Source organism: Orycteropus afer, unplaced genomic scaffold (assembly GCF_000298275.1).
Source record: "Orycteropus afer afer isolate SDZICR_OR568_19922 unplaced genomic scaffold, OryAfe1.0 scaffold00573, whole genome shotgun sequence".
Taxonomy (NCBI): domain Eukaryota; kingdom Metazoa; phylum Chordata; class Mammalia; order Tubulidentata; family Orycteropodidae; genus Orycteropus; species Orycteropus afer.
The window spans coordinates 656454-713118 of record NW_006922160.1 but is presented as its reverse complement, the minus strand read 5'-3'; the positions used below and the strand labels follow the sequence as shown (position 1 = coordinate 713118).

The 56665-nt window shown below is 44.2% G+C and overlaps 1 protein-coding gene across 1 annotated transcript; it reads right to left on the bottom strand.

The window, feature by feature from the left end:
• Positions 1 to 11447: 11447 nt before the first annotated feature.
• On the bottom strand, positions 11448 to 38212 carry HRH2 (histamine receptor H2). Its single transcript, XM_007956046.2, has 2 exons — positions 37152 to 38212; positions 11448 to 11664 (listed from the first exon to the last, which is right to left on the bottom strand). The coding sequence occupies exons 1-2, from the start codon at positions 38210 to 38212 to the stop codon at positions 11448 to 11450; spliced, it is 1278 nt and encodes a 425-aa protein (XP_007954237.2).
• Between the last annotated feature and the right edge of the window lie 18453 nt (positions 38213 to 56665).

The window sequence follows — 56665 nt, the reverse complement described above, 5'->3', positions numbered from 1 at the left end:
CATATAGTCCAGCTTCTCGGATTATTTGCTCAGCATATAGATTGAATAAGTGTGGAGAAAGGATACAACCCTGATGCACTCCCTTCTTGATTTTATATTACACACATACTCTCTCTCTCTCTCTCTCTCTCACACACACACACACACACACATACACACAAACCCTTGCACATATGTAAGGAGCCCTGGTGGCACAGTGGTCAATCACTCAGCTACTAACTGAAGGGTTGGTAGTTTGAATCCACCAGAGACTCTGTGGGAGAAAGATGTGGCAGTATGCGTCTATAAAGATTTGCAGCCTTGGATACTCCATGGCACAGATTTACTCTGTTCTATAGGCACACTTTTGAATTGTCTTCACCAAAATTTTACTTGTGTGTGATATAAAAGATATTGTTCAATAATTTCCACATCCTGTGGAATCACTTCTCTTTGGGTATAAAGAATATGGATCTTTTCCAGTCAATTGGCCAGGTAGCTATCTTCCAAATTTCTTTGCATAGACTACTGAGTGCCTCCAGTGTGGCATGTTTGTTGAAATATCTCAATATCATTAATGTCACACACAAGTAAAATCTTGCTGAAGATAATTCAAAAATGGTTGTAGCAGTATATTGACAGAGAACTTCCAGATATGTAAGCTGGATTCAGAAGAGGATGTAGAGTGAAGGATGTCATTGCTGATGTCAGATCTTGACTGGAAGCAAAGAATACCAGAAAGATGTTTGTGTTTTATTGACTATGCAAAAGCATTTGCCTATGTGGATCCTAACAAATTATGCATAACATTGAGAAGAATGGGAATTCCAGAACACTTAATTGTGCTTGTGAGGAACCTGTACATACACCAGGAAGCTGTCATTCAAACAGAACAAGGAGATACTACCTGGTTTAAAATCAGGGAGGGAGTGTGTCATGACTGTATCCTCTCACCATAGTTATTCAGTCTGTATGCTAAGCAAATAGTCCTAGAAGCTGGACTGTAAGAAGAAGAACCAGGCATCAGGAATGGAGGAAGACTCATTAACAATCTGCGATATGCAGATGACACAACTTTGGTTGCTGAAAGTGAGGCTGACTTGAAGCACTTACTGATGAAGATTGAAGATTACAGTCTGAAGTATGGATTACATCTCAACATAAAAAAAAAACAAAAATCCTCACAACTGGACCAATAAGCATCATCACAATAAATGGAGAAAAGATTGAGCTTTTCAAAGATTTCATATTACTTGTTTCCACAATCAACACCCATGGAAGTAGCAGTCAAGACATCAGATGACGTATTGCACTGGGCAAATATGCCTTTGCAAAAGACCTCTTTCAAGTGCTGAGGAGCAAAGATGTCTCTTTGAAGAATAAGATGTGCCTAACCCAGGCCATGGCATTTTCAATTGCCTCATATGCACGTAAAAGCTGGACAATGAATAAGGAAGATCAAAGAAGAGTTGATGCTTTTGAGTTGTGGTGTTGGCAAAGAATATTGAAAGTACCATGGACCACCAAAAGAACTAATAAATCTGTCCTGGAAGAAGTGCAGCTGGAATGCTCCTTGGATGCGAGAATGGCCAGATACCTTCTCACCTAATTTGGTCATGCTGTCAGAAGAGATCATTCCCTGGAGAAGGATATCATGCTTGGTAAAATGGAGAGTTAATGAAAAAGGGGAAGGCCCTCAACAAGATGGATTGACATCATGGCTGCAACAATGGGCTCATGTATAGCAAGGATTGTGAGGATGGGGCATGACTGGTCAGTGTTTTGTTCTGTTGTACATAGGGTCACTATGAGTTGGAACTGACTCTACAGCACCTAACAACAACAACATAGGTATGCTATGAGTTGGAATCGCCTCAATGGCAATGGTTTTTTTTTTTTTTGGATTGCACAGGTGCACAAAGAAACATTGTCAGATGTTCAGTATATCCTTGTTTGGACATCAAAATATTAGAAACAATACACATGTCCGTGGCTAGGAGTTCCTGGGTGGTGCAAATTGGTAACACACTCTGCTGCTGACCACAATATTGGAGGTGTGATCCCTCAGGGGCTTGAAGAAAGGCCTGTCAATCTACTTCCAAAAAATTAGACATTGAAAGCCTATGGAGTCTAAGATACAACTATTGGTATCTACTTATCTGGAGCAAAAGAGAAAGAAGAAAACTGAAGATTCAAAAAAGAAACCAGTCTACAAGATATTAGTCTACATGAATCCTCGCCTTATCTACTCTGAAACCAGAACTAGATGGGGTCTGGCTGTTATAACCAGATGTTCTAATTAAGACCACAATAGATAGACCTTGATAAAATGGGAGAAAATTGTGGAACAGAACTTTAAATTCCTAAAAAAAAAAAAAAAAAAGAAGAAGAAGAAGAAGAAGACCTTGCTGGACTGATGGAGACTAGAGGACTCCTCAAGACTATTGCCCTGTGACATAATTCAAACCTTGAACTGAAACTAACCTCTGAGGTCACCTTGTATCTAAATAACAAATTGTCTAAAAAAAAAAAAAAAAAATACCCTTTGTGTGAAAATTAATGTTGTGTGTCACCTTGGCCATGATTCTCAGTGATTTGGAAGTTATGATGTAGAGCTCATGTCATGTAATTATCTCTATGATGAGATCTGCTATGAGCAGCCAATCAGTTGAAAGGGAGTTTGCTCAGGGTTATGGCTTTCTTCCAATACATATGAATGTCCTGGTAAAGTTTTCTGACTTTTTGCTTTATCTTGATCCTGCATCTGGCTCATCATCATGTGGCCTCCAGTTCTTGGACTTAAACCAGTGGTCTGCCATATTGCCTGACAATCTTGTGATTGTTGCCTTTGCAGTCTATGAGCCAACAGCTTGCTATGTTACCTATTGATCTTGGATTCATCAACTCTGCAGCTAGCAGCCTGATATATTGCCTTCCAATCTTGGATTCATCAGCCCCCTGCAACTACGTGAGTCAAGAGAAGCCACCAGCTTGACATTTGACCTACAGACTAGGAACTTACCAGCCTCTACAACTGTATGAACAATTTCCTTGAGATGAATGTCTATCTTTTATATGAATACAAGCTTCACTGGTTTTACTTCTCTAGAGAACCTAGCCTAAAATGACTAAATACTACACTCTTTTAAAAAATCAGCGATATGAGACAAAATAATTACTTTAAAACAAAAGTGAGAATGTAAGAGGGCAGGGGAACTAGACTAAACAGAGCCACCAGAACAGAAATAATGAGAATGTTCATGCATTGTAAAGAAGGTAACCAATGTCACTGAACAACTTGTATGAAAATTGTTGAATGGGATACTAGACTGCTATATAAACCTTCACACACACACACACACAAATATAGTATTATTATTTTTTTTTTTAGAAAAGAAAAAGAAAATCCTATGGAACTCAGATCTACTCTGACACACTCAGTGCCATCATGAGTTGGAATTAACTCTATGGTAAATGGTTAAGGGGGACAGCTAAATATACTGTGGGTTCCATGGGATGCCAGGGAGTACCTTGTGGTGGTTAAAAAGAAAGAGGGAGAGTTTTATGTGCCAATATGGCTGAAACCTTAAAACATGCTGTTGAGTTCAGTGTCTTAGGAGTAATATGACTTTTATGGCAAAAACAGGTAAACCTGAACCAAACACTCTACAATAAACGGGATAGCAGGGGTTGCCTCTGAGGAAACTGTTAGAGGAGAAGAGTGGGGGTGAGGTGGCTAGTTGAACTTTAGCTTTTTTGTAATGTTTTTAATTTCTAAAAGAGACTATATTTTATATACCATTTACATCTGAATTGATTTCAAAATATGAATGATAATAAAGACCTGGACTTTGGAGACAACAGACTTTGGGTTGGAACTCCAGCTCTAATCGCATGTTTTTTTTTTTTTTTTTTAAATGCTTTTTATTGAAATATCATTTATGTACAGTGAAATTCACAAAAATAAAGTGACATGGGTCAATGCATTTTTTTTTTGTTGCAATGTTCCCTCCCCTCCCCTCCCACCCCTGGCAACCAACAAAGAAAGTTTCCCTCCATATATAAACCTTTCCTTGACACTCCACAACAACGAACTAATACTGTATTTGTCCTTCTGTGATTGACTTATTTCACTCAGCATAACAACCTCCAAGTTCACCCATATTATGTGGTGTTTTGCAGACTCTACATTATTCTTTAGTGCTGCATAGCATTCCATTGTGTATGTACCATAGTTTGGTCATCCACTCTTCCGCTGAAGGGGACGTAGGTTGTTTCCATCTTTTTGCTGTTGTAAATAGTGCTGTGATGAACATGACCATGCATGTATTTGTTCCTATCCTGGCTCTCACCTCTCTAGGATATATACCTAGTAATGAGATTGCTGGGTCAAATGGTATCTCCAATTCCAACTTTCTAAGGAATTGCCATATTGCTTTCCACAGTGGTTGTGTCACTTCACAGTCACCCAAGCAATGTATGAGAGTCCCAATCTCTCCACATCCCTACCAGCATTTATTTTCTGTCTCACTGAACCTTGCCATCAGTGCTGGGGTGAGGCAGTATATCTCATTGTTGTTTTGATTTACATCTCTCTGAAGGCCGATGATTGTGAGCAGCTTTTCATGTATTAGTAATTGCATGTGTTTTTAACTTTAAGTGTGTTATTTCCCTCTCCAGGCCCCAGTCAATTGGTGGGATGCTGGCCTCCACTCTGCAGAGTTGTTGAGAGGAAGAAACAAGGGGAGGCCCATGGAAGGGCTGATGTAACATCTGGTGAAGAGAAGGAGGCTTGTAAAAGTCAGTTGAATGTTATGGGCAGGTTTATTTGAGAGGCCACTACAGTCAAGAAAGTCCTGCCAGGCCACTGGGCACATGATAACCTTGGCAATGTCCCAAGGGTGAAGCTGACCCTTGCATCTCAAGGCGTGAGAAGAGCATTGTGTTCTGTGTTCTGTAACCCTGAGCTGGGAGGTCAGGGACATGGTAACAACCTTCAGAATAAGGAGTTACAAGCCCCTTAGGATGCTGATAGGGTGAAGGCAACTCCTCCCCTCTATCTTGTACCTTGATGGCTAAGGACTCCTGGATTACCACTGGAATGCCTGGGATTCTGGTGGGAGATGTGTCCATGGCTATCATTTCCTGCTTGATTGACTTTGTACCATGTAAATTCATTGAACTTCTATTCCCTCATCTGTAAACTGAAGATAATAAACTCACCCTCAAGAGCTAGTCCTAAGGACCAGGTGAAGCAGGTAACACAGGTGAACTCGAGATCCTCTGCAGTCTCAGTTGCTACGAGTGGAACCTGATTTTCTATCTCATTCAGCTCGACTGAGATGTGATTTAAAAGGGATTCCCTCTGTCCAGGCTCCTGAGAAATACCTTATCACCCACAAACCTGAACTGGGTGTTCCCATTTGAACTTCTCGGCTGCTGTGGTCCGTATCCTCCCACACTCAGCATGTCTGCAACTTCCTCTCTAGCTTGGCTAACCCAGTCCTCACTCATCTCCAGTTCCTTCATTAACTGCCCTGTCATGTTTATCAGAATCAACTCAACAGCAAACAAAAACAACAAGGTTTATGTACAGGGCAATGGTGGTTCAATGGTATATATATATATATTTTTTTGCCTTCCATGAGGGAAACCCGGGTTCGATTCTTGGGCAATACACTTCATGCACAGCCACCATTTGCCTGGCTGTGGAGGCTTGCATGTTTCTATGACAACTGAACAGGTTTCAGCAGAGCTTCCTGACTAAGATGCAGTAGGAAGAAAGGCCTGGCAATTTACTTCCAAAATTCAGTCAGTGAAAACCCTGTAGATCACAATGGTCCAATGTACAACTGACCATGGGGATGGCACAAGACCGAGCAGCATTTCATTCTGTTGTACTTGGGGTTGCTGTGAATTGGAGCCAACTCAATGGCAGCTGACAGTACAAACAACAATATTTATGCACAAGCCCATCTCTCTGAAGGACAAGGACTATCTGACTCCTTTGGGTCCACAAGTAGCTGAGGTCTTCAGAGAGAAAGCCAAAAAAACCACAAACTCACTACTATCTAGTCAATTCTGATTCACAACGCCCCCTTTTGGGTTTCTGAGGCGGTAAATCTTTACGGAAGTAGATTGCCTGGTCTTCCTTCCATGGGGTGGCTGGTGGGTTTGAACCGCCAACCTTCTGGTTAGTAGTCAAATGCCTTAGGCACTATGCCACTAGAGCCCCTTTTCCAGAGAGATGCTAATAAAATGTTACTATCTACCATCACCTGCAATATTCTGCTCACATTCACACAGCCTCCACCTCCTGTTCCCTCCAATTTATTTTCCAAGTAGATTGCATGGTCTTTTTGTAAGATGGCCCTCCTTATCTTGATGAAAATCTTTCAAAGCCTTCCATTACTTGTAGAATAAGAGACAATCATTAATGCAGTCATGAAGCCCCTAGCTTACCTCCTTCCCCTTTGTCTAGTTAGCAGAATGGCTTTTCTTTTTCTTCTGCTTCTCTTTGGTGGACTCTAAATTTGCTGGAATGATACTGTGGGGAATGTAGTTCCTAAGCTTGCCTATAAGCTTATCTTGATTGTTTGCCTATAAAAAACAAGTCAGTGCCACACATGATAACCTATATGTGTCAGAGTAGAACTGTGTTCCACATGGTTTTCAAGGAGCAGATCATTAGGACTTTCTTACAAGGTGTCTCTGGGTAGTTTCAAACCTCCAATCTTTTGATTAGCAGCCATGTGCATTAACAGATTGCACCCCAGGGACTCAGTTCTATAAAGCTGGCCCAGTATTCATCCTGCCCATGGTTATAGTTTATGCAGTCAAGGGATAGTTCTGCAGCTACCCTTCCATGTCATTTTTTTTCCACTTGCATAGAACTGTTTATCATCTATTGAGTCAACTTGCTATTTTCACCTCTTTCAAGGTTCCCTTAACATGGCTTTGCTTTTTTTTTTTTTGCTGAAATCCATTTTGAGCTGATCAGTTCTTATAATCTTTGGGTAACTCACAGTCTCATCTTGGCTTCTTGTGAAAATTCATCAAGGTGTGTCTTAATGCTTTCTTCTGAAAAATTTATATTCAGAATTCCACCACCTCCTACTGCTGGTCCTCAGGAGACTCTGCTACACCACCACAATGTCCTTGACTTTGTTCAGCTTCCTCCCTTCATTTTCAAATACCTTTCATTGGTGTCATTGGGATTCCTTGCACATAATTTTCTCTTGACCTGGTTTCTTACTTATACCTCACCCACCTACTCTCTGTCATGGACCTCCTTGATTGGCAAGCTTCCTATTTCAAAGATGTTCTTTCTTCCTGCTTAACAAAGACATCTCTGAGTCTGACAACCTCTGAAATATTCCACCCTAGTAACACTAGCCAGAGTCCCTGGGTGATGAAAATAGTTAACACACTGGGCTTCTAACTGAAAGTTTGGAGGTTCAAATCCACATATAGAAGCCTTGAAAGAAAGGCTTGGAGATCTATTTTGGAAAAAACTAGCCTGTGGAGCCCAGTTCTACTCTGGCACATTTAGGGTCACCATGAATCAGAATTGACTCAAGGGCAACTGGAACACTTTTTGCGTACCTACTATGTACCTGGTTCTATTAGGTGAAGGGAACAAGGACCTAATCCTTCTGACCAACCCTTCTCTCATTTCTAATGGGATGTTTTAAAATAAAACCTAACTTCCTGAGAACTTCTTTATTTTTTAAGGCAATTTCCAACTTGGCCTTCACTATTTTACCATAAAGCCTTTTCTAAATCAACACACCGTATGATGAAATTTGGGACGCATCTTTTCACCAGGAAGTATAAAATGAAATCACAAGGCAGCATCTGTTTCAATGGCTTTATTGGAATGTGGTGGTAACACAGAGCAGTGTTCTGTGATCTTACCACATATGCTCCTCCTTGGGTCGCATGCGTGCCATGTCTGCAGCCAGCAGAGGCCCCAGGAGGCTTCCAGAAGGGTGGGGGCAGCCCAGAGTCAGACTGGAAGGAGATTCTGCAGTGGCAGCTGGAGCATGGGCACTTTGGGCGGGATCCCTGACTGGCTGAGTCTGCAATGAGTCCAGTCAGATTGTTTGCATGCAAGGTCTTACATGCCTCCAACTACTTGGCCATTCCTTAAACACCCACCTACTTCAGACTCCTAGAAACACTTCTGTTATGGATTGAATAGTGTCCCCCTAAATGTGTGTTGCAAGTCTCAACCCCTGTGTCCATGGTTATAATCTCATTAGGGTAATCTTTGTTATGTTAATGAGATAGAATTAGTGAAGAGTGTTTTAAGTCAATCTCTTTTAAAAGAGATTAAACAAGTAATCAAGTACCACGTTTTTACACAAATGTGTGCATTATACATTTATTGCAAACCATGCATCCCCCTTGTGTATTAGTTTCCTAATTATGCACATTATATGTATGTGCGTATTATCAACATGGGCACATTATATGTGGGAAAATACGGTAAGTAGAGAGAGTAAGCAGATAGGAGGAAGAGAGATGGTAAGCTACATGAAGATCACCCAAGAACAGAAGCTCAGAAGAGACAAGGACCTTCCTCCAGGGCTGACAGAGAGTGAGAAAATGTTCCCCTAGAGTTGGCATTCTGAATTCTGGCTTCTAGCCTCCTAAACTATGAGAATAAATTTCTGTTTGTTAAAGCCACCCACTTATGGTATTTCTATGACAGCAGCACTAGATAACTGAGATTCTGAGGAATGGAATATGGGGCTCCCCCCACCAGAAGGAATCCAGCCAAAGGGTCGAGTATCTCTGGGGTTTATTGGGCAAATCCTGCCTTCTGGTTTATTGGCAGGTATACTGCTTAAAGTGTCTGTTTTGTCTTCTCTCTGCTCTCTTTATTTTCACTGTTCATTCATCCAACATGTATTTATCGAGCTCCTACTATGTGCCAAGCTAAGGAGCTCTGGTGGCAAAGTGCCTAAGACATTTGACTGCTGACTAGAACATCAGTGGTTCAAACCCACCAGCCAATCCATGGAAAAAAGATTTACTGCCTAGAAACCCAAAGGGGGTAGCTATGAATTGGAATCAACTTGATTTCAGTGAGTTTGTTTTTTTTTTAGAGTGTATGTGCCAAACTTATTTGGATGCATCAGGAAAGACCAATAGCTTGAAAACATCATTTTTGGTAAAGTAGAATGTCAATGAGATGAATTGACATGACAGCCACAACAATGGCTCAAACATACCAACAATCACGAAGATGATTCAAGACTGGGCAACATTTTGTTCTGTTATATATATATCACCATGAGTTGGAGATGACTCGATGGCAACTGAGAACATGTGATAAGCACTGTTCTAAGGGCTAGACATACAATGGTCATTAGAATCAGGCAGCACCTCATGCATGGGGGGGGCAGATAATGGTCAGTCAATCACACAAATGACTGTGAAATTATAGTCATTTCACATTCCTGAGGGTGTGTGACAGGGAACTTGATCTAGTAGGAGGGTAAAGGAAGATTTCCTCAAGGAACTGACATCTGATCTGAGGTCTCAAAGGGTTAACCAGCCAAGAGGGTAGGATGAGCATCTCAAGCCAAGGGAACAGCAATGTGCCATTCTTATGGCTAGAAGGAGCAGAGTGCGTTAAACAAAGACACAAAGGCCAGTGGATCTTGGCCAAAGAGACGGAGGGGAGTATGGTGCAGGAGGAGACTGGAGAAGCAGGAACGAGTTGACTACACAGGGCTTGAGGGCTATACTAAAGATGGTTTTATCTCTGTGGGTGATATAGTCAGGTTTGCATTTTGAAAAGCCCATGTTGGCTGTTTCAGGTGGCGAGTGAATTAGAGGTAGGTGAGTGGAGATGTGAAGGCCTGTTGGGTTTCATTGGTCCTGATGAGGCTGGTGGCAGTGGGACTGAGTGATGACAGATGGGCAGAAGCAAGCAGATGGTAAATTTACAGGGATCTCAGACTCAAGAAGTTAGACCACCATGAGTAGTGAGGAAAAGTGGCCTTTGAAGCTGGGTGGTGGGGCTTTTGTCTGAGATGGGGAACCTTGGGAGAGGACCAGATGCAGGGAGGATGTCAGGAGTGGAATTGTGGACATATTCAGTGTGATGGGACTTAGATCTAGATGAAATCATGGAGGAAGAGAGCATGAAGTGAGAAGAGAAGGCCCAGGACCAAGCTCTGGGAAAGGGCAACATCCAACGGCTGGGCAGAGGACAGTGAGTTAGTTGAAAAAGGGACAGAAACACAGGGAGCAGCCTTGGAAGATAAAGGATGAGTGGTCTCTGGGAGAGGCAGTGGTCAACTGCTGAGAAGCTCTGGGGGCAGAAAAGTCCACTGCTACCCTCCTCTCTCTAGGGCTTCCATCACCTCTATCTTTTTAGGTCTCTTCAACAGTCCTACAAACAGGAAAGGGGGAGCTTACCCCCTTGGAAGGAAGAGTAAGAAGCTACTCAGAGGTCAGGAGATTGGCCAAAGGCCATGCAATCAGCAGAGGGCGCTGCTGGGTCTCAACCCCATTCACATCTTTTGCATTTATTTCCCCAACCACTACCCCTCCCTCTCAGATGCCTCCCCCTCACCCCTACCCCCCAGCAGTTCCATTCCATGCCACTTCTTGTTGACAGAAAGCACCAGAGAGGGTCAGATCTGTGGCTTTAAGGGATCCCACAGGCTCTGTGTCTCTGAGCCTAGCTGGGAGGAAGGCAGGCTGAGTCAAGGTAATATTGTAACCTCTCTCTTGAGAGGCAGTGTAGTGCAGGGTCAAGGGTACAGGCTGGAGGCCTGGCTTTTCACCCACCCTCCCGTTCATTCATATTCATTTACTCAATATATTTTGGGAGACCCCTATGTGCTAGGCATAATTTCTAGCTGAGTGGCCTTTGGTAGGCACTGTACTTCTTTGAGCCTCTGCTTCTGTCTCTGCAAAGTTTCACATGTTGTTATGGGTTCCTGCAGGTGAGGCACCTGGCACATAATAGGTACTCATTAAAGGTTAGTTACCTTTCCTTTCCTTCATCCTGCAGAACCCATGAGAGGGAGAGAGACTCACACCCTATAGCAACACCCTCATCTTGCTCAGAGGACTCATATGCTCTTACATGCACACATCTATGCACATAAGTGCACACATCCCCATATGTCTCTGTGTGTGACTCCTAGGGCCAGCACCAGTGTAAGTTTTGAACCCATGGGATACTGCAAGTGTAGCCCAGGGCAGTCTTGCACATCCTCTGAGGATGCTGAGCACAGAGCAGGTTGTTCTGACTCAGGCTTGAGGACTCTGCAGTGCCCCATTCTGTCCACCACATGCTCTGGGAATCCCCAGACTCCAGGCGGGCATGTCCTTGGTGGCTCTGGGGGTTGGGTCCATAGTGGCTCAAGGGCTCAAATCCTTAGTGGCTTGGAAGTGTATCTTCAGTATTCTGGGGCTGGGCCCTGCATGGTTCTGGGCCAGGTCTAGAGCACCCTGGAAGGTGGTGTCCTCAGCGGCTCTGGGAGCAGCATCCTCACTGCTTCCAGGGGCAGTGTCCTCAGTGGTTCCTCAGACAGTGACTCCCCTGATTGGTCCTCTGGATGGGCTCCTGGGTGCCTCTGAAGGAACTTAAGCCCCCACAGGCTCTTGCAGCAGCTCAGGAGGTTGCTGGCACACAGGGTGCAGGACAGCGCTGGCTTCCTGAGGAGACATAAGCACAGGTCAGTGCTGAGCTGGAGGCTGAACAAGGCCACCTGCTTCTCACTTTTATTTCTTCTAACCTGGGGCCTGGGGAGGGTGGGGTGGAATGGAGTGGGATGGGGGACCTCCCTTTGCCACCCAGAACAGTCCACATGCATCAGAGACTTCTTCCCTCAAACCAAAAAGGAACATTCAGGGGAACAGCTTTTAAATTCCAACTCTGCTTCTGACATGCTATGTACCCTTTACCTCTTTGAACCTCAAATGGAGGTAACCAAACCACCTTTCCAATTCTTGAAAGGATTAATTGTTAGCCAATGTCTATAAAAGTATCCCATACATTGCCTAGCACATTCACTACCATCAGCTGCCACTGAGTCAATTCAAACTCATGGTGAGCTCATGTGTGTCAGAGAAGAGCTGTGCTCTATAGGGTTTTCAATGGCTACTTTTTCAGAAGTAGTTTCCCAGGCCTTTCTTCTGAAGAGTCTCTGGGTAGAGTTGAACTGGCAGCTTTTTGTTAGTAGCCAATCATGCTAACCATTTGCATCACCCAGGGACTCCTGCCTGGCATGAAGTAGGAGCCTAATTAACGTCTTCTATTTCAGAGCCTCCATGAAATGATTCCTGAGCAGCTACAATGTGGCTCCCATGAGATGGAGGAAAACTGGCAGAAGTCTCTTCTCATTATTTGTGGTAGTTACATTCTACAATGTCCCTGTGAACACACCGAGTTTGTAAATACCAGATCAACCTCATGCAACTCGCAAGTCATTTCTCACTTCTCTGCAAATGATCATGAATGCCTGTGAATGACCGGAAGAGTACTGCAAGTATTGATTTGGGAATTACAAATAAATTTTAGCAAGTAGGAGAATTTGCAAATGCGCAGTCCACAAATAATGAGGTTTGACCGCATAAAGATCTATTCTGCCTTGTGTTCAAATCAATAATGAATGTATTTATCTCCCCATTAGAATGATGTTTCCCAAAGGTGAAGCACTTGTCTTTCAACTCCTGTAACTGTACTAAAAACCAAACTCACTGCCGCTGAGTTGAATCCCACTCATAGCGACCTCTCCTTGGGTTTCCAAGGCGGTATCTTTACAGAAGTGGTCGGCACATAATAAGTTTTCAATGGATCTCTATTGATTCAATATGATTGAAGGATAGGTCACTGGAGGGATGTTAACCAAATCTCTTGGTAGGGAGGCTTTGAACCAATTATTTAACATACATTTTCAGAAAGAAGAGGATTTCCTTCACCTGGGCATACAAAGTCCCTCCACTTGTTGCCTGCTGTGATGTGGATGCCAGATCCCTCAGCCCCTCTCAAGGAGTAAGAATTGCCTCATCATACCTATTTCAAGCCTCATTAGGTCAAAGGGAAAAGCTCAGTTTGGTGGTCTCATGTTTTCGACACCTCTCAGCACCTGCTGATTTCCCTTTATAACAAAGAGAGGGAGGTGCAGAGTTTACATCAGGCAATTGTAGACTTTGATGACATGGTTCTCGGTATCTATGATCATGAGTACTTTTTGTTTTCTACCGTGATACTGGGTTTCCATTTATGGTGTGATAGATATAGTGCCTAAGGCACTGGACTGTTAACCATAGGGCTGGCGGTTCAAATCCACCAGGAACTCCTCAGAAGGAAGATAGGGCAATCTTTCTGTATTGATACTGCCTCGGTAACCCAAGGAGAGGTCACTATGAGTCAGGTCCGACTCGACAGCACATAACAACAACAACAATAAAGTTTCCTTATACATTTATTTCAGTAAAAACAGTGAGTTGGTTTATGGAATTAAGTACATATAATATAGGTGAAGGAAGCCCTGGTGGTGCAATGGTTAAATGCTTGGCTGCCACATAGGTTAGTGGTTTGAACCCACCAGCCACTCCTTGAGAGAAAAGACCTCAGGAGAAAAGACCTGGCAATCTCATAGAGAGTACAGCCTAGTATACCCTCTTAAAACCCACTGCCATTGAGTCGATTCTGACACATAGCAATCCCCACTGGGTTTCCAAGGCTGTAAATCTTTACAGAAGTAGATTGTCTCATCTTCCTCCCATGGAGCAGCTGGTGGGTTTGAACTGCTGACCATCTGGTTAGCAGCCAAATGTCTTACCCACTACATAATCAGAGCTCCAGTAAACCCTATGGGGTACTTCTGTTCTGTCCCATTTGAAATATATATATATATATATATATATATCTCAAACCCACTGCCATTGAGTTGATTCCGACTCAGAGTGGATTTGGACTGTTACCCTTCTGGTTAGCAGCCAAATGCCTTACCCACAACACCACATGAGTGGTGGTGTATGAGTTGGAATAGACTCAACAACAAAAACAAGGTTAGCACGATTAATTGAATCATGCTCCCCTTCTTAAGAAGGGTTGGTTTTGCCCTTTTTCTTCATTCCAGTATAGCCATAACCATTTCTGGAGCCTGTGTGGCCCAAGCTGTCCCTGAAGGTCTGGCCAGCTCCTCCCTCTTCACAGAAAACCCTGCTCTCACCTTCACCTCAAGGGCATATCCCTGGCACTTCAGAGGTTTAGGTGTCCTGTCCCAGGTTAGCAGTTTACATATTTGACCAGGTAGGCAGGTATCTGCCCTTAGATTAACATTCCAGATGGAGCCTGCTGCTCTGATAAAGTAACTTGCACTGAAATATGTGACATTATTGAAGAAAAGCTAGCTCTAGGCTACAAAATAACTACCTTCCTTCTTCCAAGGGGCTTAAAAATCACTTAGGATAATACTATCACAGAAATAGCACATGTTCATAGTAAAAAACTCAGAACATACAGATTAACAAAAATAAAATTAAAATCTCAAATAATTCCTTTACTCACACTTCTCTCTTTTTTGTTACATATCAATTCAGTCATATTTTAAAATGAAATACACTATACACTCAAAGAGACTATCTATAAAATACCTACTGCTGCTGAGTCGATTCCAACTCATAATGACCCTAAAGGACAGAGTAGAATTGTCCTACAGGGTTTCCAAGGCTGTAAATCTTTACAGAAGCAGACTGCCTCATCTTACTCCCACGGAGCAGCTGGTGGGTTTGAACTGCTTATCTTTTGGTTTGCAGCAGAGCACATTAACCACTAGGCTGCCAGGGCTCCTTTAAAAACACATATGCATGGTTTAAAGAACATTAAAAAAAAGTCAGTGTAACCACCTCTCAGGTTAAAAAAACAGAACTTATCAGTATCTGACTGGTTGGTGTGTGCCTCCCTCTGTCCCAGAAGTAATCTCTATCTCAAATTTCGTGTTAATCATTGCTTTTGTTGTATGTTCAGCAAATACTTAGGTATCACCAAATAATACATCTACCACCTGTCTGTCAGTTTGTTGTACTTTGGTGACTTGAGTGCTGCTATGATGCTGGGAGCTCTACTTACAGTATTTCAAATATCAGTAGGGTCACCCATGGTGGACAGAGTTCAGTGGAGCTCCCAAACGATGCCATACTTGGAAGAAAAAACTGGCTTTCCACTTTTTAGAGTTACTCAGTGAAAACCCTATGGATCAGAGAATATTGTTCAAGACTTTGACTTGCTTACTTTGCATGTACCATCAAGAAAGAGTGATCACTGGAGAAGGACATTATAGTTGGTAAACTGGAGGCCAGTGAAGGCAAGGGAGACCCTCAGTGACATGGATGGACCCAACAGCTCTGTGTGGGAGTTCTAAAATTTGATACTTGACTTGTATCAGAATGATCAGCCTAGGATTGAGTCCTGACTCCATCTTAACTTTTGCTTATTTCCCTGGTAACCGTCAAACCCTTCGATAGTCTTAAGTACATAACAAAGGAAACGTTTTTCTTCTCTTTGGTTAAACTAGAGGCATAGAAAGAATGATCATCAGGGAAGGTCTTGATACAGAATCCTCATCAGAAATTCCCTCAGAAGCCCTTAGGAAATGTCTTAAAATAATTACCTTATGATCACCCTGTCAAACCCCCCCATAACCACACATATTTAAACTAACCAAGCCAAATAGCCTGCATTCTTATTTCTAACCAATCACTGTAAAGACCCTCTCTCCCTGCTTCAAGTTGTCCCCCCTCTGGCTTCTAAGATCTTGCAACTCCCAGTCAGAATGCTGTAGCTTTAGTTCTTGATTTTACCTCATAAATGTGCCTGTTACTTTACCATTTTGGAGAGCTCTGGTAGCATAGTGGCTAAAAGCAGTTGACTGCTAACCAGAAGGCTGGTGGTTCAAACCCACCAGCCACTCCTCGGAAGGAAGGTTGGGCAATCCTACTTCCGTAGTGATACTGCCTCGGAAACCCAAGGAGGGGTCGCTATGAGTCGGGGCCGACTCGACGGCACATAACAACAACAACAACAACAATTTCACTTTGCGAGATCAGACATGTTCCTGGTTTGAACGGTTTTGAGCCTTCAATAAATCTCTTTGCTTTTATTTCAACAGAGTGTATGTTCTTAGTTACTGACAGCCCTAATGATGGACTCAAATATCATGGATGTTCACAGACTTCAATAATCATGAAGACAGTGCAGGACCAGGAAATATTTTGTTCTGTTATACTCAAGGTCGTCACAAGCCAACTAGAAGGCAACAAACAACAACCATCTCTTAATTGCTACTAACCTGTAGGAGCTTTGTGGGTAGAAACCCTGGGAAAGACAGTAAGAGATGTTTGTCATTTTGGTAAACACCTTCTGAGCACCAGCCATGTTCTGTGGGCAATGGGAGTGGGGGGGGGCAGCATGAGCTTTGGGACTAGGAGTCCTTTGTTCAGCTAGAGCCTTCCTCATTTTGCATTTTGCCTCAGACAATTCCATCTCCCTTCTTAAAACCCTCTCTTTACCAAGGAAAAGGCTGTTGAAATCATGAGATGAGACAGGAGAAGAGAAATATCTTGAGATTTCAAGGGATTCTTTGGCAGTGGATAGAGCCAATAGGTGCTTTGCCCACAGGAGTCCCCAGACAACTGATGGTGGGTGGGCATGTGCTTAGAGTTGGGGCTGACCACTATACTCAGGCTACTGTTTGTCTGGTACCCACAGCATGAGAACCCAGAGTGCCAATCTGGCTTACGGGCTGGAAGCAGGTCACAAGAAAGTCCCTTCAACTTTATGAGGAAGTGGGAGTGGAGGAAGTGGAAGTAGGAGTGAGGAGGTTTGAGAGCAGAAGTGGGTGGTGCAGGCCCTCGGAGCCAGCAACAACCCATTCACCATCTTTCTCGTGGTTTCCATAACCATCAAAATCTGGAACGATTTCTGCAGGCCAGGCCCAGTTAAGGGTTGTTTCAAAACAAGCCATGAGGTGGAACTTCTAGAATGCCCAGTTGCCCCAGGACTAACCAGAATGTTATCTTCCTGCCTTTTCATTTTCTTCCACAAACCAATATTACTCAATATGCAGAATTTACCTAATTTTGCCCTCTGCTCACAAAAATAACTTTTGTTTTCCTAGCCCTTTCAAAAGTTTCTGAGAGTAAACACAGAAGGCTTGCCTAACATTGGAGCCCCTGGGTGGTGCAAATTATTAACACAATTAGCTGCTGACTGAAAAGTTGGAGGGTTGGAGTCCACCCAGAGTCACCTCAGAAGAAAGGCCTGGTGATCTACTTTAGAAAATAAACTCTGAGAAACCCTATGGAGCACAGTTGCACTCTGGGATTTCCATAAGTTGGAATCCACCTGACAGCGTTAGTTGCCCACCATCAGAATCTGACTGGCAAGGGCTACACCCAATCAGAAGTCCCTGGAGCCGGGTGAATGGGTGGCTCGCTTTTTGGAAGCTGGTATGAGCCTGGGCAGAGAATTTCCACAGGAGCTTTTCAAACACTCTGGGTTCACTTTTGTGCCAAATAATGTGGAATTTATCCAAGAAAACAAGCCCTAGAGCTCTGTTGGGACTTAGATTAATAGACAATAGTCACAAATGATTAATGCCTTTTTTATTTTAACCCCATGGCAAAGGAAATACATGGTAAGGGTCAGGGGCTATAGGCTCATAAAGTAAATTTTTTTTGGGGATTTCTTACGATACATATCTCTAAATACTGCTGGGTCACAGCTGGGACCAGATGGGAGCTCATCGAAGGTGGGCTTGGACATGGCTCTAGTACTCCTGGCAGGACTGGCAGAGAGCAGGATCTGTGAATAATTCTGGTGAGTTGAATGAATGGATGATTGGCAAGAACTAGCATAGATGGGGAGTCCCCATGCTGGCTCTTGAGACAGGTGTTCTGCATCCCCTTTCCTATTTAACCTTCTCCACAGTGATATAAGGAGCTTTAGTGGTGTAGTGGTTAAGGCATTTGGGTGCTAACCAAAAGGTCAGTGGTTCAAACCTACCAGATGCTCTGGGAAAAAATAAAAGATGAGGCAGTCTGCTTCTATAAAGATTTACAACCTTGGAATCCCCAATGACGTTTGCTATGAGTCAGAATCGACTTGATGGCAGCAGTGAGTTTGCTTTGGTATGTTCATACAAGGTAAGTACAAAAATCAGTTGCTATTTATATAAAACTCAAAATCATAAAAAAGACCAGTCTTACTGGTCTGATAGAGACTGATGGAACCCCTGAGATGATGGCCCCTAGTCACTATTCGGGCCTGGAATTGAACTTACTCCCATGGCTTCCAGCCAAACAATGTTGCTGTTAGGTGCCATTGAGTTGGCTCTGACTCATAGAAATGAGTATGTGTCTATGTGCCTGTATCTGGACGTGAGTGTGACTGTGTGTGCCAAGACTATGAACTGCAGAAGACATTTCTGGCTCTGGGAATCAGAGAAGTCTCTGTGGAACAGGTGGCATTTAAGTTGGGCCTGAAGCAATTGGAAGAAATTCAACAAGGGTGTTTGGGGAGGTGGGAAAGTTTCTTCAGGCATAGGAAACAGCAAGAGATGTGGGCTGTGGTCTGGGGACAGGGAATGGTCTAGTTTAGCTGAAGAAAAAGGAGTGTGGGATGGAGTGGGAGAGGAGAGGAGAAAGGGACTCTGTAGCTAGAACGTGAGGCTCTAGATGAGGCATTTGAATATAATCTGGTTGGCACAGAGAGCTACAGAAGGCTTTGGAGCATAAGAATGTCAGGAACTGACCAAGGAATGGTATCAGCCTGTAACCTGCTCCAAGATCTTACTACTTCATGGGTCAGTGAGATTGCATCCACATCCATGGACAGTGGGTGCCTGAGATTGGGAGCATTCACCCATCACTGGGAGAGCCAAGGCCGCAGGTGAGTAAGTCTTGTAAGAATCCTCTTTAAGGCATTCACCTTGAGTACTTAGTCTGTGATTGGCTTGTGACCGCTGACCAAGGTCACAAAGCTGGTGAGTGGAATAACTGGGCTCCAAACTGCTAGGCCCAAAACCTGTGCTCGACTCTGAAATGGGAGCCAGCATGCCTAGAGTTTCTACTACATGCCAGGCCTGGCTCTAAGCATTCTGTTTGTATTAACTCAGCCACTCCTATTAAAAAAAAAAAAAAAAAACACCTCAATGCCATCAAGTCGATTCTGACTCATAGTGACCCCCATTGGGTTTCTGAGGTGGTAAATCTTTACAGAAGTAAATTGCCCAGTCTTCCTTCCACAGAGTGGCTGGTGGGTTTGAACCACCAACCTTCTGGTTAGCAGTCAAATGCCTTAGGCACTGCACCAGAGCTCCTTGTTGTTGTTGTTGTTGTTATGTGCCATTGAGTCAAACCTGACTCATAGCGACCCCTCCTTGGGTTTCCGAGGCAGTATCACTATGGAAGTAGGATTGCCCAACCTTCCTTCCGAGGAATGGCTGGTGGGTTTGAACCACCAGCCGTCTGATTAGCAGGCAAGTGTCTTAGCCACTATGCTACCAGAGCTCCCCCAGAGCTCCTTAGTTAATCCTATATTAGAGCTTAAATCCTAAAGCACTTGGTTTGTGGAAGGTTGTGATCTTCAACAGGAGTCCTAACTGCATAGTGAATCTTGAGATAAGTTCAGATGCCATTTGAGTTCTTTCTAAGTATTAAATGAGCAATGTGGCTATGCTTAGACAAGGAGGAGCAAGCCCAGGGAGGGAAAGTTGGCCCTTAAGCTCACACAAAGAGCTAAGGAACTTGCTTGGATATGTCCTTAATGATTAGCTGCATGTTACCTAATTTACGTTAAACCTTGGGGTCCTGGTGTTATAGCCACTGTCTGGCTATGACTCAGGGTTGTGTGATCATGAGTCATACCCTGACCATAGGATCACAGAAACCCCAGAATCAATCTGTAACCTTTTTTAACCTACCATGGTTTATGTATTCCACAAGGTTGTGGTGGCTTCTTGGCCACAGCCAGCTACCCTGAGGGGGAGAGTAGTTGGTCTGTGGGCTCGGAACTGTGGTTGCAGGGACATCAAGCTCAACTGACATAACACTACACAAAAACAGTGTTCTACATCCTACTTTGGTGAGTAGCAACTGGGGTCTTAAAAGCTTGCAAGCAGCTATCTAGATGCAACGATGGGTCTCTCCTCATCCAGAGCAAAGAAGAATGAAGAAAAACAAACATGCACAGAAACAAAGTCCAAGGGACTAGTAGACCATGTGATCCTGAGCCTATATGACCATGAGACCAGAAGAACAAGATAGTGTCAGGCTACCACTGTCAACTACTCAGAGGGAGATCAGTGCAGTAGATCCTGGACAGTGGGAGAACAATGTGAAACAAAACTCAAAATCAGAAAAAAAGACCAGGTTTGCTGGTCTAATAGAGCCCAGTGAAACTGCTGAGACTATGGTCCTAGTTACCCTTCAGGTCTGGAACTGAACTCACTCCTGTGGCTTCCAACCAAACAAAAGGTTTTGGAATGAACATTTATATCAGGCAGTTACACTTCTTGGAGCTATTAGTTGTAGGAGAACAGAAGGGCAGTGTTTGCACAGGGAGATAGCTCGAGGGGCAGGAGTGCATAGGAGGGAAGGTCATAGGGAAGAGGTAACTACAGGGAGGAAGTGGGGAGAGAGCTGCTACATTGTGGGGAATTGCAGTCAATGTCATGAAACTAAATGTTTATGAACTGCTGAATGGAAAATGAATTTGGTCTGTAACTTTCACCCAAATCACAATAAATTTTTTTTAAAAAAATAGTAATTGTGTACATATCCTAACCATGGTCCTTTTCCTGCTTCTGCAGTCCCACCTGTGACAGTGATGGATTGACTTGTCATCAGTCATGATCTTGTGATGATTTCTTCCGTGCTCTATCGTATATACGAAAACCATGGCTGTGATTCAGCAGACTCCTTCGGCCTCTGTACTGTGTCTATGATAATCGTTTCCCTCATCAGGACAATTGCTTTCCCTCTGTCCTGTTTAGGGCTTAATAAAAGGATCTCTATAGAATATGTTTGAGTCTGGGGTCTTTTTTTCCCAGCACTATCCTCACACCACCCCATGGGGTAGGTACAGTTAATCTCCATTTGGTGGAGGAAGAAACTAAGGCCCAGAGAGGTTAGGTAACTTGCCCAAAGTCACACAGCTAGTAAGTGGTGCTGGATGTGTTACAGCATGTTGGGCATATTGCTTGAAAGAGAAGTCAAGGGGTAAGGAGCTCTACTTCCTGCTCAGTCCTTCCCATGCCTCTATGTCATCCAGTTTCTGCTGCTGAACTAGGACTGCAGGATAGAAAAATGATAAGAATACTTGTGGATCAGGCACTTAACATCCATGATTTCACTGAACTTTCATAACATCCATGTGACACATATATGTGTTGTGTCTGTATATATATGTATGTACATATTTGCATGTGTGTGTATGTATATATATATATATATATATACATACACACACATACACAAATATGTTATGGATTGAATTGTATCTCCCCCAAATAAGTTAAATTCTAACCTCTATGCTTGTGGTTATAAGTCTATTTTGGGAATGGGTTATCTTTGTTATGTTAATGAGGCAATGTCTTGAGTCAATCTCTTTTGAGATAATATAAAGAGATTAAACAAGCAAGTGAGAGAAAGAGAGAGGGGGTAAGATAAGTGCAAGACACATGGAGATCTCTAAGGAACCAGGAAGGAGAAAGGCTCTCCTTAGAGCAGGTGCTGTGAATTTGGACTTCTAGCCTTCCAAACTGTGAGAAAATAAATGTTTGTTAAAGCCATTCACTTGTAGTATTTCTATTATAGCAGTGCTAGCTAACTAAGACAATGTGTGGTATGTATGTATATGTGTATGTATATCTCTCTGCATGTATATATATATATATATATGAGTGATATATGCATATGTGTGTATGTATAAGTATGATATGTATATATGTGTGTATATGTGCATATGTATATATATACATATGTGATATGTGTATCAGTGTATAGATGTGTATGTGTGTGATGTGTATGTGTTTATGTGTATGTGTGTATATGTGTGATATACATATGTATATATATGTGTATACTTGTGGGTGTATATGTGCTGTGTGGGTATATGTGCACTTTATCCTTATATTCTGATCTCTAAACAGATGAGGAAATCAGGACTCAGGGAAGTTCAGTCACTTGCTCAGAGACTTACAATGTATAGGCGGCAAAGCCTCATGTGTGCCTATGTCTGCCTGACTGCAAAGCTGGACGTGCCCCCACAGACCCTATTCAGTGCTCAGAGGGGGCCCGACAGTAGTCCTCTTCAGAATTTGGGTCAGACTCAAATCTCCTTGGTCCCACCCTTGTGTTCACCCCACCCAGCTGCTTGAACCCTCTGTTAATAACCATTTGAGACTGGCTGACTTGACCAATCCTCTTCTTGAAAGTGTGAAATGTTTTTGCAAACTTAAGGACACCCAAAGTCCCTGCCTATTTAGGCAGTGGGAGCTTACTAAAAGAATCCACAGTACACAGGGCAATTCACAAAGTCATTTCCCATCACTTATCACATCCCATCCTGGTGAGGCAGGCAATGCCACATTCAACTCACAGATGTAGAAATGGAGGTTCAGAGAGGTCTACCATTTGCCCAAAGTTGTCCAGCAGTGGATGGCAGAGCTGGGAATTGTTCCAGGCTGTTGGATGCTACATCTGGGCTTAGCTCCCACTGGCCCTTATTCTTGGCAGTTCATATCCTCTCTTGCAGCATCCACTCTCCTGGCACTTCTAGGACCCTGAAGCTAACATGTCTTCAGTGAGGTGATACCCTCAGATGTGGCTGACAGCAGGGCAGCCTGCACAGCCTGTCTAGAAAATAGCAAGGCAAAGTGCAGCTAAAGGTTCAAAATAGCCCTTTCTTTTGGGGCAGTTCTATTCTGCCCTATAGGGTTGCTATGAGTTGGAATCAACTATACGGAAATGGAATTTTGGTCGGTAATTCTGTTTCCAGAAACTCAGTTTCTAGGGAAATAACCTAAAAGAAACAAAATACTCCATGCATGAAGATGTTCATCAGAAGGTTGCTCATCATAGCAAAAACCTTGGAAGCAACTGCAAGTGTAACAATACAGAGACATTTCAGGCAATCACAAGGTTTTTCCATGCACCCTACCTCCACAGCAGCAAGCTGGATTTCACGAGGTTTCTCCATGCACCCTTCCCCCTTAAGCTAGCATTTACTGGGAGTTAGTGTGTGTCAGGCACTCTTCTAGGGGCTTTACATGTATTCTTGTCTTTAATCCTTCAGTAACATTCTGAAGTGAGTGCTGCTAATATGGGGGCACTGGCAGTTCAGCGGTAGAATTCTCCCCTTGCAAGCAAGAGATCTGGGTTTGATTCCCAGCCAATGTACCTCATGTACAGCCACCCTTCATCTGTCAGTGGAGGCTGACAGGTTCACCTCTTTCTGATGATTGTAATGGGTACAAGCTTGTACCCATGTCCCTCTCATCTGGGTCCTCTGTCAGGCCCTGCACCTTGTCTGGAATTGGTGCCAGGTGAAGGATGATTCAATGGATGAGACAGGGGAAGATTTAGCAGCCACTACAACAACAGAAGGAGTTCTGGTGGCATAGTGGTTAAAGCATTCAGCTGCTAACCAAAAGGTTAACAGTTCAAACCCATGAACTGCTCCATGGGAGAAAGATTTACATAAAGGTTTACAACCTTCCATAAAGATTTACAGCCTTAAAAACTGTATAGGGCAGTTCTATTCCATCCTAAAGGGTCATTATGAGTATGGCAGTGGGTTGGATTTATAATGAGAGATGGGCCAGCTGCTCATTGTGTGGACCCTCCATCACCATGGTAGGAAGGGAGATCACAGCATGACCTCAAGGACTGTGGAAGGTGATATTATGGATTGAATTGTGTTCTCAAAAAAGATATGTTGAAGTCTTAACCCCTGTGCCTGTGCACGTGACCTTGCTTGGAAATACAGTCTTTGTAGTTATTATCAGTTAGCACAAGGTCATATTGAAATACGGTGGGTTCTAATCACTATCTGAGTGGTGTCCTTACAAAAGAGGAGAAGAGACACAGACATAGAAAGACACAGAGGGGATGTGTGTGAAGATGTGAAGATGGAGGCAGAGATTGGAGAGCTCTACAAGCCATGGAATGCCAAGGATGGCTAGCTGCCACCAGAAGCTAGGAGAGAGGCTTGGTAGAGTTTCTCCTTTAGAAGACTCAGAGGGAATCAACATGGCTGACACCCTGATTTCAGGGTCTTGGCCTCCAGAACTGTGAGAGAATAAATTTCCGTTCTTATGAGCCACTCAGTTAGTGGTACTTTGTGTGACAACCCTAGGAAACAAATACAGGTGGCAACAGGGATAGGCTTTCTTTTTGACTTCCAATTTTAGCTTCTGTTTCAATGAACCTCAAGTCTGGGAAGGGGAAGGCCTCTGAGTTCTCTGGGCATAGGGGATGGGCATTTACTCTGACTGGCAGAGAAAGGACTAAGTCTCACCCATAGACCTGTGATACCCAAAGCTTGCAGGGCTCCTCCCTCAAGCTGCAACTTTCCTCCACTGATGAGTGGTAGGGAAACAGACATAACTGATGGCTTGACAGCTAGTGCCAGCTGCCACTTCTTAGCAGATGGGGCAACCCCCCCTTCTCCATCTCTGGGAAGGGAGGGAGTAGCTTCTTTCAGCCCAGTAGAGCCTCAGCAACTATATACAGTGTGTGGGGCTCCTAGCCCAGCAGATTTCAGACACACCTACATCCCTGTCCCAATGCCCACATACTGGCCACAAACAGCCATTTGCATTTAATGAACACTAGAGTGTCTCCAAAACAGAAAGTGACATCCTTCTGTTTCTTCAGGGGCCGTGAGGCCACCAGATGTCAGTTTTCCTACAGATGAGAAAATTGGAGCTCAGAGAGGGATGTGATCTTCTCAAGATCACACAGCAGTCAGCAGCAGAGGCAGTGGAAGCCTGCTCCACTTGGTGCCCAGGTTGGGGTCTCCCTATGCCTCCCCTGTACACCACCTGCTCCTGCCCCCGCATCAGCAGCTTCAAGTCATGACAAGTACAAGTTCTACTGAATTTCCTCTGCAGTCAGATCAACTCATTAGTATGAAAAACACGCTCCTCACCACCCTTGCCAGAAGATTCTTGAGACAAACACAGTTGGGATTTTGCATAATTTTTCTCCCTTGTTAAGCATTCACATGGAGTTGGAGTTGGAATGGTCCCTTGAGATGGATCCAAGCCCCCAATTTTCAGATAAGAGACACGAAGCTTAGGGTTAGGACCTAACTTGAGCTATTCAATGGCACAGCTAAGACACAAACCAACAAAGCTGGCCTGAAAACATTTCAGCTGTTCCTCTAAGTGAGGGCAAAATAAAAAATAAAAACTACCACTCACTAGGCACCTAATCTTTGCCTAGTGCTTTACATAAATTGTTCTAGGCCTCACCACAACCCTCTATGGGAGGGCTTCCTGTCCCCATTTTGTAGATGAGCAAGCTGAGTCTCAGAGAGGGCAAGCCACCTGACCAATGTCACAGAGCCAGCATATGCTGGGGCTGGAACTGGAACCCATTTCTTTTTCCTACACGAGAGGTTGGCAAACTATAATTTGTGGGCCAAATCCAGCCACCACCTGTTTTTGTTGAAATGGTTGAAAAAAGAAAGTAAAAAACCCTCTTAACTCATGAAAATGATAAGAAATTCAAATTGCAGTGTCCATAAATATAGTGTTATTGGAACATGGCCACCCTCATTCATTTCTATATTGTCTATAGATGCTTTAGCACTACAATAGGAGTTGAGTAGTCATGACAGAGACTCTGTGGTCTTCAGAATTTAAAATATTTAATACTCATCCTTTTGCCCTTTGTTCCTTTGAAGACTAAGGAAGCTGTGCCTAACTCCTCCACCCCCCCCCCCAAAAAAAATTAAACTCACTGCCTTTGAGTGGATTTGACTCCTAGAGACCCCTCTTTGGGTTTCTGAGGCAGCATCTCTATAGAAGTAGATTGCCCAATCTTCCTTCCAAGGAGTGGCTGTTGGGTTTGAACTGCTAGCCTTCTGGTTAGCAGTCAAATGCCTTAGGCATTCTACAACCAGAGCTCCTAGGCCATGATATTTTCAAAAGCCTCAAATCCATATGAAAGCTGGACAAAGAATAAGGAAGACCAAAGAAGAGTTGATGCCTTTGAACTATGGTGTTGGTAAAGAATACTGGAGACACCATGGCCTGCCAGAAGAACAAACAAATCTGCTCTGGAGGAAGTGCAGCCAGAATACTCCTTGGAAGTGAGACTGGCCAGACTTCATCTCACCTACTTTGGTCCTGTTGTCAGAAGGATATCATGCTTGGTAGAGTGGAAGGTCAGAGAAAAAGGGTAAAACTCTCAATGAGATGGATTGATATAGTGACTGCAACAATAGACTAAAGCACAGCAAGGACTGTGAGGATGGTGCAGACTGGGCAATATTTTTCATTCTGTTGTATATAGGGTCACTATGAGTCAGAGCTGACTCAATGGTCCATAACAACAACAGCCCTTCGGAGAAAAAGCTTGCTGACCCCTGCCCTACAACATGCCACCTCCCCACAAGGCTTGTGAGGGAAGGTATCAGGGCTTTATATGGTTGAATAGGATGTTCACATGCAAGGGAATCAGGCCAACAGGGTGAGTATGGGATGAAATCTAGCCCTCTGCCTGCTTTCCAAGCTGTGTGCCCTGGGATAGGTTCCCTGGAGGAAGAGCCTATTCTTAATTTATTCTCCTAGAGTGTGCACCTTTTTCTTAGAGGTGCTACAATACTGGGGACAGTGGTGATTCAGTGGTAAAATTATCGCTTTCCATGAGGGTCACCTAGTTTGATTCCCAGCCAGTGCACCTCACTGCTTCCCAGCCATGGGCTCCTCTGTCAGTGGAGGTTTGTGTGTTGCTATGATATTGAACATATCTCAGCAGAGCTTTCAGACTAAGATGAACTAGGAGGAAAGGCCTGGAAATCTACTTTCAAAAATCAGCCGATGAAAAAACTATGAACATGATTCGATCACGAGGATGGCAGCACTTCATTCCACTGTGCATGGAGCTGCTACAAGTCAGGGGGTCAACTTGATGGCAGCTGACAGTAGCTGCAGCAGCAACAACATGATACTAGCAGTGGCCCTGAAGGTGTATTTTCCCCCTCCTTCCCCATCCCAGCCCCAGGGACTGTGGCAACCCAGCATGCCCTGCATCAGAAGGAGCCAGGAGGTCTAGATAGAGGGACAGAGCACAGGCAGGGGTCTGAGGGAAGCTGGAGGGATATTGCATAGGTATACATTGAGCCTCTAGCTGTCTTCAAAGGCACAATCTACAGACATGTAAATGAGAAATTCTCTACCTTTCAAAAGATTCCTGGAGGGCCATGGTTTATTCTCCTTGACCTCTGAGGCTGTAAGAGCTTCCCACTTCCTCTCTCTGTCTCCTTCTCCTGACTTCCTCTCCAGGGGTGGGGTTGGGGTGTCTCACTCCCCATATTCTCTGAAGAGACAAAGATGGAAAGAATTTACTCTCACAGCTATTCCTGCTCTGCTTGGCAGCCATTGAGAAGAGCAGCCCCTGCAGGTCTGAGAGTGAGTGATCTATGCCCACTCAGGCAGCAGAGAGGAATTTGGGTCACTAGGATTGTCAATGACCAACCTCAGGCCCAGAGTTCTCCACCCAGGGCCCACAAATGGCCAAGAGTTGCCACAGAACCCAAGCACTTGGTGCAGGAGATATGGAACACTAGATGGAAGGAAGAGGAAGAAGAAAGAAGAAAGAGAGTTGAGGGAAAGAGTACACAAAAAAGAATGGAAGAAAGAAATGAAAGAAGAAAAAGCAGAAAAGAGAGAACTTTGAAAGCATGCTAAATGAAAGAAGTCAGGCACAGAAGACTACATATTATATGAAATGTCCAGAACAGGCAAATCTACAAAAACAGAAAGTAGATTAATGGTTGCCTAGAGCTTGGGGGGAGGAACCCTAGTGATGCAACAGTTAAGCATTCAGCTATTAACCAAAAGATAAAAGGTTAGAACTCACCAGCCATTCTATGGGAGAACAGACCTGTCAGTCTGCTTCTGTAAAGATTATTGTTGTTGTTCCAACTCATAGTGACCCTATGTATGCACAACAGAATGATACACTGCTGGGTCCTGCACCATCTTGAAAATTATTGCTATGTTTGAGCCCACTTTTGTAGTCACTGTGTCAATCAATCTCATTGAGGGTCTTCCTCTTTTTCGCTGACCCTCTACTTGACCAAGCATGAGAATGACTGGTCCTTCCTGATAACATGCCCAAAGTACACAAGAAGTCTCGCTATCCTTGCTTCTAAGGAGGCTGTACTTCTTCCAAGACAGATGTGTTTGTTCTTCTGCCTTCCTTCTGAGGAGTGGCTGGTGGGTTTGAACCACCAGCCTTCTGGTTAGCAGTCAAATGCCTCACGCATTACACCACCAGAGCTCCTTGGTAGTTCACAGTATATTCAATATTCTTTACCAACACCATAATTCAAATGCATGAGTGAGGAAACCCTGTGGGGTGCTTCTATCCTGTCATTTAGGGTTGCTATGAGTTGGAATTGACATGATGGCACACAACAACAAGACTTGGGTAGATTGGTGGAGGGGGAGTGATTGCTAAAGGGTAAGGAGTTTCTTTTGGGGGTGATAAAAATGTTCTAAAATTGACTGTTGCACAAATCTGAATTTCCAAAAAGCCATGGAATTGTATACTTTACATAGGTGAATTATAAGGTGTATATATATATATATATATGTCTTGATAAAGCTGTTACAAAAGAGAAAGAAAGTGAAAGAAAACAGGCAAAACAAAGGGAAAGAAGCAGAGAATCCGGATAAGGATAGTGAAAAAGGAAAATCTATGTTTGTTGAAGTGTCTGCCACATGCCAGTAGTTGTGCTAAGTGCCTGTACCCTTTACTCCATGTTGTTCTTACACTCTGCAAAGTTAGTACAGCCATCCTCACTACTTATGAATTCCATATATTCCAATTCACCTACTCATGACATTGTATTTGTAACTGCTTTCACAGTCCTTCTTGGACATGTGAAGAGTGGCTAAAAATTGCAGTGGACCAACGCCCATATTCCCAGCTGATGTCAAACAAGGCAATAGTCTGCCTCCTTGTTTCAGCACTCATACTGTAAACAAATGTCTTTTTCATGATTTAGTGCCACGTTTTTCTCATTTTTGTGCTTTTTGTTGGTGATTTTGCTATTTAAAATAGCCCCCAAATAGACTCAACAGTTAACAGCAACAATGTGCTAGGTGCTAAGGGTACAATAGGGATACACTGTACTCGGACCTGTCCTCTGGGAACTTAAGGTCTCAGGGGCGAAGACATTAGACAAATAGAAGGCATCATGACAAGTTGGTTTAAGAGGATAGGAGGGTGTTCTGGTTACCTAGTACCACTCTAACAGAAGATACTACAAATGGGATGGCCTTAAGAAACAGGAGTTTATTCTTACAATTTGGAGGCTTTAAGTCCAAGTTCAAAGTCCCAGGCTCTAGGGGCTGTGTGAAAGCCCCTTGACTTTGGGCTTCAGCTCTGCCTCTTGCTCCCAGCCCCCTGAAGCTAGAGGCATCTCTTCACTTAGGCAGCAGTTGGCTACTGAGGCTAACAAGCCCAAGGTCCACAAATAAAATGGCACAGTCCTGATGTTACCAAACCACATGGCAGGCCATTAATTTAAGTCCATTGAAAGTCCCAAGGTTGGCAAAGCATGGCAGGCTGCTGAACGACGACATGGCTACATGTAGGGTCCAAGTGTGCCATATGCTAGAAACCATTCCCAAAGCTTCTCCTTATATAGAGGAAGCAGACCACATCCCAAAGGCAGCTACTCAGCTGCTTGTGGTAGATCCCACCATGGAGTTGATTGCCAGTCTCATCATGGGGAAAAACTACCACCAGCTGCCCAGCCACTCAACCAGGCCCAGCCAAGTTGACACACAAACATAACCACCACAGAGGGGTAATCAAAAGACAAGAGAACTAGGGAGGTAACATTGGTAACATTGAAGAGATGTGAGCCAGGCAGAGAGAGGAGTAAGAAGAGGGCCCTGGGCTGAAGGAAGGGCCATGGGGGTGAAATTACATGTGGTTGGTGGTGTGAGCCAGAGGGGCATGAGAGGGGTTTGAAGCAGTGGTAGGAGCCAGGTGGTGCAGGGCCTTAGAGGCCACCAGGAAGACTTGGTATTTTATTCAATGGTAGCAGTGATGGTTCAGTGGTAGAATTCTTGCTTTCCATCTGAGAGGCACAGATGCATTTCCTGGACAATGCACCTCATGTGTAGCCACCACTTGTCTATCAGTGGAGGCTTGTGTGACTGTGATGCTGACTAGGTTTCAGTGGAGCTTCCAGATTAAGACAGACTAGGAAGAAAGGCCTGGCAATCTACTTTTGAAAGTCAGCCAATGAAGAAAATCTTATGGGTCACAATGGTCTGAACCTCTTGTGCATGGGGCAAGGTAGCAAACAGCAACATTTAATTCCAAAAACGTTCTCTCTGGCTGCAGAGGGAAGGGAAGCAAATGTGAAGGGGCCAGTGGTAGGGAGCTGGTCCTCCAACAAGAGCCCCTTATGAAATGGGGAGCCCACTACCATTTGCATATTTTCTTTCAGAGATCATTCTAAGGCTCTCCTGAACTCCAAACCTCCTGGCACCTGGGAGTATCACAGCCCCAGGCACTGGACTACAGAAGAGACTCTTGATACTAAGGTGTGGGTGAATATTACCTCCTAGCCTTGGGAGATTATCAAGAGAGCAATCAAGTGGGCAGGAAAGGCCCTGAGAGGGCCAGAGAAAGGAGGTTCTGCTCCCAGCTCCATCCCAGCTTGCTTAGGGCCTCAGACAGGGCACTTGCTTCCCTATACCTTGATTTCTCCATCTAGCGTCTGTGTGACTAGCATTGAGATGAATGCCAAAAGTACTGCCAAGTTCAAGTTCAGGCAGCAGTTCATCCTGGAAAGAGTTCAGGTATAGGAGTCAGATGGGTTTGGGCTCATATCCTGGCTCTGCCTTGTATGAGGCTGTATGACCATGAGCCAGTCACCTTGCTTCTGGGAGCCAGGCCTAGTCTGGGGACCACACTTTGAGAACCACAGCCTTAGGATATAATTGCTTACCACTGTCTCCCAAACCCACCTTTTGTCTGTCAGCGTGTGGCGGTGACTTTCACACTGTTATAATGCTGGAAGTTAAGTCACTGGTATTTCAAATACCAGTAGGGTCACCCATGGTGGATAGATTTCAGTTGACCTTCCAGACAAAGAGAGATTAGAAAGAAAGCCCTGGTGACCTACTTCAGAAAATTAGCCAATGAAAGCTCTATGGATCACAACATAATATTATCCAATGTAGTACTAGAAGATGAGTCTCTTAGGTTGGTAAGTACTCAAAATACACAGTGGCTGCAACAATAGACTTGAGGAAACCATTGATCACAAAGATGGAACAGAACCAGGCAACATTTGACTCTATTGTACAACTGGACAGTAATTAAAAACATACCCCAAATAGTGCTGGCTCATAGCAAGTCTTTGATAAGTGCTTTAGAATGAATAAACTCTAGGTGGTTTATTTTGTCTAGGGCATGGGGTGGTGGAGGGTAGACCTGGGCATGACTATGGTGACAGGAAACGGAGCAGATGGTGGTCTGGGACTGAATCATGAAGAGCTTCTAATACCAGGCTAAGGAGTTGGGACTTGTGGTTGGCTGAAACTGACCCTAAAGACATCCACATCCTAATCCACAGAGTGAATGTTACTTCATATGGCAAAAAGGATTTTGAAGTTGTGATTCAGTTGAGGGACTTGAGATACAGATATTATCCTGGGCCCTTAATGTACTCACAAGTGTCCTCATAAGAAGGAGGCAGAAAGGGACTTGCCTACAGAGGAGGTGATATAAGGATGGAATTAAGAGGTTGGAGTGATACTAGGAAGGAGTTGTGAGCCAAGGAATGTGGGAGGCCTCTAGAAGCTGGAAAAGGCAAGGACATGGAATCTCTTCTGAAACCTCCAGAAGGAACACAGCCCTGCCTACTATGCCTTGACTTTAGACTTCTGGCCTCCAAAATCATAGGGGAATAAATGTGTTCTGTTTTAAGCCACCCAGTGTGTGGCAATTGGTACAGCAGCACTAGGACACTAATTAAAGCCCTGGGTGGTGCAAACAGTTGACATGCTAGGCTGTTAAATCTCGTGCTAGGCAGGAGGTTTGAGTTTACCCAGAAAGGCCTTGCTATCTACTTCCAAACATCAGTCATTGAAAACCCTATGGAACACAGTTCTATTCTAATACACATGAGATTGCCATTAGCTGGAACTGACTACATGGGAACTGGTTAGGATACAAACACAGGACCATACCCAGTGGTGATAAGAAGCTACGGAGGTTATTGAGCAAGGTGTCTTTGTGAGATCCATGTTTTAGAAAACTCATTGAGTGAAGGAGCACTGGGGGCAGAGGGGTTAGTGAAAAGGCTGGTGAAGCTTATTGGGGTCAAAAGAAGATGGAGCACTAGGGTCAAGAGGGGACAGACAGAGTATCATTTAGGGGGAGAATCAGCAAAGATTCACACAGATGTGGTTGCTGGTCAGTTGCAGGGAAGGAAAGGGAGGATGGACCAGCTCGGCCAATTTCTTCTCTGGAGCCCCTACTCTATTCAGGGCAGATCTGATCTCTCCTCTTCAGAATTCTCAGTTCAAGCAGACACTCTACCCCTGGCACTGATAAGGGCTCTGGGATGGCCCTGGCTCTTGTCCCAAACAGAAAGCAGGAGGGACACACTATCAGTGGGTTGAGAAGCTGGGAGATGACTGTGATAGCTGGAGCTGTGTGTCAACTTGGCTGGACTACAATTCTGTGTGGTTAAGCAATTGTGATGTGGGTTATTCCCATGATGGGATCGGATGTATAGGTTTTGAGCAGCCAATCTATTGAAACGGAGTTTGTCTAGGGGTGTGGCCTGCTTCCAATATATTTATGGACATCCTGGGAAAAGAGACACTCTTCGGTGGATCGGAATCCTGATGTGCTGGCTACAACTGTCCATGAGCGAACAACCCAGCATTCATTCTGGAGATCTTGGATTCGTCATTCATTGGAGTCAACAGCCAGTATACTGCCTGCCAAACTTGAGCTTGCCAATCCCTGCAACTGCGTGAGTCGCGAAAAGCCTCTAGCTTGACGTTTGATCCAAGAACTTGGGACTTCCCAGCTTCTATAAGTGTGTGAGCCATTTTCCTAAGATCAATTTCTCTTTCTCTGTATGTATATATAAGCTTGACTAGTTTTGCTTCTCTAGAGAACCCAGCCTAACACACTGATCTTATCCAGGGACATACTCACTGGCAGCCTCAGGGGGAAATCAACCTGGGACAGTTCTGGGACTCATGTACTGCCTCTCTGTCCCCCACAGACAGCCATAGTGTGAGACCCTCGAGGCTGAATGGTTCTCCCTTCCTTCTCTGGCCTCTGCTCCTGGGGTCTGGAGGATAGCCTGCTGCAGGTGGATGTGTTCTCTGGTCTTGGCTTTGCAGCTGCTATGTGATCTGGTGGGCATTGCCCCTCTGTTAGCCTCAGTTACTTCACAGTTCTCTTCACCACCTCACTCAGGGCCATGGTTCATACCCCTCAATATGTGGGCACCCAAAGGACCCTCAACAAGGGCTGCTATTACTGCTCAGATCCTGGCTTTGGTTTACTTACAAGCTTGTGTCACTTGTGGCAAGTCATAGTAGTCTCCCTTATCTGTAGGGGATACACTCCAAGATCCCCTCTGCCCTTCCCAGTAGATGCCTGAAACCACAGATAGTACCAAACCTTATATATACTATGTTTTTCCCTATATATACAAACAATGGGTTCTCAGGGTGCCCTGGGAAAGCAGTGTTAATCCATCAGATGATGGTAGGGCCTGGCATAGCTGTTCACCCAACTGTGTTTTCCAGGCTCATACCCAGTGGAGGAGGAGGAAACCAACTGTGGGGCAGAGTGGCACAAGATTTCATTATGTTACTCAGAACAGTGCACAGTTAAAATATTTTTGGATCACAGTGGATTCTGAATAACTGGAACCATGAAAAGCAAAACTGTGGATAATGGGAGCTACTATACTTCATTTTTGTGAGCTTCAATTTCCCATCTATAGAGCAGGGATGAAACAAGTACCTACTTCACAGGGTTATGCTGTGAATGAAATGAGGCCATGAATCTCAGGGCCTAGCAGCACCCTGGATGAACAGGTCTTGTCTCACTTCATTTAAGGTACAGGGGTCTGTTCTCTGGGACAGCTCTCTGGGCCAAGCATGGACTTATCTGGGTGCCCAGGGCACTGGTTTTCAATCCCTGACATGTGCTGCACTGAACCATGACCTGTCTGCTCTCCCCACTAGCCTGGGACAATTATAGGTGGTAAAAGTGGTGGCACGGCCAGGGGGCTTGTTATATCTCCATTTGTACCCTTAGCACTTGCCACAGAGGGGAACAGGATGCCCTCACAGAATGAGGAATACATATAAACCAAGTCAAAGAAGATAAAACTGGCAAATAAGAGGTGCTCAGTAAGTGTTAGCTATCATCATCAGTGTTGCTGTTTAGTGCTTACTGAATGAATGACTTTCCCTAATGACTAGGGTTAGAAGGCAGCTGATTAACCCAGGAGTTCCACAGGTAAAAGCAGCACAAAGTCATGTTTCAAGTGAATGATATACATACTCCACTGAATTCTGTCAGCTGATTCCTTGGATATGATCCATGACCTGTTTTTTTTTTTTTTTTTTTTTCCTTACTAAACTAAATTAGCTTTGCACTTGAGTCTGCTTCCTGAATGAAAGCGTGTGGAAGGACATGGTCAGAAGGTTATTTATTCATTATGAGCAGAAGTGGAAGTGTCCATATAAGAATTTTGGAAAAACACCTGTAGGCAGCTTGGAAGATGGATTTGAGAAGGAGGGTTGAGAGGCTGGAAGGTCAGGTAGAAGGTGAGGCAACAGTTGGGGTGCAGGAGAAATGAGGCTTATTCCAGAGAGATAGTGCAGAGGGACATAGGTCCTGGGCCCAAATTTGTGGGGAGTGCGGGGGGCACTTCACATTTGGTTTGGGGATAGGGGTGGCAACTGCAAAGACTGGAGGGGATATGGGCCCAGGGTACCAGACCCTGCAACTCTCAGATGAGAACCCAGACCCGAGGGTGCAGACCTGCCACGTCTCTCTGGGTGTTTCTTGAGCCCCATGCTTATGAGCACTACTCCACCAGAGCTCTGTGATCCATCTGGGAGTCACAGAGCTGTTCACATTCCTCAATTCCAGCAACTCTGAAGGGTAAGCTGCATGGGGCAGACCCAACACTCTTTGGGAGGAGAAAACAGAGGCCCTAGTGCAGCAGGCACTTGCTTGAGTCACTGAACAAGTAAGGGCAAAGCTGAAGCCAGGGTTACAACCATTGACTTTGCAAAACTGTTTACTATATTACAATAAACCCAAATATGTCATTTCTACACCCCTGGTGCTCAGCACAGGTCCTGGGATGTCATGGCCATCTGACAAATGTTTGCTGAATGAAGGAATGGTGGGTGGATGGATGGAATGCATCAGTTCACCAGACTAACATTCTATGGGGCAAAAGTATGGTCTGTGGGAAGAGAAAGGAAGCAAGCATTTATTGAGCAACTTCTACCTGCCAGCATGCTTCTTTTCTGCATGGTCCTCAACAGCTAAGGTTTACATCTGCCTTTCTATAGAGTAAGGTTCCTCAAGGTGCCTCAAATATTTGGTGTAGTTTCCCTTTGTGCACAGCATCAGCCTTGTTACCAGTGAGTTCATCTAAGTTTCATTGAATTCTCTTTATCTTTTCAACCTGGACATTCTTGGAAGTGGAACCCCAGGGTACCCACCTATCTTGCATCTCCTGCACCCTGTACATCCAATAGGGCTCCAAGCCTTTTAGATTTTGCTCTATTCTTCTCTCCATGGACTAGGGCCCCGTCACCAACATCCTTGTCTGCAGTCTTAGCTGCAACCAGAGCCCTCTTTCTATAGAACAGATCTGCTGATGTTCCCCTTCCTCCTTGCTAAAAACCAAAAAACCAAACTCACTGCCATTAAGATGGTCTGACTCATAGTGACCTCTCCTTGGGTTTTCGAGGTGGTATTTCTACAAAAGTAGACTGTCCAGTCTTCCTTCTGAGGAGTGGCTCTAAGTCTTCAATATTTTCCTAAGATCTACAATAATAATGGCCAAATCCTTAGGTTAGTGTTCAAGACCCTTCTGAGTCTGCCAATCCTCTATCTGATTTGGGTTTCCCTAAGATAAGAGCTGACAAATAGTAGATGCTTAATAAATGCTGAACACAACTGAATTTCTCCTTTAATCCCTACAATACCCCCACCAAGTGGTAGTATCAGTGCATGGCTACCTGACTGCTGAGGATTCCCTGGGTGGTGAACTGGTTAACACACTTAGCTACTAATCAAAAGGTTGGTAGTTCAACTCTACCCAGAGGTGCCTTGGAAAAAGGGCCTGTCAATCTACTTCCAAGAAGCAGCCAGACATTGAAAACCTTATGGACTCCACTTCTAATATGACACACATGGGGTCACCAGGAGTCAGAGTTGACCTGCAGGGAACTGGTGGCATTTGAGAGCTATCTTAGAGGGGGTTAGGTGACCACTTATGACCAAGAAGCATCAGAGGTGGACTTCAAACTTAGGACTCCTGATGGTTAGGATACATATCTAGAAAGAAGAGCCTAGAGTTTCTAGAGTCCAGAGACCTCTGTCCAGGTGCCAGCTATGTGAAACTGGCCAAGTTCTCTGAGATTCAATGCACTCCTTCTAAAAAGAGATAAAAGTTCTACCTTAGGGGGCTCTTGTGAGGACTAAAGGAGACAAAGTTTGCCAAGTGCTGGTGAAAATGCTTGCCCAGCATGTAGCTGATGCCATGTGAACTCAGCCATCTCATCATCATGGTTACCCTCCATTAAGGGGACCCTCCATTCCATGCCCCTGTTCTGAGCCTCCCCCACATAAATGGCTTGGGTTGTTACCTGTCTGTGGCTCCCTGTGGGGCAGTAACCTCAATTTCACACCACATCTGTAGCTTCAGGGGCTTCTCTTCCTGCCCCTTGTGCTCTCTGTTCTGGCTCCTGGACTTCTGAGAGTTGGTGGACCTCAAAGAAGTGTCATGGGAGTTGTGGCAGGTGGATCTGCAGCGGAAGAGCTGCTGGTATGCAGTGCGAAAGTCTCTGTTCAATGCAGCATACAATACGGGGTTCAGGGCTGAGTTGGCATAGCCTAGCCACAGAACAATGGCTTCAATGATGTCATTGACAGCCTCATCCCCTCTGAGCCCACGGTAAACAAACACAGTGAAGTAGGGGAACCAGCAGATGATGAAGGCTCCCATCACAGTGGCCAGGGTCACTGTGGCTTTATGTTCCTTGATGGTGGCTGCATTCCAAGAGCTGATATGATTGATTCTCTTGACCTGATCCCGGGCAATCTTGAAGATGCGATAGTAGGTGATAAACATGATGAGGAGAGGGAGGTAGAAGGTGACTAGCCCATCCACCAAGCCATATACTTCATTGACCTGGACTTTGCATTTTAATGTGGTGTGATTGCCACTGCTAGTCTTGTTCCTGCTGTTCCACCCCAGGTGGATAGAAAGGAAGGACAAGGTGATGGAGATAACCCAAATGAAGACAAGAGAGATGGCGACTCGGATGGGGGTGACAAGCACCGGGTAGCGGAGTGGGTCTGTGACGGCACAGTACCGGTCAAGGCTGATCATGAAGAGGTTGAGGATGGAGGCTGTGCAGAGCATCACGTCCAGGCTGGTGTAGATGTTGCAGAAGATCTGGCCAAAGTTCCAACTGTTGGACAGCTGGTAGATAGCAGAGAAAGGGAGCACCAAGAGGCCAAGGAGCAGGTCAGTGATGGCCAAGGACACGATGAAGCAGTTGGTCAGATTGCGGAGCCGGCGGTTCAAGCCCACAGCCAGGCAGACAACCACATTGCCGGCGATGGTGATTAAGATAAGGGCCACGAGGACCACAATAATGGTGATCTTCCATGCGGTGGAAGAGGGTGCATCTCTGAGCTCCATCCTGGAGCCCTACAGTGCCTTTCCCAGACCACAGACAAAGGTTGCTTCTCCTCAGCTCCCCGAAGTATCAATTATGCCAATCACTGGGCCCCAGGGTTCCAAAAGAGCCAAAAGAAAGGGTTCAGATTTGGGGGATCTTTAAAGAAGGACACAATGTGGTTTTTCTAGAAATAAATAAAGCATTCTGCTATGAGGTGTTGGGCATGAACATGGACGAAGAGCAATAAAGGAAGGTCTTGAAGCCAGGTTCGTGGCTCAAACACCAGTTTTCACATCATCCCATGAAGAGCCGGCTTCCTCCCAGGACTATTATATAGAGACTCAAGCACTGGGACATGTGTCTGGAGGTGACTTTGGTTTTTTGCAGGAGGGATCATGTGAAGACATGGTTGCATCCTTCTTCATAGCTGGTGCCTGTTCTCATCCACATGAAGAGAGTCAAGGACTGGGGTACTTCCCCTCTCAGGGGACACTGGAGAGCTGGGGCTGCAAATGGAAAGGTTGAATGGTGAGCACTTTGAAGCCAGACTGACAGCATGGTCCATTTCAAGGTTAGTCCTTCTAGAACTTGATCTCCTTGTGAGATACCAGGAGGTCTAGGGGCCATTGTGGGCACCCTCCACAGGAGGGATGAAAGCCTTTGGGATACATAGTCAGGGAGAGGAAGAGAAGCAGGCTGCAAGGGCCCTAAAAACCAGTCTTGTGAAAACAGTTGGAGGGACTAGGAATGTTTATATTGGAAAGAGAAAGATCTAGACACAGGTTGTAAGCTCCAGGAGTACAAGAGCCATGTCTGCTTGTTCACTGTCAGTGCCCAGTGCGTAAGTATTAAGCATTTGATGAATAAATGATAAAATGAATGAATGAACAAATAAATGCAATGAAGGTGTTCTTGCAAAGCACTTGGAATGATGTCTGTCACTGCTGTTTTACAAAGCATCACCATGCTCTAAACCAGGGGTCAATAAACTTTTTTAGAAAAGGACTAAATAGTGAATTTTTTTGCTTTGCAGGCCATATGGTCTCTGTTGTGAGTACTCTGCCATCTTGACAAAAAAGCAGACAGAGACAACATGCAAATGGATGGGTGTCACTGTGTGCCAATAAAACTTTTATTTATGAAGACTGAAATTTGCATTTCATATAGTTTTCACTTGTCACAAAATGTTATTCTTCTTTTGATTTTCCTCCCAATAATCTAAAAATGTAAAAGTCATCCTTAGCTCAAAGGCTCTACAAATCTAGTCCCTTGGTGTCCCATCACCCCCACTCTAAACACATCTGGAATCTTCCTTTCCATAGCATGTTTTAGCAGCACATTGTGGTTTCCTAGGAGACCCTGGGGGCACAAATAGTTAAGCACTTGGCTTAACTGTCTGAAAAGGTGATGGCTTGAACCCACCTAGAAGCACCTCAGAAGAAAGGTCTGGTAATCTGCTTTTGAAAAGTTATAGCCATGAAAACCCTATGGAGCACAGTTCTATTCTGAAACACATGGGACTGCCATGAATCGGAATAGACTAGACTTGTTTGCTATTGTTGTGGTTGTTTTGTTTTGTGATTTCCTATCCAGGTCAGCTGGTTTAGAAATCACTCACCCTTCCTAATGACTACCTAACACTCCATGGGAAAGCAGAAGGGCTGGTCACAATTTACTTCAACTTCCCCCATCATGGGTGGTCAAGTGGTTTTCAGTTCATTCTTTCCTTCCTTCTTCCCACTGCAAATCCACTTTAATAAAATAGCTGCACACACAATGGCTCTTGGTTAAATAAAAACCCCTGATGCTAGCTGTTGTCAAGTTGGCCCTTGACTCATGACAACCCCATGCACATTGGAACAAAAGGCTGCACAACCCTGCACCAACTCTGTGCTCAGTTATAGATTGGACCATAGGGTTTTCATTGGCTGATTTTTGGAAGTAGATCTCCAGGCCTTTCCTCCTAGTCTGTCTCAATCTGGAAACTCTGTTGAAACCTGTTCTGCCCGTAGCAACATGCAATCCTCCACTGACAAATGGGCAGTGGCTGTACATGAGGTGCATTGGCTAGGAATTGAACCAGGGTCTCTAGCATGGAAGGCAAGGATTCTACCACTGAAGCATCAATGTCTCTAAAGATCTCATCCTAGCAGTGATACTCTGCTTCCTACTGATTAAAAGCAAGCTAAGCCCTGGCTCAGTCCTTGGACCCTTTCACAAAAGCTGGTCCTGATTTTTCAGAGAGCAACTAGCAGGCGATTTCCTGAGGTCATGGAGTGTGCACAAAAATTGAGTTGACAGTGGAACCCTTCTCAGAAGCAAGCTAATCTCCATGTGACGTAAATTAAGCCTCTCCTGGGCTCCTGCCTGGAGCGGTTTTGCAACCTGAATATGAGAAGCCTCATTTAATCATAACCACTGTGTGGATGCTGGGATCACGGCCCATCACCTTCTGCTGCTCCAGCTGGCTCAGCCATGGGCCTCTCAAGCTGGACCTCTGGGTATTATTTTTAGAAGATCTTTTCATTACATAAATACCCCAAACAGCATGGGTCTCACAACCACACTTAATTAACTTTGGAGGGGGTAGCAGCCAAAGTATCTTTTTGAGAGTCCCTATTTCTGCTCAAAGTTGTCTGAATTTCCCTAACAGCCAGGTATTTTTGCATTGATTGTCTTGTTAGCTCATGCTTGGGGGTTTTCAAACCTGAATGGAGCAACCTCTCATATAATGAGAAGTTCCTCTCTCCTTCCTTTCCCTCCCCTTCTTCACCTCTCCCCTCCCCTTCCCTTTCCTTTTCCTCTCTCTTACTTTCCCTTTACCCCTCCTTCCCTCCCTTGCTCCCTCTGTTCTAGTCAAGAAATATTTCTTAAGAACTTGTTATTTTTGTTGTTAGTTGTTGTTGAGTCAATTCTGACTCAGCCCCATGTGTGCAGAGTAGAACTGCTCCATAGGGTTTTACAGCAGTGGTGTCACTAGGGTTGGCATCACCCAGTGCAGTAACTCATGGAGCCACACCCCTCATGGACCTCTTTCTGTTCCAGAACATACAGAATTCTTAGTAATTTTTATTACGAACTTTAATCGTAGAATAATATGTGATCAATATACTGGCAAATTGCTCAAATGTAATATTTCTTAAAGTATATGAATACCAAAAACCCACTGCCATCAAGTCAATCCTGATTCCTAGCAACCCTACAGGACAGCATAGAACTGTCTCATAGGGTTTCCTAGGCTATAATCTCCCCACCCCCCCCACCCCCGCATTGGAAATGGCTTTTTTTCTTTTATGATTTGGGTGAAAGTTTACAGAGCAAATTGGTTTTCCATTTAACACTTGATATACATTTTGTTTTGTGACATTCACTGCAATCCTCACAATGTAACGGCACTCTTCCCACTTCCTCATTGTGTTTACCATTTCTCTTCATCTTTCTTTCCTATCCCTTCCTGCCTTTTTAGCTTTATTCCTGTGTGAATGATGCCTTTTTCATCTTGTATGGTTGACTGTTCTAATCAGTGCGTACCTCCCTGATGTTATTGTTCATCTTATAGGCTGTTCATCATTTGGCTGAAAGTTGAGCCACGAGAGTTAGTTCAGCTCCAGGCTTAAATGGCATCTAAGGGTCATAGTCTCAGGGATTCCACCCGTCTTGATCAGACTGATAAAAAATCAGACCATCTTTTTTATGATTTTCTCCTACTCTATCCAGGATCTCCTATTGTGATCCCTTTCAGAGTGGTCACCAGTGATAACTGGGCACCATTTAGTTCCTCTGGTCTCAGGGTTGTGGAGGCTAAGGCTCACATGGGCCATTAGTTCTTTGAATTTATTGTTTCCATGAGTCTTTGAGTTTCTTCACTTTTCTTTGCTCTGGATGGAGAAATACCAAGAGCTGCACCATAGATGACCACTTACAAGTTTTTAAGACCCCAGTCACTACTCACCAAAGTAAGATGTAGAACATTGTCTTTGTGGATTATGTTATGCCAATTTACCTTAGTGTCCTCATAGACTATGGGTCTGAGCCCCCATGCCCAGCAACTCATTCCCTCCAGGAATTTGGTTATGGCTAAGAAGTTTTCATAACTTTTAGGCTATAATCTTTACAGGAGTAGATCACCAGGGCTTTTTCTCCACCAAGGAGTTGATGGGTTCAAATGGCTGATTTTTGGTTACCAGCTGAGTGCTTAATAATTGCACCACCAGAGCTTCTATTTGTTCTACACTTCACCAATTAAGACCACAGAGTATTTCTCTAAATACAGTGTGCCTGTTCACTCCTGTCTTTGCTGTCCTTGTCATTAAGTGTTACACTTCTCCTTGTATTCATCTCAACTACTCTCCTCCCAAGGTCCAGCTAAAATGTCTCCAACTCCTTAAAGCTTTCGTCTGTGCCTGGAGGCAGGAGTGATCTCCCCTTGGAATTGCCCTGCACTTTGTGCTGATTGATAGTTTGCAGCCCTTGCTACCTTATGTTGTTTATATAGCTCTGCATTTGTTCCCCAGTTAGAATGGGAACCATTTAGGGCAGGGATTGGATCTTGTCTATCTCTCTCCATCCACCCATCCACCCATCCACCCATCCATCCATCCATCTATCCATCCATCCACATACTCAACTACCTATCCATCTACCCATCTATCCACCCATTCATCTAATCTAGTCATCCATCCATCCAACCAATCAACCAGCCAGCCAGCAAACATTTCCTCTCATCTATATGAAAAAGTAGGGGCACTGATGGCACAATGGTTAATGCATTAGGCTGCTAACCAACAGGTTGGCAGTTCAAACTCAATAGGCACTCCAAAGGAGGAAAGAGGAGGCAGTCTGCTTCCATAAAGATTTACAGCCTTCGAAACCCTGTGGAGTTGTACTCTGTCCTATAGACTTGCCATGATTCAGAATTGACTCAATGGCAGTGGGTTTATAGAAAAAAGAGGAAGATCCTCAATAAGATGGATTGACACAGTAGCTGCAACAATGGACTCAAATATGGCAATGATTGTGAGGATGGTACAGGACTGGGCAGTGTTTTGTTCTGTTGTACATACGGTTGCTATGAGTTGGACCAACTCAATGGCATCTAACAACAACAACAATATGATAGGTGAGGCACTGGGTACACAGTGTATGTGTGTACATATGCACACATGTGTACACACACACACATATAGATGGTTTTCCCAGCTTGGAAGTCTTGGATTCCATGTGTCTGATGGTTATGTCTGAATGGGCATGTAAGAGTGGATTTTTTCCCCCAACATTTTATAATGAAAATTTGCCAACACACAAAAACGAGGAAACAGTGAACATGACATCTTACCAACAGTCCACTCAAGTTAAACAATGGTCTGCTGGGCCTCTTATTTCTTCTCTCTTTCTCTGTATGCATCTGTGGAATTTATATGAAAATCATTTTAAAAGGCCACAACCACTTCCTTTACCCATGAGGCAGGCTGACCACAGATGTTTCACTTACGTGTTTCACATGGCTTCCTCTTACATCTTTTTGTTTTAGTCTTAACAGAACTTGAAAAGGCACTTTCTAGAGAATTTGCTCAGGGAAGCACCTGTCCCCCCAACCCCCACTCTCCCAGGAAGGATTCTGACCTTTACCTACAGTCATCATCAGGCAAGTGCAGCTGTGAGAGACAGCCATGGTCAGCTCAGTGCTTGCCTCAACTCAGGCCTCTTTGAGGCTGTGAATGGTTAATTTGTCTCCAGGAGTGACCACAGCTGAGCCTTCAATGCTTTCAGCAGATGCATATAAAATCCATTTTGGGTTCTGTGTTGGGAAATCTGTCCCAGTCATTTCCCTACTTACTAGCTTTAGTTGTCTCTAAGTGCAGATCCTTGGCTTGGCTTTCAAGCCTCTTTGTGACCTGGTACTACCTTTCTTCTTTAGTCTTGGCTCCTGCCTGCCAAGTACCCTTGGACAACATTTTGAAAAACACAGCTCTAGGGGTATTTAATTCCTTTGGGTTCTGAAAAGTGCCAGGCCCTTCCTGACTTTGTCTTTGCATATGCTGTCCCTACAGTCTGGAATGCTCCTTCCTTGCATGAAGGGTGAGTTCTTACTCTTCCTTCAAGCCCTGACTTCATCTATCACCTCCTCCAGGAAGTCCTCCAGAGACAGTTGCTCCATCCTCTCTCATTTCCACCTTCCAGCTGCACTCACCTCTGGCAGAGGTTTGTGCTTTCTGGGGCGGATAGGAAAGAGGCGTCCTTTAAACCCTCTGGATGGAATACTGAGTTTTCTAGGCCACAAGAGAACTCTCGTCCTAGTCATAGGGATCCTTGGTGACTCACTGTAAAATATGTTTCCCAGGAACTGAGTTGTGATAAGAATCAGAATACATTTCCCTCTTCCATCTGTCTACCAGGCATGAGAAAAAAAAAAAAAAAAAGGTGTGTGTGGGAGCTCGGGAGAGTCAAGGACCACCTCACCAGCAATGGCAGAGCTACAGGCCACCGCAGGTCTACCTGTTACTGCAGCTTTCCCCTCTCTGCTCTTCATCCATGAAGCCCCCCAGAAAAATGCTGCTTCTGGTACATTCTGTCTGTTGGACAGTTTCATTTTTTCTAAGCACCAAGATGGTTCTCCAGAAGAATCAGGCTAACTAGAAAATGAGCCAATCTAGAGCCCAGGGTTTCCTCCTCTTTCAATTTTATCAAACCAGAGTCCAATACTTTCTTTTGCCTTTCCAGTGAGAAGTGAAATCAAGTTCCCCCTTCTTGTAGCTTCAGTTCCTAAAACCCCATTCACAGCCACGTGAGGAACTGCACATGCTGCCAGCAACTTGTGAAACCAGCTCAAGCTAGTGTGGTTGGGTTTCTCACTTCGTGTGAAAGATGAATCTGATTTTTCAGGCATTTACAACAGGAAAAGACAGCAACATTCATTGAACAACTACTAGGTGCGAGTTCCTGAGTAGTGTCAATGGTTAAGTGCTCAGCTGCTTACTGAAAGGTTGATGGTTCAAAGGTGCCTGGAAGAAAGGCCTGGCCATCTGCTTCTGAAAGTCACAGCCTTGAAAACCCCAGGGATCAGTTCTACTTTGACACAAATCAGTCAGAACTGACTAGATGACAATGTATTTCTTTGGTTTACTATGTGCTTGGCACGTCTTGCATGACCCTATGAAGTAGATGGCTTGGTATTTATTTTACCAAACTAAAATTCAGAGAAGTTAAGGAAGCTTCAGTGCTTATCAGCAAGAACTGTGACATTGGACAGTTGTGAGTTCTCCAGCACTGTCATTTAATAGCTTTGTGACCTTGGGCACTTTATTTTAGATCTCCTCAGTTTTCTCGCTTATGAATGGGGACAATAATATCTCCTCTCTTGTTAATGCAAAGATAAAGAGAGTAACAAAAACCAAACTAAACTCACTGCCACTGAGTTGATTCTGACTCATAGTGACTCTGTAGGGCAGAGTAGAACAGCTCCAAAGGGTTTCCAAGGCTGTAAATCTTTATGGAAGTAGACTGCCACATCTTTCTCCCACAGAGCAGCTGGCAGGCTTGAATCACCAATCATCTAGCTAACAGCCCAACACTTTAACCACAACACCACCTGACTTCCTTTTAAAGAGAGTAAAGGCATGTGGCATGCTTAAAACAGTGCCTGACATGGTAGGTTCTCACCACATGCTATTTTTATTATTGCCCAAAGCTGCAAGGCCAAGAAATTGCATCTGTTACACAGTAGGTATTTATTAATTGATTTCCAGGTGCACTGTGATGGACTCTAGGGATTAAACTGTGTCCCCTAAAAAATCTATTAAAATCCTAATCATTAGTACCTGTTAATGTGGCCTTGATTGGAAATAGTCTTTGAAGGTGTTCAGTTAAGTTGACATGAGGTCATACCAGAGTCATACCAGAGTTGGGTGGACGTTAACTGATATGCTATCACCCCTCTGCCAATTGTTGTACTTGAGAGTTGCTGTGATTCTGGAAGCTGTGCCACTGGTATTCAAAACCATCAGGGTTACTCTTGGTGGACAGGTTTCAATGGAGCTTCCAAACTAAGATAGAGTAGGAAGAAAGCCCGGTGATCTACTTCTGAAAACTCCAAAAACCAAAACCAAACTCACTGCCATTGAGTCGATTCCAACTCATAGCAACCCCTATTGGGATTCTGAGGTGGTAAACCTTTGAGGAAGTAGATTGCCCCATCTTCCTTCCATGGAGTGGCTGGCAGGTGTGAAATGCCAACTTCTGGTTAGCAGTCAAATGCCTTTGGCACTGTGCCACCAGAGTTCCTCTGGTCAATGAAAACCCTATGAATTACAACAGAATATTGTCTAATATAGTGCTGGAAGATGTGCCTTTATGTTGTAAGGCACTCAAAATACACAGTGATCACAACAATGAACTCAAGCATACCAATGATTGTGAAGATGGAGTAGGACTGGATAATGCTTTGTTCTGTTGAACATGGGGGCTGCCATGACATGGAACCAATTTGATGGTAACTAATAATAATAGCAACAATCAAATATGGGTACTGTCCTATAAAAGAGACATAGACACACATAGAGGGAAGATGGCTATGATCAGAAGCTAAGAGAGGCATGGGCCAGATTGTCCCTCAAAATCTCAGAAGGAGTCAATGCAGCCAACACCTTGAATTCAGACTCTAGCCTCCAGAACTGTGAGATAATAAATTTATGTTCTTATAAGCCACTCAATTTGTGTATTTTGTTATGGCTGTCCTAGGAAGCTAATATAAGCAGTGAGGAAGACAGATATACCTTGGAGCTTCTGCTATAGTGGGGGAGACAAACATTTTGTAGCTTGATGTAGAATTGCTTACTTAATTTCAGCTGTGCTAAGAATTATGCTTGGAGAAAGATGGGGTAGTCTGCTTCCATGAAGATTTATAGTCTTGGAAACCTTATGGGGCAGTTCTATCCTGTCCTATAGGGTTGCTATGAGTTGGAATCGAAACTCGTTGGTAGTGGATGGGTTATGTATGTAACATCTATTCAAAATCCTATACCTACATAGGAGCTGTGGTGGTGTAGTGCCTAAGGCATTTGACCACTAACCAGAAGGTTAGTGGTTCAAACCCACCAGCCACTCTGTGGAAGGAAGACTGGGTGATCTACTTCTATAAAGATTTACTACCTCGGAAACCCAAGTCAGAATCAACTTGATAGCAGCAAGTTTTATTTGCTTGTTTGTTTGGTGTAGCTACATACATAGTTGGACAGGTGGAGAAGGGAAGGGAAAAGGTATGTTGGGATAGAGGGAACACGTGCAGAGGAATGGGGACTGAGAGTCAGATCATGCTTCAGAATGGGAGCCACGTGGTGGATACGGGCTCCAGGGTTGGACTGGTACTGGGTCTGCTAAGCCCCTTTATTGGAAGCCCTCCACCCCAAGCTCATAACTCTCAGGGACCACCCTGCCCTCAACATACACACATATACACACACACAATCATTCCCTTATGATAAAAATTTATACAGTTTTTTGAGTTAGATTGTCTTGGTCTTGAGGACTCATTAACAACCTGTGATCTGCAGATGACACAACCTTGCTTGCTGAAAGCAAAGAGAACTTGAAGCACTTACTGATGAAGATCAAAAACTACAACTTTCTGTATAGATTATACCTCAATATAAAGAAAGAAAAATCCTCACAATTGAACCAATAAGCAACATCACAATAAACAGAGAAAAGATTAAAGTTGTCATTTTAAAGGATTTCATTTTACTCAGATACATAATCAACATCCACGGAAGCTGCAGTCAAGAAATCAAATGAAGTATTGCATCGGGCAAATTTGCTGCAAAAGACCTCTTTAAAGTGTTAAAAAGCAAAGATGTCATTTTGAAGACTAAGGTGAACCTGACCCATGCCATGGTATTTTCAATTGCCTCATATGCATATGAAAGCTGGACAATGAACAAGGAAGAACAAAAAAGAATTGATGCCTTTAAATGATGGTGTTGGTGAAGAACATTGCATATACCATGGACAAATATGCCTTAGATGAAGTACAGCTGGAATGCTCCTTAGAAGCAAGGATGGCAAGGCTTTATCTCTCATACTCTGGACATATTATTAGGAAGGACCAGTCCCTGGAGAAGGATATCATGCTTAGTAAAGAAGAAGGCCAGCAGAGAAAAGGAAGACCCTCAATGACATGGATTGATAGAGTTGTTGTTGTTATGTGCCGTCGAGTCAAACCCGACTCATAGCGACCCCTCCTTGGGTTTCCGAGGCAGTATCACTATGGAAGTAGGATTGCCCAACCTTCCTTCTGAGGAGTGGCTGGTGGGTTTGAACCGCCAGCCTTGGGTGTGGCAGCTGACTGCCCGAGGCCCTGAGGCCATCCCCGGGGGCCATTGATAGAGTAGGTGCAACAATAGGCTCAAACTTAGCAAAGATTGTAAGGATGGTGTAAGAGACTGGGCAGTGTTTTGCTCTGTTGTACACAGGGTTGGGGTTGACAGCACCTAAGAACAACAGTCTTGGTCTTTAATCATGCCATGCCCCTCCAAGGCTTCTCCTAGTGTTACGATAAAGATGACAATGCTTGCCATGCCCTGTGAGGCCTGGCCACTGCCAACCTCTCCATTCTCAGGAGGAAAATGTAACTGGGGATAGAGTGTTAAGGAGTTTGGACTTAGTTCTAAAGGCAATAGGGAGCCATTGAAGGTTCAATCAATGGGTCCAGAATTGCTCAGGGAACTAACTAGTGGCAGATCTCAGGCAGCTACCAATAAGGATAATACTATTGCTAATTAGTAGATACTAGCATATATAGAATGCTCACTCCACACCAGGCCTGGGGCTCCATATACATTGTCCATTTAATCTTTACCATAACACTGGGAAGAAAGGCATTCTTATTTTCTCAGTTTTATAAATGGCAAGCCTGAGGCTCAGAAAAACTGAGACTCACCCAAAGTCTCTTAACCAGTCAGTGGAAAAATCAAGATCTGAACCCACGTCTATCTGCCTTGGGTTCCTGTTCTCTGTCACTAGAGATCTGGCTTTTAATACAGAGAAAGAAACCACCCTTTGGCTTTAAAAGGTGATGACAGGATTGCCTATGCATGTGCGATATAGGCCACTTCCTCCATCGTCATCTTTGTGATTGCAGATCTCTAACTCTTTCCCCACAGGGGGCTGGGCAGTTGGCCAAAGCCCTGATGGTAGGAAAGGACTTCTTGTGAAGGCTCACTTCAATCGAGAGAAGGGCCCTGGCCTCTCGGTGGGTCTGAGCCTGGTCCCTCCCTTTCATTTCTGCCGAGCCACAGGGGACTCGGAGCCAGAGATGTTTTTGCCTCCGTTCTTAAGCACAGCTTGTTCCAAGCTTGTAGCCCTCTTCATGGGGCTCCTCTGCATGGGCTAAAAGGTAGTCCTAATGTTGTCTGGAATTTGAGAGCAGCCCCACCTGCCCCTGGGATGGGTATCTGTCAGCCCAGAGCTGAACCATGTGGTCAAAGTAGACACTTGATTATGGTGAACACAATCACTTCAGCATCACTGTGAGGAGGAAGGGGATCTAACCAGAAGCCAGGACACCAATCACTTCCCATTTACTGCGTGCCTACTATGTGTCAGGCAGAGGTTATCATTATACCCATTTGACAGATGATGGTTAAGTTGCTTGCCTAAGGCCATACAGCTGGTAATGAGGTAGGCAGGGCTTTGAATCAGGTCTGATTGCATAGTCAGTGAACTTCCACAGGCACTGGTCCCCCAGAACACATGAATCTAGTCCAGCTCAGTCACTGGAATCTTATGGGACTGGTTCTGGCTGAAGTGCCTCTCATCACTGAGGTAGGGGCCTCTGTCATAGATCAATGTGGGAACCTGAGCCCACATCTAGGAAAAAAAACATTTCTTGTTTGTCTGAGAAAGTCTTTATTTCCCCTTAACTTTTTGAATATTGAGGTAAAATTCACATAACATATAATTAATCATTTCAAAGTGAACAATTAAGTGTTACTTAGTACTCTCACAATGTTTTGTAACCACTACCTCTAGCTCCAATGCATTGCCATTGACCCAAAAGGAAACCCTACAGCATGAAGCAGTTATTCCCCATCCTCCCTTCACAAGCCCCTGGCAACCAAAATATGCTTTCTGTCTCTATGTATTTACCAATTCTGGATATTGTGGGCGCATATGTGTTTTTAAATTGGAAAGTGTGGGACTGAGAGGGGCTCCTTCCAAGCATGTTTCTCCTCCAGCCTCCATCTATCTAGCTGTTCAGGGTACAGCTGAGGCATCAGCAAGCCCTGGGATTCTGCCTCTGAAAAATGTATATATGTATATTTATTTAAAAAAACAACAACAAAAAAAACCCACCACCATGGAGTTGTTTCTGACTCATAGCAACTCCCATTGGGTAGCGTAGTGCCTAAGGCACCTGACTGCTAACCAGAAGGCTGGTGGTTCAACCCCCCCAGCCACTCCTTGGAAGGAAGGTTGGGCAATCCTACTTCCGTAGTGATACTGCCTCGGAAACCCAAGGAGGGGTCGCTACGAGTCGGGTCTGACTTGACGGCAAATAACAACAACAACAAAATCTTTATGGAAGTAGATCACCCAGTCTTCCTTCCACTGAGCAGCTGGTGGATTTGAACCCCTGACCTTCTGGTTTGCAGTCAAGTGTCTCATCTACTATGCCACTAGAGCTCCTTTATAAAATATATAAAAATATAAATATATTATGGGGTTGCTGAGTCAGAACTGACTCCAAGGTAATGAGTGTTTCTTTTTTCTTTTTTTTTTTTTTGGAGGTGAGGGGTGTATATTATATTATATTTTGTATTTATATAAAAAATTATATATATACCAGTTTTCATCTAGTTGATTCCAACAAATGGTGACTCCATTAATGTTAGCATAGAAGTGCGCTCCATAGGGTTTTCAGTGGCTTATTTTTTCAGAAGTAGATAATGAAGTCTTTCTTCCAAGGTGCCTCTAGGTGGGCTCAAACCTCTAACTGTTCAGTTAGCAGCTGAGCACATGAACTGTTTGCACCACCCAGGGATTCCATACAAATATAGTAGCATAGTGCCTAAGGCATTTGACTGCCAACCACAAAGTTGGTGGTTCAAACCCACCAGCTACTCCTCAGAAGGAAGGTTGGGCAATCTACTTGCATAGTGATACCACCTTGGAAACCCAAGGAGGGCTTGCTATGAGTTAGATTCACCTCTATGGCAGTGGGTTTGGTTTAGTTTTATAGACATTGTTGTTGTTGTTAGGTGCTATCGAGTCATTTCTGACTCATAATGACCCCATGCACGGCAGAACAAAACACTGCCCAATCTCGTGCCAGCTCCTTGATCCCTGCTATACTTGAGCCCATCATCGCAGCCATCGTGTCAGTCCATCTTATTGAAGGCCTCCCCTTCTTTTGTCTATCCTCCACCCTACCAAGCATGACATCCTTTTCCAGGGAATGGTCCCTTCTCACATGTTGACCAAAATAGGTGAGACGAAGTCTGGCCATTCTCGCTTCCAAGGAGCATTTTGCGTGCATTTATAGACATACACATATATATATATATTTTGAGTACATGTACTTCCTTTGCAGCTGCCACCATCCTCATCCATCCCATTATCATCTCTTGCCTGGAGCTTTGTGACATCTACTGACTTCCCTGCTGCAGGCCCCTTAATCCAGTAATACCACTGCCTGCTCACATCTTGCCAAGGATATGTCATCACATTCCTTCCCCTAGCTCACAAGGTCCTATGGGATCTCCGATTTTCGATCAACCACCTCTCAGATGTCTTATTTCCTCCTATGGCTCCACTGGGATGCTTTTGCCACACTGACCTGTCTGAGTTCTTTTGCCCCTCCTTGAAGCTCAGCATGTGTTCTGCCCCAATCTACACATTCACCCTCAGAGTAAATATCATTTCTGCAGGAGATCACCCAAAGTACCTACCTTCACCCTCTATCATGCTCCGCACTCCTGATTTGTTCTTCTGCATAGCATATTTTTCCCTAGTACTTTTCTGTCTCTATTTGCTTACTCTTTGTCTCTCCCTATTGGAATGACAGCTCCATAGAGCCATGGTCCACCCTGTCTGATGGCATTTAATGGGGCTCAATAAATATTTATTGGATTGGTTAAATTAATATTGAAAATAACCCAGTAACAATATTGTTTTGGTTACCTAGTGCTGCTCCAACAGAAGATACCACAAATGGGATGGCTTGAACAGAGGAGTTTATTCTTCTACATTTTTGGAGGCTAGATATCTGAGTTCAAAATGCCAAACTCTAAGGGCTGGGTGAAAGCCCCTTAACCTTGGGCTTCAGCTCTGCCTCTTGCTCCTGGCCCTGAAGCTGGAGGCTTTCTTCACTCAGGCAGCTGCTGGCTGCTGAGGCTGACAAACCCAAGGTTGACAGGTAAAAAGGCACAGTCCTGATATTACCAAACCACACTGCAGGCCATTGATTTAAGTCCATTAAGAGTCCCAAGATCAGCAGACAGCATGGCAGGCTGCTGGATAATGACTCAGCTACATGCAGGATTCAAGCGCCAAAAGCTGGAGACCTTCCTCAAAGTTGCTTCTTATATATGGGAAGCAGACTACATCCCTAAGGCAGCTACTCAGCTGCTCCAGTAGATTCCACCATGGAGTTAATTTACCAATCTTACCATGGGGAGTAACTACATCCAGCTGCCCCACCACGCAAAATAAGGCCCAGCCAAGTTGACACATAACTTTAACTATCACAAATGTAATATCCCAAGTTCTGCCATGATTCTTCTGGGAGAGTTGAGATCTGGCCTGTTTTGTAAAGAGGCAAAAATCTTGTCCACCCAGTAGCAAAAGGGTCATGAGGCAGGCAGGAGCTGAGGTGGAAAGTGCATTGGGTTAGGAATTGGTAGCCTGAGTTTGAGTCCCTGGTGTGACTCTAACTTGCTGTATTTCATACCCTTTTTGGGTCTCAACAGTTAGATGAGGACGTAGGCTTAGAATATCTCAAATGTTTCTTCCAGCAACTATATGGAGACATGTGCCTCAGAAGAAGCCCTGGCTATCTACTTCCAAAAAATCAGCATTGTGAACCCTATGGAGCACAGTTCTATTCTGACACACACGGGATTGCCATGAGTCAGAGTCAACTCAATGATAACTGGTTTTTATATGTGTGTATGTAGAGTGAGAGGAAGAATCATGAGCCCTAAAAATAATAGGAGGGCTCTGGTGACCTATTTCTAAACACCAGCTGATGAAAACCCTATGGATCAAAACACAGTGATCACTAGTGTTTAGGAAGCCTTTCTGTACCACCCAGAGAGGTAGTCATCCTAGATTTCCTTGTATGACCCCAGTGATGAGAGGCTCACTATCTTACAAGCTATTTGCTAATCAATCACAATCACTAAAAACATTTATAGGGCCCTACGTATTCTTTCTTCTGGAGGCTGTAGCCCACTGCATAACAAATACATTGCAATATATGCACATTATACAGTGAAAATAATTTCTATATAAGGAGCTCTGGTAGTGTAGTGCCTAAGGCATTTGACTGCTAACTAGAAGGCTGGTGGTTCAAACCCACTAGGCACTCCTCAGAAGGAAGATTGGGCAATCTACTTCTGTGGTGATACCTCCTCGGAAACCCATGAAGCAGTTGCTATGAGTTGGATCCGACTCGATGGCAGTGTGCTTTTTTTAAATTAATTAATTTTATTTACTAGAATAAGCTGCCTTAGACTGGCTAGCATAATGTTACATCTAGAGATATTCAATTAAACATTATTACTTGCAATTGTGTGGTTGTCTTTTTGTATTTTGGATCTGGTAAAAAAAAAATGTCAGTTTGCAGACATTTCTGTAGATTCTTGAAAAACTCTTGAGACCCTGGAGAACAAGTTTAAGTCTTTTTTTCCAGAAAGTCCTCCAGCACACCATGTCTCCCTGAGTCCTTACTCCTTTATGCTAAACAGCCCTTAGATCCTCCAAGTGGACTCATCATCATTATCATCATCACCATCACCCCCATCATCAAAACCATCACTGCCCTTAACACCAACATAAACATCATCATCATCATCTCTGCCAGCATCACTCATCATCATCCTCACCACCATCATCACGGTCATCATCATCACCATCCCCATAATTGCCATAGCCATTGTCATCATTATCATTACCATTATCCTCTCCATCATCATCATCATTGCCATTACCACCATCATCACTACCTCCCCCTCCATCAACAGCATCAGCAGAGCTTCCCTTCCTACCCTTGTCTCTTCCTTCTTCTCTGTTCTCCTCTTCTCCAGTTTTCATTCCATGTAGGTTTTGCCCTTCCAGCAAGGTACAACTTGTTCTTCTGGGTAAATGTCCTACAGCCAACCAGGTCACCTTAAAGATATTGGCAGCAAACAGCTAACACTTGCCAGGTACATTTGCACACACTGGTTATCTTATTTAATCCTCTCTGTCCTCTTCCATTTTCCAAGACCCTTCCATATGCCCATTACCTTATTTTGAGTCCTATCTGAAGACTATGTGCAGCAGTCTGGACAGTCACTATTAGCCAGTTTTGCAGCTATGGCACAGACAGGTGAGTGTTCAGGCTGAAGTTACACAGCTGCTCAAAGGAAGAGTTGGAGAAGTCTAGCCCTTCTGGCTTCCAGTTCTCTACAGCTTATCTTGTCCTGCTCATCCTGCATTTTCCAAACCTCATTTGTTCATGCACCATCTCTGTGATTTCTGCCAAACCCACATAATGACCATTTTGGTTTTTACTTACATTTTTCTTTAAAGTGTTTGAGTTTATTGCAAAAGAGTGGTTTTTATCATTAATCAGAGTACCGGGATAATTTTCTCTCAAATACTGTTGTTAGTTGCTGTTGAATTGATTCCTAACTCATGGACTCCATGCACGATGGAATGAAATGCTGCCTGGTCCTGCACCATTCCACCATCCCCAGGATCATTGTAGACTGGTTCCATTGTGATCCATAAACCAAAACCAAACTCAATGCCGTTGAGTCGATCCAGCTCATAGTGACTCCTCCTTGGGTTTTGAAGGTAATATCTCTGTGGAAGTAGATTACCCAGTCTTTCTTCCAAGGAGTGGTTGGTGGGTTTGAACTGCTAGCCTTCTGGTTAGCAGTCAAATGCCTTAGTCACTACCCCACCAGAGCTCCTAAATTTTTTTTTTTTTCCTGAATTTCAAGATTTTAATGGTTAGCTCAGGCTTGACAATAATAAACATGTGCTATTACTATGAATTTGGAAGGAAGATGGGACAATTTACTTCCGTTTTGATACCACCTCAGAAACCCAAGGAGGGGTCGCTATGAGTTGGATCCAACTTGATGTCAGTGAGTTTGGTTTGGTTTGTATTACTATGAAGAACAATAGGATGTAACCCTTTCCAAGTTGAGCATGTCATTCCAGATCTAGCTTCAAGTTTAGTTTATGTACTTGATATCTTTTTCTTTTTAACTTTTAATTGCGGTGAAAATACACACAACAGGACATTTGCCAACATAACAATTTCCACATTTACAGCTCAGGGACATTGATGACATTTTTCATGTTGTGCCACCATTATTGTTATCCTTTTCTAAAATATTCCACCACTGTTCTGGTTACCTAGTGCTGCGCTGACAAGAATATACCACAAATGGGATGGCCTTAACAAACAGGAGTTTATTCTTACAATTTGAGGCTTTCAGTTCAAGTTTAGAGTGCCAAGCTCTAGGGGCTGAGTGAAAGCCCCTCAACCTGGGGTCCAGCTATGCCTCCTGCTCCTGGCTCACTGGAGCTAGAGGCGTTTCTTCACTCAGACAGCTGCTGGCTGCTGAGGCTGAGAGGCCCCAAGGTTGACAAGTAAAAAGGTATAGTTCTAATGTTACAAACCACACGGCAGGCCATTAACTTAACTCCATTCTAAGTCCCAAGATTGGCAGAGCACAGCAGACTGCTGAGAAATGACATGGCTACATGCAGGGTCCGAGCACGCCAAAGGCTAGAGACCATTCCCAAGGCTTTTCCTTATATACAGGAAGCAGACCACATCCCAAAGTCAGCTACTCAGCTGCTTGTGGTAGATCCCACCATGGAGCTGATTGCCATTCTCATCACGGGGAATAACTACCACCAGCTGCCCAGCCACTCAACCAGGCCTAGCCAAGTTGATACACAAACATAACCACCACAACCACCTATTAGCATAAACTCAATGCCCCCCAAACAAAAACATCCCCTTTTCCCCTCCCTAACCCTGATAACCACACTAATAATTTTTGGTGCATATATATGTGTGTGTGTATGTATGATGTTTGGTGTGTGTGTATGTGTGTGTGTGTGTGTATATATATTTGATGCATTGAACACCAATGACCGAAAAAGCCAGATGAATTGTGGGAAGATATCAAGAACATTATCCATGAAGAAAGCAAGAGATCACTAAAAAGACAAGAAAAGAAGAGAAGACCAAA

Bases quoted from the DNA above. Each gene is read 5' to 3' on its own strand.
- HRH2 (XM_007956046.2), bottom strand. From the start codon at position 38,212: ATGGAGCTCAGAGATGCACCCTCTTCCACCGCATGGAAGATCACCATT. The intron at 11,665-37,151 runs GTAACAACCCAA...ATGTCTCCTCAG, and splicing joins CCACAGGGAGCCACAGACAG to GAAGCCAGCGCTGTCCTGCA.